Here is a 72,089-nt window from a genome sequence, read left to right as displayed (position 1 = left end):
GTCTCCTACGTCCTTGGCTTCGGCCTTCTCCATCTTCTTCTTTGTCGTTTTGTTCATATGAATCGAACTGAATATAGAATTTAGGCCAAAGGCCAAGCGCTGGGACCTACGAGGTCATTCAGCGCTGAAACGGAAATTGACACTAAAAGGTTTGAAAGGCGTAACAGGAGGAAAGCCTCAAAGCAGTTGCACTGTGAATCGACTGTGAGAAGAGGGTGGAAAGTAAGCTGGAAGGAAGAGAATACGAAAGGAGGTACAGTAAAAGGAACGATAGGGGGTTGCAGCTAGGGGCCTACATTACACCGCATGAGGTGCACTTTTTTTTTTTTTTTTTAATACCTTAGTTTTACCAGACCACTGAGCTGATTAACAGCTCTCCTAGGGCTGGCCCGAAGGATTAGACTTATTTTACGTGGCTAAGAACCAATTGGTTACTTAGCAACGGGACCTACAGCTTATTGTGGAATCCGAACCACATTATAGCGAGAAATGAATTTCTATCACCAGAAATACATTCCTCTAACTCTTCATCAGCCGGCAGCACTACCCCGCTACGGGTGGTTTTGTTTATATGGCTGGCCTCGCCTACTTCATGCCGTCCGCTTTTTGTGGATGATTTCTCTCTGGCATTTACTGGAATGACTCTATTAAATGGTCTCGTAAAATTTCCACTTGCTGTTTTTATCTCGACCGTCCCTATAACATTATTAGGTCCTGCGTGGTTTTCAATGATGCCCAAAGGGTACTTATATCTTTTATAGTTATCATCATTTACTATATGGACTAAAATCTCCTATGCTTAATGGACAGCTGTTTGAAGACTCGATGTTTCTGCTAGAGAAGCCAAAGAGTCTAGACCCCGTAGGGAAGCAGCGCCGTCAGTGCACCTCACGGGGTACACCGTAGGCATTACTAGAGGTCCTTTGCAGCGTCCCTTCGGCCACTAGCTGCAACCCCTTTCATTCCTTTTACTGTACCTCCATTCATATTAACTTTCTTCCATCTTACTTTCCACCCTCTTTTAAAGGTCGATTCATAGTGCAACTGCGAGTTTTCCTCCTGTTACACCTTTCAAACCTTTTACTGTCAATTTCAGTTTCGGCGCTGAATGACCTCACAGGTCCCAGTGCTTGGCCTTTGGCCTAAACTATATTCCATTCCATTTCAAATAGTCAAGTAGCCACAATTTCTCAAGTGTTCTTATTATCTCACACAAGAAGAATGCAAATTTAAAAAGGAACTAAAGACTCTCCTATCCTGTAGGTGTAGGCTGTAGGAGCTACGATACTGACCGTCTGACGAGAAAACATTGAAAGACAATTGTAAAAATGAAGCACCTGATTTTGAAAACGTACAACGGCCCGCCAGAGAGGGAATTATCCCTGTGGGGGGCTGTACAGAAAACCAAACAAAGTGAAACAATCTGCTGCATAGTTCTCCATCAATTCGACGTTCTCGTTGAAAGGTATGTCGATAAACTCGTTCGAAGGAGGAGCCGTTGCAATTGTTCTGACTTATAGGTCTGGCAGGGGTGCGTGTGATGCCGGCGTCATCTCCGTTGACATAATTTATGGTGCTGAGTTCTATAAAAGAGACCCTTATTCTACACAAGGCCCTTTGTAAGTATGGTTTGACTACTCCGATCAGCCTCTCGTAAGAGCAGCCTTTCTATGGTGACTGGGTTGTTGTGAAATTCAGTTCTGAATTATGATCCGTCAGGCTCTTCGCTGACGTCTTTAGAAACTTACTGAATTCTCTTCACTGAAACATGCATTAAGAATTGTTGGCAGATTGATCCTCTTTGGGAGAAGAGTATTTCCCGGCAAATTCAGCGAAGGTAATAATTTACTTGTTTTAATCAGAATCATTCAACGTCAAGACTTCCCAACGCTGTATTAAGCGTTGACTAATGATTTACAAGCCATTTCTAGTGTTTCCTCTGTGTTAAGGAATCTTATCAGACAATGAGGTCTTTATGTTGATGAAAGTGGTGTCAATCTTGGGAAAAGAATTTACCAGTAAAACATCCAGTAGACGTCGCAATTTTGCATTATCACTTTTAGATATTTTGGTCTTGTCTCAAAGAGGAATTCTGATTTACGGAAATTTTATCAAATGAAAAGACATTTTTTTCTTCGGTTTAATCGAAAGAAAATCAGTTCTATCTTTCAGTGGTCTTGGTATAATGCTGTATTAAAACTTTTTGGTGGCCTATTCTAGTCGTTTGTCCATGGCTAACTGTTTTCACTGAGGCTACAATTCAATTTGGTATGTTTAATGAACTCCGATTCAACATTCAATTTGCAGCCCTTTTAGTTTATTCTGAGGGCGGACAGAAAAGTGCGGACGGAACTGGAATAAGAAAACTAAAATCAAAAATTAATTTCTTTGGAGGCAAAAGAACATAAATCAGAAGGGCGGAAAGATTTTCAGTCTTTTTTTTAGAGTTTTTAGAGACGTATTTTAAGAATAATTGTTATCCCTTTAACACGTTCAATAAAATCGTTAAAGAATTTTTAGACAATATTTTTAAGCCAAAATCTGTAGTCTGCACCGTTCCCAAAAAGATAATGTATGTTTCTCTACCCTTCACTAACGATTCTGTCCTAATCAAAAGAAAATTGTCACTCTTGAGACATCTGTATCCGTATGTTAACTACAGATTTACTTTTAATAACCCTCTTACAAACGGAAGGCTGTTCCGCGTGAAAGACACCCTCCCGGAGTTGATGCGTACCTGCATTGTTTACAAGTTAATTGCCCTAAATGTAATTTTGGGACCTATGTGGGATGTACCAAGCGCCTATACTTAAGGTGCGCATCGACTCTCATAGAGGTGTCAGCCACCGTACAGGCTTAGCTTTAAGCAAAAAGGAAAATAGTGCCATTAGACTTCATGCTATATCTTGCCACCATCACATACAATACAGCGATTTTCAAATGCTCGGACAAACAAAAAACAGCCATTCGCTTCCCTTTTCAGAGTCCCTCCACATTAAACAACAATCACCAACACTCAATAGCCAGACCACCACTGTTCCATTGTTCATTGCATAGTTTGCTTTTTTTCTTTTGTTTTTCTCCACACCATTTCACCCTCTTCCATTCGCAGTCTTCTAACTCGCCCAGTTGTCGTTTAACTACGACATGAACGGTAGGTTCCCCAGTATTTTTTTTTTACTATATTATCATTTTTATTATTTTGAATATTCATTGTTCTCTCTCTCTCTCTCTCTCTCTCTCTCTCTCTCTCTCTCTCTCTCTCTCTCTCTCTCTCAGTATGTATCTTCTCAGTGATTTTATTTGACGATTTCTGTTTAGTACGTGATTTCTTATTACTTGGTCATTGCTCTTTGGCAGTTAACTTGGGTTTTTATGTTCCTTTCTTACTTTATATTATTATGTATTTTAAAGTTTTGTCAATTATAGCCGTTTTAATACTTTTAGATTTAGTCAGTCAGTATAGTTTTCTTACTGTTTATTTTTTATGTCGCTCTATAGATAAGTGACCCTGATGATGGGAAAAGTTATGTGTTCCCGAAAGCTCGGCTGTGTCTCTGTTAATTTCTAAGGAACAATAATGTCTGCAATTTTACCTGCTCTTCTGGCTATCCTGTTCCTCCTTAATCTCTTTAATCGATGTTTTTATTTTTCCTATTTTTATATTTCTTATGTTATTATCTAAACCTTCAATATTATTATTTTATCAATATTTTTCATTGGGGGGGGGGACGTGCCCAGGTCCGATCCGCTAGTGAGCTGGGCGCATGCCTATGGTCAAAGCGAGTTATTCTTGACGGGGAATAGTGAGCGGAGGACTCGGGGCTACTCGAAACTTGCTATAGTTAGCAAGTGGCTCGTGTGCTTACTGCTAACAACATACGCTCAGGCTCCACGAGCCACCTGAGAGGCATCGACAAATACATGTAAGCTACGAGTTCCTTCATTAAAACAAGATCTAGGGATTGTGATCTCCTCAATAGATTAGAGTTGGTTTAACAATTCATCAAACTCTTTCTTTAAACGACCATCAATTCTTCATCCCAATCAGTTTTCAATTTCCATAATTTCTTCACAAATAGTTTTCCCTGAGTGTTACGGGAGTTAACATTCCTAAAGGGCCTTTCTCTTAGTCAAAGTGCAAACATTTCGTAGATTATTCAAATATGTAACGACCTGAGAAGGGATCTTTACACTCAAAGAGTGGTTTGACTGCATTCAAGCTAACAGTATCTAGGATATGTTTATTAAATGAGCTCAAATTGCTAGCCCATTCTCCCAAGGGCATATTAGCTTCCAACATAATTTGGTTTACCTTATTACTCTTGATACGAAAGATAGAAGAAGATGGAGAAGCCTTACACGGAACAGCGACCACCATACAGAGATGGGTAAAGGCTGAAAAAGTATAGCTTAGTTTTACCAGACCACTGAGCTGATTAACAGCTCTCCTAGGGCTGGCCCGAAGGATTAGACTTATTTTACGAGGCTAAGAGCCAATTGGTTACTTAGCAACGGGACCTACAGCTTACTGTGGAATCCGGACCACATTATAGCGAGAGATTAATTTCTATCGCCAGAAATAAATTCCTCTAACTCTTCATCAGCCGGGCGGGGAATTGAACTCCGGCCCATCGAGTGACAGTCCGCAGCTCTACCGACTCACCCAACGAAGAGCTCAGGTAAAGGCTGAAGACGAAGAAGAAAGATTACTCTTGAGTTCCAAATCTTCACGTTTCTCATAAGTTTTCATGAAATTATCCTCATCAGAAGATTTCTTCACCGATCTGGCGATGGGATCTGAATGATTTTCCAAATGGCACTGTGTATAGTTGTGAGAGGAATTCCCTACATAGCAAGTTAATTGAAAGCGATGATTCTGTCATCCTTCGTTGAAAGCACTCTGTATCGTGCTTGCTTAAGGTACCCATTCCTGAGATATGATGGTCATGAACTTCGCATGGAAGGGATTGGATCGATATCTATTCATGTCGTTATAGTTACGGTACGTTGTACTTCTTTTCCTCATTTGTTTTTTGACTGAAATTCTTTAAGTTAGAGCTGATGAATATACAAGTTCTTCTGTTGAAATATAAAAAAATCTTGTCAAAGTTCTCCATTTGTTTACAAATATGAATGATTAATATTTACAAAACATGATAAAGTTCCATAGGAAAGAGAAGTCGACATTATAGGTTAAACATGAACAATATGTATGTAACACCTTAAGACTACCATACAGAATATAACTATAGAAAACCTATAAAGTTAAATCATTAACATTTCCTTGCACATCACGAGGTTATGTAATTTAATATACTAGCCGCGAGACGGCGAATAACAAAGAATACATAAAGATCATATTATTATTATTATTATTACTGTTGTTGTTGTTCAGAAGATGAAACCTGATCATATGGAACAAGCCCACCACAGGGGCCATTGACTTGAAATTCAAGCTTCCAAACAAAATTATCATCATTACTATTATTATTCAAAAGATGAAACCTATTCATATGGAACAAGCCCACCACAGGGGCCATTGACTTGAAATTAAAGCTTCCAAAGAATATTATTAACATTATTATTATTGTTCAAAAGATGAAACCTATTATTCAAACCCACCATGAAACTTGAAATAATCATATTATTATTATTCAAAAGATGAAACCTATTCATAAGGAACAAACCAACCACAGGTGCAATTGACTCGAAATTCAAGCTTCCAAAGAATATTATATCAGAGGTCTGGTTAAACAAATCATTTATAACTAACTAACTATTAATATTATTATTATTATTCAAAAGATGAAACCTATTCATATGGAACAAGCCCACCACAGGGGCCATTGACTTGAAATTCAAGCTTCCAAACAAAATTATCATCATTACTATTATTATTCAAAAGATGAAACCTATTCATATGGAACAAACCCACCACAGGGGCCATTGACTTGAAATTAAAGCTTCCAAAGAATATTATTAACATTATTATTATTATTCAAAAGATGAAACCTATTCATATAAAACAAGCCCACACAGGGGCCATTGACTTGAAATTCAAGCTTCCAAAGAATATTATTAACATTATTATCATTATTATTCAAAAGATGAACCCTATTCATATGGAACAAACCCACCACAGGGGCCATTGACTTGAAATAAAAGCTTCCAAAGAATATTAAGGTGTTCATTAGGAAAGAAGTAAGACGAAGTTAAAGGAAATAAAGAAAGAAGAGATCCCACCCACTTATCAAAAAAATTAATAAATTAACAAATAGATAAAAACACATCTAAATGCAAGGAGAACAGTATTAGGGTAACAATGCATTGCACCTTCGCTTGAACTTCTGAACAAGAAAAACCAACAAAAACAACAAATAATAAAAAAAAATATTCAATTGGTATGTAAGGCTTTTTATCATGGCATCCGAGGGCTGGAATTTAAAACAGGATTCCTGTGATCTGGCTGCTTCAGACAACACAGTCAGTGGTTTGGGGGCTTGACTTTGTTGCTTTTTGTTGGTTTTGCTTGTTCAATATGATCTTTATGTATTCATTATTATTCGCTGTCTCACGGCTAATATATTAAATTACATAACCTCTTGATGTGGAAGGAAAGTGTTAATGATTCAACTTTATAATTTTTCTATAGTTATATTCTGTATGGTAGTCTCAAGGTGTTATATACATATTGTTCATGTATAACCTATGATGTCGACTTTTCTTTCTTATGGAACTTTATGATGTTTTATAGGGTCGGTTTCATTTAAATTCAACTTAGAAAAAAAAACCTTTCTGCAGCAGTATTGGACGTGGGAAGTGCCAACACCTGCAATGCAAATGTGGACAAATTGTTAAATTGACATACCCCTTCGTTGTCTGCTACTTAATGTCATAATGTTATGGTCATCTACAATGAAATTTGCCAGCTATGGTGACGTATCTAAGTTTCTCCGTTCGTTATCGAGATCTTGCAAATCTCCAGAAAACAGTCGAGGCACAAGTTTTACAAAGTCAGATCAGGAAGGCATCATTTCTCTGCTTTTACTGTCAAATATTTTTCTCTTACTTAGGAAGGATGCCACATGTCAGAAGGGAGAGTTGAGATCAAAACTTTTTTTCAAACTGCTGGCACACTGTGACCATAAAATCCCCGCAGCGAATTCGCACATAATCTACTATACCTGGAGTGTTGATGTAGATAGATATGTTACCCAACAAAGAGTAAATCCCATTGCTCACATTTGCTAACAGTCAAGAAGTCCCATCTATTGGTAGCTCGGTAGTGACCGCATCAAACTGGCTACTGGCAATGTACATTTGTACACACATGCACGCACTCTCTCTCTCTCTCTCTCTCTCAGGTCTACAGAGAAACAAGCATTACCAAAAATAATTTATTTGACAATAATCTAACATAACTGGATTGCAAAAAACAAGATATGAAATAAAATGGAATACTAATGTTCACCAAATGATCAGACATATTAAGGTCGACCATATTCAACTAATTATTCTCTCTAAATAATTTCCCACAATAGGTCAAAATAAGTCAAAGTCCAGTATATTCCCAATGAGAACATCTTAACCTCTTCCTCAGTGAAACATCTGAAGAAGTCAATAAAACCCTTGTTAAACAATGTATAAAAATAAAGATACTGGAATTCCTCCCATGTTACTCATAAAGTACAAACAATTTAGAAAAGGCCAAGTTCAAGTGAGATCTATGTTAAATGAAAAGAACAATCTACAGTTTGGGAAATCCAAACAGTAATGTTCACAATCTTAATCAACAGGTCTCGAACCACAGAGCCTTCACTGAAGGCTTCTATTAATATTTGATGTTGATCTTCGAGTGACAATTTGTTTGATACCCAATCCCTTCACACCCTGGGGCTCTGCCCCCCAAAAAACACACACATGAGCGAATTCTCCGGAACCCGGACACTTCCGGCGAACAATCTCAAAAAGTCTTGTCGCCAGGCAGGGATGCTCTCACGTCTCAAGAATATCTGATGTATTCGACACGCGCACAGTTTTCCTAATCAGGATGCGCGCCAGACACCAGCTAAGCATTTTCTCAAGGTTCTTCATAATGCCTTTTGCCACACTTATTAATAAAAAATCTACTGTGTATTGTAATTCATAGAATATCTGTGACCTGTGAGCTTTTCGGATAGATAGATAGAAGTTTATTGACCACAACACAATACATTTGTTAAAATTACCTGCTCTTGAATATGGTCCAAGAATAGTATGTAAAAATGGACATATAAATCTTTAGAATAAAAAAAAACACTAGAACACTTGAAACCATGCTATATAATATTTTCAGCATATTTATTTCTACAATTAAAACTTTAAATGCAGCTAAATAAACGAAAACCTCGTAACTATTTAAGCAGAACCTTAACTGCAACATGCCGAACAACACCTTTTAGCAATTCTCAGACTTTTCTCATACGTACAAAAACAGAATTAAAGGCATTATTTCACACTGTTCTGACTTATCACGATGGCTCGAAAATATGTCCCCAATACTTGTCAAATTTATAATCATATCGCATATTCTGCGTACAACTCAGTCTGGAGAAGTCTGTGGGTAGCTGATCCTAAATAGATTTGACCTGGGGGTTAATGATTGCTATTTAACCTCTGGATCAAAGGCCGTCAACTCAGCCTTGCCCACTACCTCTCTGCAACAGTACAGTAGTATCCGAGAAGGTTTCTGAAAAGTTGAATGATGTTATCATAAATCAAATGAACAGTTGGACCTTCTCTTTGAAGCATTAGATTAAGTTTAGAAGATGTTGGAAGGATGAAATGTAAAAAGTTGAAATACAAGAATGCTGAGGAAATGCTCTCACAGAGATGTATAGTGGACAAGGTCGAGTTGATGGCCTCTTTGTATATACTCTACTCACCTGAGCCTTTCATCGTCTTCATGATCGATAAAATAAAATTTCAGTGCTTCCCATTGTTCGATGATAATTCTTTCAACAGCTTGATGAAGTGATAGCCACTTGGTCTGGCATGCCTGCCAACCTTTATGGGGTTTAAGTCCAAGAAACTTTTGGGCCTGAGTAAATTGCTGTTTTCTATTAGCACCATGAGAGAAAAATGTATAGACATTGCATAGAAGGTCTCCACAGTGTCTGGTCTGGGTAAAGTTTTTGCAGCTTCGGAGACACGCAAATGAAAGCTTGGGCAAATACACTTGAAAATTTTTATGCCTTTTACCCCCTCCTATCATATTGGACACCCCATCAGCTGCAAAGCCAACCAAATTGCTAAGTGGAATGTAATGGAACGATCAAGTGTTGATTAGCAATTTGTATCATTGTTCCACGGTTGAGCCTATGCATTCTTTGTCATCATCATATACATTAAGTAGTTCCAAAGTACCAGTTCTCATCACGCTTGTGTCAAAATCATAATATTTAACAATGACTGTCAAACATTTAGTAGTGCTGACATCAGCAGACTAGTCATAATGACTGAAATCTTGTGAGTTTTCAACTTATTAGCCAGTTCATTGGTGACACATTTTCCCAGAGTTGTGGCTATATCTGCACATTCGGTCTGTTCCATGCATAAACTCTGAGCGATGGCCGAATCAGGAAACATTACTGCCTTGCACAATTCAGCCTAGTGATCGACAGTGGTGAAGGGCAAGTTATGTTTCATAAGACTACAGTAGTCTTTAGATCTTGGTTATGTTCAGCTATATAACGTACCGTTTGAATCGTATAGCTAATGTTACCCCACTATTAGGGGGGAGACTGTCTGGTGGGTCCTTGGAATACCCACCTGCCCTTGCAACTGGTATGCCTCACTGGTGATGTAAATACTTCGGGTCTGTGATATAGCCAATGCAAAAATAAAAAATAAAAATTTACAGTAACAGTTTATGAGATAAAGGAGAAAGATTACACTTCATCAGAGCCACCTCCCACCCACCCACACACACACACACACACACACACACACATATACACATATATATATATATATATATATATATATATATATATATATATATATATATATATATATATATATATATATATATATATATATATATATATATATATATGCCTACAGTATATCTGTGAGCACTCGAATTTAGCACTGTTGCACCTAATGTCTCCGGTTTAAGAGCATTTATAAAATAATGAGTATGGGCTCACCTTATGCCGCCTGACAGTTGATAGCTCAGCAATGAAGCCTTTACTGAATCTAGTGCAAAATGTTTTTCCTGGATCTCCTCCCACACGGGACAACCAGTGGCCGAAATCTTCGTTAGCAAGCTAGCTAATGATCCTTCATCTTTCTTTTGGGAGGCATAGCAACCTACAGTACTGTAGCGTATCATCACCATGTCATCTCCTAAGCAACACTGTTAAAAATATCATCTGTGGATGATAGAGATTTCTGATTGTAAGTTTGCTAACGTGAATGGGAAGTCAAAGCATATGGGTATTCTTGCAAATAATTTCACTTCACAAATACAACTCCACTATACACCAAACATAGGCTACTCACTGTAGGTCAGGCGAGGATATAGTGAACTCAGGAGAAAATATCTGCAAGACGATGGACGAAGGAACTGAATGTAGAATTTTTAGCCAAAGGCCAAGCACTGGGACCTATGAGGTCATTCACCACTGAAACTGAAATTGACAGTAAAAGGTTTGAAAGGTGTAACAGGAGGAGAATCTCGCAGCTGCACTATGAATCAATTGTTAGGAGAGGGTGGAAAGCAAGAAGTCAAAAGTCAAAAGTCAAAAACCTTTATTCCATTATAAAATGGTTATTCTGCTACATAACAATATAAATTATTTACATAAAATTCACAATAATTGGATTGCAAAAGTCTAGGATATATGAGGGGCGTATAACATGGCAAGCGCATTCCTGAAAATTTTTAAGAGCAGCTAAAGTACAGCACTATCCTGTACACACACTTTTGTCCCCTTATGTTACTGGCAAAATTCAAAATCCAAAAACAAAGGAAATTTCGCCCTTAGCGAGTTCTCACTGCCATTTTATTAATACTCTGTAATGTAGTCTGTTTTTGAGGTACGGTAATTGTTTTTGTTTTATAATATTTTCATGGAAATTTTACTCAGATATGTTATAATAATAATTTTAGAGCATTATCAGGATAAATATTTTAGGTTGTTTTCACAAAAACATGCTTTAATTGCCGTATGAAAACATTTTCATTGTGTTCAGCACTTTACAATCTTACATTACCTCACTTTTGTGGTTGTCCGCTAAATGACAAAACATACTATAATGATTTTTGCATATGTAATAGGCGAATAAATTTCCTTTAAAATGAGGTATGATTCATATCGTTTGGCTGGTTTTTCTTTTATACTTTTCATAGTTGGCAAACTTTAAATGCGTTTTTATCATTTTAAAAAAACGGCGCTTGGCACCTTATTACACTGCGCCACTCATATATACATTCCAGTAAAATTTAAGAAGTATTGCTTTTTCTCAAACTAACATCTATCCATTTTCTTAAAAATTCAAAAATCACGTGAACCCAAATCCGTTCGATAGCTGTCTTTTCTTCATTCTGTCTTGTTATCCATTTAAATTACCGACTGGAGGAAATTGTATAGCCAGTTGGGATATTCTTTTCTCAAACTTTTAAAAACAAAAACACAAACATCGTACATACACTTTTCTTTTAATTTTATCCACTTTAATTGCTGGAGGGTTGGGGAACCCCAATAACGGCTACTCCACCTGCAAAGTTTTCGATTTTTTGAGCTTTTTCCATGTGCATATCATTAGTTACCCCCCATATCTTAATACAGTAGTTTATCACACTCAGGACCAGACTTTCCACAATCAAAGCTCGAGTAGTATCATGAAAGTAATCTTTTACTCTACTTAGATACATTAGAATGCCACTAACTTTTCTACTCAGCTCGCCAATGTGAGTACTGAATGTCATATACCTGTCCATGTGCAGACCTAGATTTTTCACATGTTGACTTATCTTTACTTCATTCCCATCGCATTTTATTACAATGTCATCTGGAATTTTGCTAATATACTGTGAGCTACCCACAAACATGCACTGTGTTTTGGTGGCATTTAATAATAGCCCTTTTCTTAGAAAATATTTCTTAATTTTGAGCAATATTAGTTCAGCTCTTTTAATCAAGGCATCTAGATTTTCTATTTGATCAGCCAAAAGAACTTAGGTGTCATCAGCATATTGAATTAGCAGGCAGTTTTCTATGTATTTAATCATATCATTAACGTAGATTAAAAACAGAATTGGGCCTAGGACAGATCCCCGTGGGACCCCAAATTCAACCTTTTCAATACAAGAATTTACGTCTCCTAATCTAACTACCTGACTCCTATCTCCCAAGTAATCCCGAAACCAGAAAGTATCAATGTGATGTTCCTTAAGAGATTTACACAATTCATCATGGTTGACACTATCGAATGCCTTTGATAGGTCGCATAAAATTAATATGGAAACTTTTTTTCCATCAATATTTTTATGAATTTCATCTGTTAATTTCATCAAAGCTGTTTCTGTTGATAAACCTTTACGGAATCCATGTTGAGTGTTAGAAATCAAATTATTTTTTTCTAGATGTTCCATTAACTGATTACACACAATCTTTTCCATTACTTTCGATAACACCGAAGAGGGTTTACGAGGGGTTGTTTCCAAATAGAAGGGTATGTCCCAGTTACAATCGATGTATTTATGATAACCGTGATATAATATGCAATAACTATAAGGGAATCTTTTAGAAAGCTGGTAGGAATACCATCCGTCCCGTAAGCATTACTATTATTCAAGCTCTTAACTGTTAATATTATTGTTTCTACTGTAACTGGTTGAGGTCTAAACAATCTTATATTATTACCAAGATTAGTTTGAGTGGTTCTATCATCCCCATTTTCGTACTTTTGTAGAATTTCCTGCGTTTTACCATAAGTTATTTTTCCTACATTAGCAAAGTATTGGTTAAATTGATCTGCTCTAGCTTTTTGGGTTGTCGTATTCAATCTTTTTATTTGTTTTAGTAGATACAATATTATTCATAATTTTCCATGTTTCTTTACGAGATTTACTTTTCTTGATCTTGTCTTTGTTATAATAAGCTTTGGCAGTACGCATCCTAGAATTGATGAGTTTTTTCATTTCCTTATACTCATTGTTTAGATTTTCATCATGTCTATTTTGTTTAAGCCTTTCTTGCATTTTGACCCTTTCAATCATTCTGTTTTTGAGATCATCATCTATCCAAGGCGCACTGGGTCTCCTTATTTTCCTCGTGGTTATTGGGGCACAAGATGGAAGAAAGAGAATATGAAAGGAGGTACAGTAAAAGGAACGAAAGGGGTTGCAGCTAGGGGCCGAAGGCGACACTGGACGAAGGCAGCGAACAAAGCACAATTTTAAAATTTGTCTCCGTAATTGTCAAAGTTGACCAACTATCAGTAGGGGATGGATATTGGATTCGACTCGACACATTTTGATATATTTATAAACTTATTATTTAAAGGATTAAATAAAACAATTATATTCTGTATATATTTTATTTATGGTAGTTTTTATTATCAGAGGTTAATTACCAAAATTCAAAGCAATGTTATAGAGAGTGTTTTTTTTTTTTTACACAGACAGATATAGTCGTAGTGACGTAGTCAGCGTGTCCACAGAGAGATACCGGATATCGATATCTGATCATGTTATCAGGCGAAAAACCACACCCCGCCATTAGGTCGTCGGTATTATTCTAGTCCTTTTTTGGACATAAATTAGGTATACCCAAGGAATGTCCAAGAAGGGAATAATGTCCGTTGAAGTAATTAAAGGATCACTGTCCAAGCTTTTCACTATCCGTCTGACCTTATAGGCCTAGGGAAATTCTCCTCGCCGTCTTTAACCATATAATCTCATCTGTGTTAATAATCCCTTTCCTACCATTTTCCGCTGTACGAGCCGTCTTCAGAGCAAGAGACCGTGCTGGCCAGAGGTCAGCTTATAAAGAAGAAGAAGGAGAAGGGGGGGGGGGTGGGGGGTGGAGGAGAAGAAGAAAGGTAAACAAGATATTGCTGAGGTGAGCTCTCCAACGTTAACGTGTGAAATTCAAGTGATAAAAATCGCACGGAAAATGGAGCAGACATTGCTTAAAATTTTACAGTTTGGCTTTCGTCACGACATTTAATGATAACCGGTTAAGTAATCGCTAACGAAGCACTTAAGGGAGTTAGCAGCCTAACGGGCAAACGTCAGCCAAAAAATTGTGTAACAAGCAAGCGTGAAGAGCGCGCGCTTGGGTTGGGTCTACAACAGACAAGTCACACTGTGCCAGTATTCCGGTCTAAGCGTGAAAATGTAAGATCAAATCCTAACAGATTTATGGGACCAAATAATACAATCTCTTGCAGGTTTGACGTATTATCCTTGAAATTTCCTTGTTACGATTATTTAAAAATAATGAAGGGGTAAAGCGTGTAAATATGGAAGTTTGGCTTGAAATTGTGCGTGTCTTCCTGATTATAACATATATGTGTATGAGCGTGGAAATGGTGGGGAGGGGGTCATGTTAAGCCCCCAGGTCACCGTCACCCTGATATTCTTTTGGAAAGGGCCTGTGATGGTTTATTTCAACGGACAAGCCAAAGAGAATGAATAGTGTTTTTAAACTTCCCGAGTCGATCTTTCATTAAACAAGCAACTTATCGAGTGGGAGAACCTCGCCTAGATTTAGTAAAAGATAAGATAACGCAAGTTAATGCAATTGCTGCATAAAAAAGGCACATTCATAACGGCAGAGTTGAAATATCTGGTAAAAAGAAGATTTATACCACATGAGTCTGGACGAACGCAGCGAGCCATTTAAAACAATTGCAAGACGGTTTGCGTATTCATCTGTAACAAAACTGGAGTCTCTCACGTAGATTCTGTATGTATGTATTTATATGTAAACAGCATACATATTTCTATCTTACTTTTGTTTTTGGTGAACTTCCGTGCGTGCAAGTTTCTTTGCAAACTTTCCTTTAAAAAGTTTAATTAAATAACAGTTGTTGTATGTAATAACAGTTTGAAAAAATATAATAAATGAACACATTGAAAAGAGATTGTGATTAGAAACCATTCAACCATATATCATAAAGTTACTATTATTATTATTATTATTATTATTATTATTATTATTATTATTATTATTATTATTATTATTGAACGACACCACAGTACATCCCAATCACGGATTAAATTGAAGAAGAAAAAGAAGAAGAAGATGAAGTATATGCTAAAAACGGCTGCCAAGTTAGATATTTGATAACCACCAAAAATACGTACTTATTAGAGATTATAAATGTCGTTTATTTTATTTGAATTTCCCGATAAAATCATTAAATCAGCTTCAGATACTCCTTTGTGATACATTAAACGTATAACTGACTGTTTTCATATGAATGATCATTTTTATTTGTGCGTCAACTTACGCTTCCTTCTCGATGAAAAACCGAAGCTTCTTGTGTTTGAATGTTTAAATGGTTCCAAAGCTTCCTGTGCTTGCCGATAGATGTCCTCCCGAAGTTACGGTCTCCATAGTGAATGTAACAGTAATATCTACGTTGACTGTATGTGAAAATTATACATAAGTGGTTTAGTGGAACCTCTTGGCAAATATGAATGTTTATCATGTTAAATATATGTGAAAGTTATCGTTCGTACTATGAATGAATCTTGCATGCTTGAATTGCGTAACATTTCTGTTACAGTTTACCTGCAATATGATTCTGATGTTTTCATCTTTTACGGAATTAAATTGCTCGATAAGTATGAAATAAAACGTCAATAAACTTCCTGCAATATAAAAAATCTCTTTATAGCATTTTCAATAGCGCGAGACACACCTGGTGAAATGTAATTTACACTTACGTTTCCCTTCAATAGCGCGAGACACACCTGGTGAAATGTAATTTACACCTACGTTTCCCCTTATATGATGTAAAATTACAATATTCGATTAAAGCCAGGAATAATTGTTTATTTTGAGTTGAATTAAGTGAACTGATGGAAATCAATCGTTGGTACTATGTCTTTCGTAAGCTGTGCACTGGCAAAACGAATTGGTTTTACTGTATCAAGATGTAAAGTTAGTTCATTTTACTATGATTGAAGTTGTCTGCGATTCAGGTGCGTGCGCAAGTGTTTAGAGGAAAGGAAGTACGTAGTTGAGTAAGTATAGGACCAGGTGCACGGCCTAGACCTGGGCTTGGTCCAGAGCAAGCGTCAAATGGTTTTAGACACGCAGGAAAGGAATTTACTCCACTTCTTTTGAATTTGAAATTTTTTCCCTTCTACAGTAAAGGATATACACTTACAGTTACCATAGGGACGGATAGAGATTTTTAAAAATTCTACCATGATTTAACACTAAATAACCAATTTTTATGGTAATGTTTACTTAGTTGCACCATGTTATGAATGTATGTGGTTGCAATAGTGCCATCATGCTTAGGATAAAGACCATGCAATCTACGATTTATCTGCAGACTTGGAAAATGATGGTCTTAAGTCTAGTTATAGGCTAGTTAACTGAAATTCAATAATATCAGTCTAGTTTTAGGACTAGTTTACAGGACATCAATGATACTATAAGTATTTATAGGACTAGTTCACTGGACATCAATGATAGTATCAGTCTAGTCACAGGTCTGGCTCACAGAACATCAGTGATAATCGATAAGTATTTATAGGACTAGTTTACAGAACATCAATGGTGAAATGATTCTATTTATAGGACTAGTTCATAGAACATCAATAATAATAATAAGTCTATTTATGAACTAGTTTATACATTTTCACTGATACCGTAAGTCAATTCATAGGACTAGTTTACAGGACACCAATGATAATACAAGTCTAATTATAGGTCTATAAAAATAAAGTTCACAGTACATCAACGATAATATAAGTCTGATTCTAGGTCTATGGTTTACAGATCATCAATGATGCTTTAAGTCTATTTAGAGGACTTAGTTTACAGATCATCAATGATAATGTAAGACTATTTATAAACTAGATTATACAGCTTTCCAAAGATAATACAAGTCAATTTCTAGGATTCATATATTATAGTTTACAGAACGTCAATTCTGGAAGGGGGGAAAACTTGAATGAGAAGAAAACTTAGAAGCACATAACAAAGGAAAGGCCAAAGAATGGTAGAACGTGGTATAAAACGGAATCTGAGCCGGATTACAGTATTAATGCGGTCAGTGGGATAGGATTACAAACTGACCCAGGTGGTTTATGGAAACTTTCACAGGGGATAATAATTCAAGGCTTAGGCCGATAGTTCCCCAAGATCATGCTTCCTAAGCGCCGGTAATTCCTGGCAATTACTTTAAGTGCGAAAATATAATCACGCACGAAAATGTGTTTTTCTTGTCTACGTCTCTGCGAATTTTCCCTTTCATTCCTTTTACTGTACCTCCATTCATATTGTCTTTCTTCCATCTTGCTGTCCACCCTCTCCTATACTCTTTCTAAAAAGTTTAGATCTCTCTGGCGGGGTTGGTTGGGTCTTCGGAGGTAAGGCATATCTGCCAAATTTTTAACAACAACAGCGAGATAAAATCATTTCTCCCATTACAGATATCAAATAAAACCTTTTTCGTTACGCAGAATTCCAAGTCTATTACATAGGTTCACGACTGATAATGTTTTTTTAAGCAATTACAAGAAACGGAATCAGATTTTCTATCAATATGGCATCTCATTTTGGTGGTGTGCCAGTACTCCACACACGGATCCACGTGCGCTTAAATCCACGGATAAGCAGCTTAGATTTTCTCTAGGGAGCACTTTCGGTGGTCACGGTCATCACGGTATATTATGTCTGGAGGCATTTCTCGTTTCTACACATACCTTGATTTCTTAACATCGCAGGTAAATTGGTAAGCAAGGAAATATGAAATAAAGCATAACAGTAAGTTTAGCAAGAGAAAATAAACATTCGTCTCTCTCTCTGAAAAATAATAGAAATATATCACCTATTTCTATAGCATTAATTAAATACTTTTAAGTATCTAATTGCGTAATAATGATAAATGTACATCTATCTACAAGTACTGACAAAATAGATAAGGTGATCATATGTAAAAAAAAAAAAAAAAGCTGTAAGATTTAGAAAAGAGAGAGAGAGAGAGAGAGAGAGAGAGAGAGAGAGAGAGAGAGAGAGAGAGAGAGCAGGGCGGAGTAGGAAGGAGATTAAAGTACCTGGAAATCAAAAGCCCCGAAAATCTTATAAGTATAGCCTCAGGGTTTGTCTCGAAGACATTTAAAGGTCTGTCACACACGTGTCAGTTGCCTGATTTCGTAAAACTGGCAACAGGGCAGATCTTTAAAAGCCTCGCCAGAGAGATCTATTCGTCGTGGCAAGAGTATAACAGTTATTTCATAGCGCAACTGCGAGGTTTTCCTCTTGTTACCTCTTTCAAACCTACTCTCAATTTCCTTTCCAGTGCTGAATGACCTCATAGGTCCGAGTGCTTGGCCTTTGGCCTAAACTCTGCATTCCATTCCATTCCACTACGATTTTTCAGCTGAAATAACTTTGTAAGTTATTTTCGCTAACTTTCTTTTTGTTGTAGGTCTATGGCCAACGTAAACAGGAAAAAAGTTACAATTTTTTCTAGGAAAAAAGTCAGGAAAAGTAACAGAAAAGTCACAGTTTGGTCTAGGAAAAAAGTCACAGAAAAAGTAACAATTTTGTCTAGGAAAAAACTCACAGGTAAAAAGTCAAGGAAAAATTCACAATTTTTCCTAGGAAAAAGTTACAGGAAAAAAATTCACATTAATTTATGGTGGCCGGTAACAAATTCACGGGAAAAAAGTCACATTAATTTATGGTGGCCGGTAATAAAGTCACAGGAAAAAAGTCACAGAAAAAAAGTCACAATTTTGGCAAGGACAGAAAGTGGGGTATTTAAAGAAAAATATTAAAGTCATTCAATTTATTCAAGTACCAATAAACAACTGAAGTAATAAAACATAAAATATTTTAATAAATCAATTATTAACTTAGTATTAAAGGCACTGAATATACATGTGATACCCTGATATTATGTCGGCCGTTTTCAATCTTAAAATGTCATTTACAGTCAATAAATGATGGATTTGAATAATTTTGTTCGATTACCGCCCTGTGTTTGAGATAATGAACCCCACAGGAGGGGTAGAGCCTTCAGTGCACCTCTTGCGGTGCACTGTAGGCATTACTTAAGGTTCTTTGCAGCGTCCTTCGGCCCCTAGCTGCAACCCCTTTCATTCCTTATACTGTACCTCCTTTCATATTCTCTTTCTTCCATCTTACTTTCCTCAACCCTCTCCTGACAATTGATTCATAGTGCAACATCGAGGTTTTCCTCCTGTTACACCTTTCGAACCTTTAACTGTCAATTTCCGTTTCAGTGCTAAATGACCTCATAGGTCCCAGTGCTTGGCCTTTGGCCAAAATTCTACATTCTTTAAGATACTGAACAAGACGTGATTTTTTTTTCACACACAAGTAATGCCATCCTATATAAATAGTGTTGTCGACATGTATGAGTCATGCATGAGTCATGCATGTATTGCCAGTTAATGACTGACTGATTTAATATATTTTCTGTTTTATCACTTTGTTTGTTTAAAGTACTTCAGTAACTTGTGACTGGGTTGAATATTTTTGTTTGATTACCTGACATTTTTTCCCAGCACACAAAATTATGACTTTTTTTCTCTGACCTTTTCTATCACCGGCCACAATAAATAATTAATGTAACTTTTTTTCCAGTGATTGTATTTGCCTGTGACTTTTTTTTTGTCACCTGTACTGTCGGTGTTGTCTTTTATTTTTGCCAAAGATTCAGTGCATCCTTAAGTATTTTATTTTTTAAATTCATAGTTTTAGGATAGAAGCAAATCTGAATAAGATTTAGAGCACAGAAGAATCGTACCCTTGGTGACTTGTGACCTTGAGAATACAGTATCACTGAGAGGTAACACCTATTTGGCAGCTTACTTTTCCTTTGGAATCCCCACCCAACCTCACACCTTGTGTTTACATACTGGGTAATGATAGTACAGATAAATCTAACAAGATCATTTTAAGCAGCGAGAACAAACTACCAAAACTTTAGCAAATCATAGAATACTTAACAAAACTCAGCAAGCTGCGGTATGCGATGTGACTCATTTCCTGTGACAGTATCAGTGCATTTGCATGAAGCTGTTGGTGCATTACACCAAATACTGATGAACATAAGCCTAGCAATACATTTTTTTTTACCAGAACAGTGAGAAAAATGCGTAAGATAAACGAACTTTGAAGAGCAAACGAGATAAGCAGCCTCTGGGAACGCATAGTCGATAAGTAATAGCCTACTATATAACCAATCAGTGTCCAGAAAAAATAAACAACTTCACTAACACAGCACTGAGCTCTGTACCGGAGCACCGTTGCTCTCAGTGACATACAGTAACTTAACGTCCAAGATATATAGTCTTTATTAGTACTACTGTACCTTAATGCAACATTAATATAGCAGAAAGCGAGCTTATGATCAAGACTTATAGCGGATACACGTTGTAAGTAATGTACTAAAATGATTTCCGCGTTACTTCACTTACGGAACTTCAAAGTGCAAATCGAAGATTACATATTAAATACGATTCACAAGTCAAAATGCCTAAGACATATCATGTAGACTGAAGTTAGTAAGATACTTAGTACGATGTTATTCTAATAATACTACGGAATGCCTTGATATTGCCATGGAAAATGAAAATTCCAAATTGCAGATTAAATACTACATATAAGTCGAAAGGCTTAAAATTATCATGTAGACCTAGGTTAATGAAGAACTTAGTATCACATTACACGAATATCAGGAAAATAGAAACTCCAAATTGCAGATTAAATACTACACACGTCGAATGACTAAAATATATCAAGTAGACCGAGGTTAATGAATGACTTAGTATGACATTATACTAATTTTAGTATTATACCAAGTCATTCATTTGATCTCGGAGCCTCGATGGCTCACAAAAGAAACTGTGGCGCGGGTTCAATCCCGCAAGCCGGCTGATCAGAGAGGCAGACACTTTCCGTGTAGTCCCGGGATTATATATGTAAACGGATAGGTTTGTAAAAGCAAATGGATTTAATCTAAATACAATTTGGCCACTTTCTAAAAACTTCGCCATACCCGCGCAGTAATATTGCTGGGAAGAAAGGGCGTTGGTCTGGTATATGAAACATACCAAGTTCTAAGCATGTAACCCGATCGAGACCGCAGGTCTACATGAAATCAAAAGTCCTTCAAAGAAGGCATCGTTAACACCCCATACAAAAATGGGAATAAAAGCACGTTAAAAGAAAAAAAAAAAAAAAAAAATCATTTAATCAAAAGCAATGATTATTTTGTCAAACGTGCGTGTAGTAAATCTGCAAAAAAATATTCAAAATATGATACCAAGTTCTTCATTAACCTAGGTCTACATGATAATTTTAGGCCTTTCGACTTACATGTAGTATTTAATCAGCAATTTGGAACGCCATAAAAAGAAAAAACAAAAATCCAAGTTCTTCAAACCTGGTCTACATGATAATTTTAGGCCTTTCGAGTTACATGCGTATTTAATCAAAATTTGGAACGCCAGAAGAAAAAAACAAAATGTTAAACTTGGTCACTTGCGTTTATCCAACAAAGTTTCGAAGAAGAAGACACTATTGTTTTCAAAGTGTAAACAGAAAATGAGGGAACGATCATGGAATTTTATCTGTCCCGCGAAGGATTTAACGACAAATTCCCCTTGAGTGGCGTGAAAGACAAGGTAATTTGCTACGCCATTTGATCGATTAGGCCCTAATGTCGTTTAGTGTAAATTTGGAGTGACTATCTTCGCCGAAGTGCGAAGATAGGGCCATGTTTAGCGAAGTGTTTAGTGGAAGTAGAATGAATGTCCTTGGGTGTTTGGGCATTATGTGACCTCAATTCCCTAATATTCCGGTAATATTTATTGCATTACTCTTATTTTATCTCTGAATTCAAGGTTATGACAGTAAAAAAGATTTAGGCCAAGTTTAATATCCAAAGTCTTTATACTGGACTACGTTATCTCGGATATTTGTCGTAGTTTAGGTTGGGTGTGCCCTTATGCCAGTGTGTAAGCGAGGGCACTCGACACTTGTTTAAACAACAAATCAAGGGCTTAGGAAGACATGCTTCAGCCTCCCCTGGCCCCAGGAAGGTAATTAGGTTAGGCGCCGTAGCCAGATGTAGCCTAGGCCTATTATGCCTAAATTGTCAGAAAAAGTTACTGTAAGATAGGTATAAGGTCTGATTGATCTTGAAGTCTAGGTATGTAAAACAAGTAAAGGGTAGTTTAAAGTTTAGTTGGCCAGGCAGCGCAACACCTTCTGCCCGGACTACAATCACTCCGCCGAGGTAAGTAGTTCCGCGACCCGACCCTGCTCGCGACCCAACATGTCCTGATATCTGACCCAGTCTATTCCCAGTTTGCCAAGATGTCGTCCGTGCTGTCCGCGTCGCATCCCGCTCACGTCCAATTTGCCGCCGCCAATCCGGTGACGATGCTTGATTTAGCTCTGCTTTGCAATGACGGGAAGTCATTGATAGTGTACTTAATGAACACCCACCAAGATGCGGCCTAATTTCACTGAAACCCGGCAGTCCCGAGACGTCGCCGTGTAAACGGATTCGTCATCTCCATCCGTCCCTGTTCCGCCAGTTCCAGTCGTCCAGATCCCGCCAAAACCAGCCGTCCGGGCCCAAAAGAGAAGAAGAATCGAGTTGCCTGAATTTTCCTATGATTCTGGTTTTGACTAAGGTAAGTGTGGTTTTTTTTATCAATTTACGGTTACTCATTTTACTGGCTGTCTGGGGGGTTCCGTGGTAGGTGAAGCCTCCCTTCACCCCGGCCAGGTCAGGGCACGCTGTCTTGTGTGAGGTTAGGTAGGTCCAATCTGGTTAGGTCAGGACCTGGCATAACAGGAAGAGTTTGGTTGATTTATGTTAGCTGGCTTTCTGGGCTTTGCCCCGCCATATTAGGGCATGCCACCCTATGTTAGGTTAGGTAGGTAACATCTGGTTAGGTCAGGACCTGGCACTATAGGAAAGGTTAGGTCTGTTTTGGAAATGATGGTAAACATTAGCTTCCGACCTGGTGCCATCTTGTTTGTATTTGTCCGCCAGTTTCCTAGTCGGAACCTACTGCCATCTGGTGGTGGTACCGACTAGAAAACTGGCAGACGACAGCCTTGGCCAACTAAAGTGTAGGTGCTCCCAAGTAAAAAATGCGCCGAAGTTTCTTCAGCACAATCGAGTTTTCTGTACAGCGTATAATCAAGGCCACCGAAAATGGATCTATCTTTCTGTGGTCTTGGCATAATGCTGTACGAGCTGCAATCCACTAAACTTTAACCATGATCTGGTGGTGGCCTTGCCTGTATCGTTGCAAGGGTTTATGGTCATTTTGCCCACATGGCAATTTGCCCACATGGCAATTTGCCCACATATAAGTTCATCCTCCACACACATTCCATGTCATGTCCACAGATCGCTATACATTGTTGGAGTATTTATATACCAATATTAACATGTATTTTTATTACAAGAAAGAATAATGCACCAGGCCAGAATGACTTTGTGGGACGAGAACGAACGTGGTGACAAATAATTATAAAGAAACTTTTAATAAAAAATACATACATGCAAGATGAGCACACACTTTCAACAGCTGATATGAAGACCTCTCACCTCTTACATGCTCATCCCAAAGAATGAATATTTTACCCTGTAAGTCTGTACTTTCTCTGCTGGATCCTTCGTAGCTTTTTTTTCAGATACTAACCTTATGTAGACAGATGTCAATTTAGCCTCTTTGTGGAGAAGATTTACAAGGAGGTAAAACTGGAGGTTGCATCTACCTGCAGAATGTTTGTTTAGTTGATTGTGCCAGCCTTCAGTGTCATTATTGGTACAAACAGACTGATTGAAAATACTCCAGCTAGAAGGTGGCTATGTGCAGCTGTGGATCCATGTTGTTGAAATATACTGCGTTGTAGTTTGTAACTGGGCTGTGGTAACTTGGCGAGAGAGACGTTCAAACACAGGTACTATATGTGCCTCAGGCAGAAATGGAAGGGCCATCACTTTATGCAAGTATTTGTACGTCCCGTCATCATTGTGTAGGCATGCTGGAGACCAACCTCTTGAACCTATATCAAGACAAAGAAATTAGACGTTGTACTATACAAAAGTGGTAAAATTGTCCTGCTAGGTATAGTATATATGTGTATATACTGTATACACGAGTATATAATGTCCTGCTTTTTCATTTTAAAAATCTGGTCACATTACGTTGATTAAATTTGTTTTAAAACTACTATTTGACAAGAATATATAAGAAGTCTGTAGGCAATTAAATTGACTAACCCTTCTTCATATAGTCTGTGTCCAATGGAATACGCATCCCTTGACCTCGGTGTTAGGGAAAGCCTCAGGCTAAAAGTTAAGTATACCTTAGTTTTACCAGACCACTGAGCTGATTAACAGCTCTCCTAGGGCTTGCCCGAAGGATTAGACTTATTTAACGTGGCTAAGAACCAATTGGTTACTTAGCAACGGGACCTACAGCTTATTGTGGAATCCGAACCACATTATGACGAGAAATGAATTTCTATCACCAGAAATAAATTCCTCTAACTCTTCATTAGCCGGCCGGAGAGTCGAACTCGGGCCTAGCGAGTGCCAGCCACAACTCTACCGACTTGCCCAGTGAAGAGCTAGCCTCAGGCAAGGCTTTCCAAATTGCTTTCTCATAGTCTAGTGTTATGTGTTGAATGGAAGGCTCATTTGGTAGACTGGCTAAAAGTTCCTGGAAAACTGTTTGGTAATCACTCTTTTTTTTCTCCCAGACATGATGACAAACAATAACGGGACTTGTTTTGTATAGTTCTCTGCTCTCACAAAAGCATTGACTTGACTGTCATCAACTGCGTAAACAGGTACCCGCATAGCTTAAACATGCCAACAGTGTACCATGACTTCACCTTGGTTAGGTGTCCTATTTGCTGTGTTGTTGTGAAGATCAAGTGGTGGTTCATGAACTGATACGTCACCTCTAAGAAAGTTGTCAGGAATATGAGCTGCATCGAGTTCAAAATTCAGGTCTTTGGGCTCTGTCGGTCTTAAATTTTGTCTCTGTCTTTTTGCTCTTCTTGCCAGGTGCTTTGGCTTAGGCAGACTAGGGCATGGTGCATTTCCCATCTCTTGTAGAAGAACATCATCCACTATAGCAGATGCTGGTTTAAATAGGTCTTGTGCTGCCAGTTTCCTTACCTGTATTGTTACTTTAGTGGGGATAGCAGAGCCTGTTGATGGTGGATGGTTGTGACATAAGTTGTTCTTTACAAATTTTCCATTTCTCTGAGTTATTAATGCCTTGCACGGGTTACTTTTAGGGCGGACAGTACACTGCCAGTAAGTTACATTTGATCACTGCATTTTTTTGTTGTAAGTGTACCATGACTGTCAACTAGCTTGTCTCTACCACGCTGTGTGCCCTTCTCAAAGAGCTGGAATGTAACTTCACTTTTTGGCTGCAGTTCAGTATCTTGTGTGGCTGGGTCGTCAAGTGAATCCTCTAGTTCCATTGGGAAGTCAGGTGGGTCATCAATTGAACACTCTTGTTCAACTATCCATGTGGATCTTGTTCCATTGTAGATTGGCTGGGTCATTTCTGGATGGGAGGTTGGTTCATACAGTCCCAAGGTGCAAATATTAATTTGAGTCAATGGAAATATACAGATTAGAAAGCTGTCCAGTAATGATGTTGTATGATATGCCAGTATTACATTTCCTGTGATGCATTTAATACCTGTCAAACTGCAGACCTTCTTCCCTTGCCCGTACAGGTACAAGACACTGAATACACTCTCTGGCAATCTACCATCTTGCCAGGAACTGTTTTAATTCTATGATCATGACCAATTACAAAACATTGGTAAATGAACCACGAACTCAAAACTAAGTACGCAGTAAATAAGTGAGGGAAATGAACCACGAACGTGCGTGCGCACACAAACACATGCACACACACACAAGGCAACCAACAAGGGAGGGGAACTAGTTTACCAGAGTCAGGTACTAGTTTCTGATTGACTGAAAAAAATGGGTGACAGTGATAAAAAAACAAGTACAATTAGCTACAAGTACTACTGGTCCCATTATTATTATTATTAAAATTAAATTAAGATTATTATTATTTTGATACATGATTATTATACACTGATTGTTTTGGTTGTATGGACAATTACAAATGGAACGGAATGTGAAGCCACTTGTAACCAATGACTCCACAATTTGAGCGAAATAACTCAACTGTGTGGGCGAAATGACTCCACAGTGTGGGGAAATCACTTTTACATTGTGTGGGCAAAATGACTCCATAGCGTGTAATGGCCTAATGGGCAAATGACCATTTTGCCAAAGATGATGAATATGGCTAAAATTTGAATGAAATAACTTTCTGGCTAGAGGGCTGCAATTTGATATGTTTGATGATTGGAGGGTGGATGACCAACATTTGAAAAAATTGCAGCATGTATCATTCAGTAGTTTTAAGACATAATTTTGGACAGGAAAAGTGTGGACAGACAGAAAAACCAGCACAATTAGTTTTCTTTTCAAAAAACTAAAAATGGAAACTTAGCTGGTTGAACTGGTCTAGCCAACTTATTTCTCCCGATGTAGGGAGAAAGAATGGAGGTCTAAAAAAATTGGCTGCTTCATTACTGTCAGGCAATTCAGAGGGGGTACAGTCTAACCAAACCTACCTTTTTTTAAAACATAACCTTGGATGCAGTGCCCTTAGCTGGCTAAGAAGGATTGGAAACTGGATCCCCTTTGTATTGATTCTTAATTTTGTACTGTAAAATTATTCCGCTATTTTTCATTCCAGCAAGTAGGTACTGCTATTGGACCACTGAGCTGATTAACAACTCTCTAAGGGCTGGCCCGAAGGATTAGATTTATTTTACGTGGCTAAGAACCAACTGGTTACCTAGCAACGGGACCCACAGCTTATTGTGGAATCCGAACCACATTATAGCGTGAAATGAATTTGTATCACCAGAAATAAATTCCTCTTATTCTTCATTGGCTGCTCAGAGATTCGAACTCGCGTGCCAGCAGAGTGCTAGCTGAGAACGGAACCCACTCACCCAACAAGAACTATTAAAGAGCTTTTAAACATGAAATATACTTTGAACAGACATGAAGTGTCTACAACTCTTTTGCTGGTAGGATGGTTTACAGCTACCCCCTTGCACAGTCTGAGGATGATGCAGAGATCAACTCAGTCTTCCCTGGCTTGAGCCACGGCTAGTACGATGCAGGTTCCTTTAACCCTCGTCACCTCTGCTTTGATTTCTTCTAATGCTGTAATGGTGTTGGTGGTTGTCTTTGAGATTGAGACTGTATATGCCAACACTGCAGATGCTCCATTTTTAGCTACTTCAGCAGGTCTTGCTCATGTCCACTTTTGGGATGCCTTCCTTGACTATGTTGCTGGCAACAATGGGAGAGTTAGGCAACTGATGGCCGTAGGAAGACAAAGAAACATCCCATGTTTTGCCTTCCTCCTCTTCCTTGTCATCCTCCTTCTCTTTCATCTCGTCACCTTCCTCTTTTGTCTTCCACATCCCCAAATTGGCTTAAGGGTAGGGAGGAGGTGCAGAAGTCAGCCCTTTGTAAGAGGACTTAAAATGTTTTGGTAGTTATTGCTTTTGTGGTGAGAGTGAAGGCAATCCCAGCACCCATCTGCATGGTCAGGTGGATCAGTTCAAGAGCCCGCTCGTGACTGATCACAGTTGTAGCGTCCAATCATGCTTGGTTTATGTGCATAACCTCCATAACTTTCTAGGGAGGGATGGTAGACTGACTCATCCAGTATTGATGCTTCTTCAGAATTACTGAAAAAAAGAGTTTGAACCTCCTCAGACTGCTTGCATGTTAGTTCCTCAAAGCCAATTTGGTATGTCTGGGGATGTTCTTGTGATCAGTTTCTGGACTGTCATGAGCATGAATGTACTGCATGGTACTTGTCTGGACCATGCTTAGATGGGTCAGTGTTCGAGTGTACGCAGAACACTGCCAACCTGGCCTGTGGCCTACTTTTTCCTGCTCTGCAGAGGATAGGCAGTGAGTACTTCTTTTCACCTTGATTGGTTAGCAGGGCCAGCTTAGCTGGTTTTGCTCTCAGCTTGATGCACAAGGGTAGTGAAGATTATTATGTGTTCAGCTTTAAAGTTTTGGACCTTGATTCAGAATCTTGGACTTGCTCTAGATAATGTCATGATCTTGTGAGCAGGTGCCAGGTTGCATTAGCCTACTTTTGTCTTCCCATCTATTTTTCTTTTTTAGAGGATCCTTCCTGGTCTGCTTTGGATTCCACTGAAGCTGAGGATCTTTTGTTTGTAAAACCAAAGCTTGTTGAGTAGGAGAGACCTTATTTTGAGGTCATTGGTCTCATTTGTGAGCAGAGTGGCCACAGGGAAGCCACCAGGAGTAATCCTTACTCCCCAGTGCCCTCTATTGAGTGCACTTTGAGGTTTGCTCCAGAGGCCTTGTCATCCTTTTGGCTACCCTGGTTTCTGTGATTTTGTAGGGCTTGCTGGAAGAGGCAGATTCTCTGATCTCTGGATAGGAGAACTCCTTTTCCTCCAGTTTCTCTCAGAAGCTGCTGTTCCTGCCTCAGACATGGCAGCAGAATTATCATGGCGCAGATGATAAGACATGCTCCTTACAGGTAGACTTGTTAGTCTGCTGACAGACACTCAAGTAAGTATGCATTGGAATGGTTTCTTGCACAAAGGATTACTTTCTCAGTTGCTGAAGTAGGAGCTACGGCATTGGTTGCCATGGCTTTGTTATTATAAGTATCATTGTGGTTAGACCTTTGGCTGAACACTATTGTGGGTTTTGTCTCAGCCAGTGTCTGTGGAGTAGCGTAATAAGGTGAAGTTCTGAAGGTTACTGGTGTTGGGAGGTGGGACTTTGACCTTGTTCTCTTACCAGTCTGGTAAGCTGTGGGTTAACCTTATCTTGAAGAGGCTTGACGGTGTTTGTAGCCTTTTTTCAAGACAGGTTATGGCTGAGTGTGGTCTTACGCTACTGAGCAGATTGGTCTTGCATGCCTTCCAGCTCTTGAAGAGTGAGGTTCAAGCGGTGGTGGAAAAACTGCACTAATGCTCAGTACTCTGCTATCCACTATGCAGTCCCCTTCAAGTTTGTATGGGATGGTGGCTACATCATTTACAGTAAGGCTCTTGAAATGTCCCAACCTACTCCAAATCCTGACCAGATTCCCAGCATATTGTTTACTGTACGGGCAGTCCCCGGTTATCAGCGGGGTTCCGTTTCTGAGGGTGTGATGATAACCGAAAATTGCCGCTAACCGAAAATCGGCGATTTTCGGGGGTTATCGGCGCCAAAAAGCGCTGATTTTTGGTTTATCAGCGCCTCTGTTAGGTATGTATTGGCGCCAATACCCAATTATCGGCGTCGATAAGCAGAAATCGGCGATTTTCGGCACTGAAAATTGTCGATTTTCGTCGCTAGACAAGCCCCATAAAACCGGATCGCTGTTAACCGAGCCCACCGTTAACCGGGGACTGCCTGTATTAGGAAAGGGTTAAGAGTTTTGGCTTTTTCAGTTTACTTGGGTTTGTATACCAAGGAAAAATAAAGTATTGCTTAAAGTTTATTTTATTTTATGAAAATTCCTGTGTATTGAAAATGTAGTTGCTATATTAGGCATGTTTTTGTGGTGTGTTAGAGGCATTTAATGTATTTTGCAAAGATGATTAACTAAAGAGACATTTACTGTATTTTTTGGATTATAATTAACTAAAGAGACATTTAATGTATTTTGCAGATTATAATTGGTCGAAGCCCAAGTTGTGACCTGCATTTTTCAAGTCCACACATTTCCCGAAGTCATTGCGAAATTACCCGCCTTAGGCCTCATGGAACTCTTATTATTAAAAATCTGAGGGTAAGTGTTTATTGCAAACCTTTTTTCGTACAGAGTTTGTTTTAACACAAACCTCTAATTGTTTCAATGATGATACAAATCTTTGCCTTTTATATGGATAGCTCTTCAGCAAAAGCTGTTCTGGTTGTTGAAGGCAGTTGGTTTTTAACTATTGGAAAGTAGGTGAGGGGTGAGGTACTGCCCACTCACCTAACTGCTAATCCCACTTTTTCTTTGATGTCAAGATGTCTCTGCTGCTGCTGCAGCCATGGAATTCAACTGGGTTCTGAAGCTTTTGTGGGAACATTCCTATGGAATACAGTACTGTATTGTCTTGTGTGTGTGGTTACTTTGTATGTCAGAGTACATGAACAATTAATTATTTTCATTTTGTTTCTCCTGCTTCAGCAGCATTGTTTTTTTGTAAGATTCATGCATAAAATCTTTGGATGTCCTATATTCAAACTATTAAGTGGTGTTTCGTACAGAATACTAATTGTTTTTACAGGAAAACTTTGGCTTTGTTCAAGAAACACATTATCTTTTATGAGAGAGTCCTTCACTTACCTCTCTGCAGGGATGAATTGCTTTTGTGAACGCACTGAAAAGAGTGCTTAGTTACCATCCATCTCTCCTCCTGCCCCCATTTTCGTTCACAGTCCTTGGATGACTCAAATGCAGGACCCTCTCTTCGGTTATCCTCTGGGATTCCTCTTGGACATTCCCTTCTCTTGTAGAAGGGACATCAGTCTTTGATCCAGTTTTGGGACTGAGGCTCTACGAGAAGCTGTAGGCATGGTCATCAGCAGGATTTCGAAGGGAGGTTCTTATTGAGCTGGGAGAGGATCTTTGTTTAACGGCAGAAGAAGGTCATACTGGTGGTCCTCTCTGTGCAAAAGGTTCCATTCCAAGAGCTTGTTTTAACTTGAATTTGCTTTTAAGTCCAGGCATTTAGCAATGTAGTTAGCATATGGCATACAACATTGTTCAGTGATAAAGCTTTCTCTCAAGACATTTTTGAAAACAAATACCTTTAATCTTTCATTGAAAAGGTGGTAATTAAATACAGTACATGAAATAAAGTTTACACACTCCATGTACCGTGTAGATACAGATGTTTGTACCTTTGAAAGTTGTAAGTTGAAAGTTTGTGCAGAGGACTACCTATGTGTGCTTCATCTACCAATTCTTTCTCATCGTTAGCTTTGCCTGGCACAAGCTTGTGCTCAGTTGCCCTCTTGGTCATTGAAGGACCAACACTTCCAATTCTACCTTGGTTCACCCTGGTACTTTAGAGGTGTTTAGATGGTAGGGGAGCATATGTGCTCGTTACCCAACTTCCAGGATTGTGATTGTGGATGTAGGTGTGTGATCCATTCAGTCTGGTTGTTATATCCCAGTAATAACCAATTATACCATTTTGCAATTTTTGTTGGTTTTTCTTCTGATCAGGGTAAGGGAAAATTCTCCCTAGAAGGGCCTTTGGCCTCATCCAAGAACCCTGTCCCCTGGGGGTTCCTGTTTCAGTTTGGACTTGTGTCACTATGGTATTGCTTTTTAAGGGAGTAAAACTTGTTGCAGCCATCCCATGAATGAAGCTGATGTAATGCTGATATTGATGGAATCTTGTCAAGTGGCTTTGCAGTAATTAGTGTGGTACTACAGGGCATTATTGTCACCTTTGCTGTACGCCCTTTCCATGAATTTTAAAATGTAATACAGTAATTGGTTGGAGATTTAAGAGGTCAAGGGTGAAGTAACAATAAAAACTTGACAATATGCTGAGGATACTATTTTAAACAGTAAAACACAGCAAGATTTATTAAGCTTGCTTAATAAAATGCATTGTATATAGTATATAGAGAGATGGGACAGATGATAAATCTAAGAAAAACGAAAATATGCACCAAGGGATGGAATAATACTAGCTTGGACAGGGAATTATGAATGTTTTTCAAATATTCAGCATCAGTGATATCTAATACTGTAATGGTTATTTTTAGCTGGAACTTGGAGAAAGACTGAAAAGGCAAATCACATAATGGGAAATCGAATAATGGGAAGGCTAGATTAGATTTAGAAATCTAATTGACTGAAATTTCATTTAAAAGCAAGATTATATGTTAGTATGGTAAGACCTGTACAGTATTACCATACAGATGTAGTATGGTAAGACCTGTACAGTATTACCATACAGATGTGAATCATGGTATGACAATGAGATTTTCATCTAAAAGGTTTTGCCAATTTAAGAATAAAACTTTAAGAAGAGTATCAGGAGTCAGATAGATGGATAGAATGATGAATAGTACCACAAGGAAAGGTACAGAAGTTCCATATTTAGTTGAGGTAATGCTGAAGGGGAGGTAGGCTTGGGCATGTCCCATACACCACCAGGATGATGTCAATAGGGTTCCTGTTGGCACCAGAGGAGTTGGAAGACCCAGACACACTAGGATGCGGATTATGAGATGGGGGCTGGAAATGAGAGGAGATTTGTGGAAGTGAAGTCAAAAGCTCATGGGAGACATGGATGGTTGAATTTCGCAGAGGCTCTTTGTATCACTCAGCATTAGAAGCAGTGATAATGATGATAAAAAACAATTAGATAAAATGGGTAGGTGTTTATCAGGTATTTCAGAATAGGCTGCAAGTAATTTCAGTTGCCAAGAGCAGTTTGTTCCTACAGAAATACAAATCATCTTATATTTAGGATTATTCATCAGGATGAGTTGGAAAAGGTTTTTGAAACTTGGTAACCAGGTGGTTAATTGGAGGTAGGTGGGTAAGTGGGTGGAACCACCACTTGTGTGCATAAGTCAGCTCTTTTTCTATGGCTGCTCTCTGACTTATCATCAAGTTGAAACCTTTCTTCCTTTTTTTATTGTGTGTTTGGTGTTTGTTTTTTTTTATTCAACTCTGTTTGAATAAGAATGGTGAGTAGTGAAAAGTGTGGAGGAGGTTATGTTCTTGGTGTTAGTGTAACCAGTTTTATAAGTCCTGTGAGAAGTATGCTGGCTTGTCTCCTTCAGTGGAGAGGTTTGGCAGCAGTAGAGGAAGGTCAAAAAATGTTCGTTTGAGCCTTTTGAGTGTAATTATTCTGCCTTAGTCATTATAGAATCTTTTGTCTTTTTCCTCCAGAGCTTCCTTCTCTTTCTCCCTATCTTTTGCCTTTTTCCTGTTGTGTCAAGTGGGTATGAACATGAAGGCAGGTGGCCAACACATGCTCTCTGACAGTGCTAACCCAGGTGGATGTGCTGAGCTCTCCCCCGGTGAGACAACAACTCGTTTTCCTGGTTCGCCACTGCCTACCCATACGACCTTGGTGCTTTTGATGGAGTAATTACTCATTTTGATCCCTTGGTATTCTGAGTAATCTACTTGTATATAAGTAACTTACCAAATAATTACATAGGTATAGTTTCTACTTTGAACGGCAGCGTAGATTCGCAGCTATAGTTTCTGCTTGAATGGCAGCTTAGATTAAAAATTTCGTGGGTAGCACTTCAATATCGGCCCAGGGAAATCACTTCCCTGGGCGGAAAAGGTTCTTCTACTGCTGCACAAAGTCCCACAGACTCCTGTGACACTGGTAAGGCTCCCTGGTCTATGGACCTGGGCCCCACTTTGAGAGAGTGAAAGCCTAGAGCACATGGGTGGTCTTACCCCCCCCTGCACGTTGGAATGGTGCCAAGGTCCCAGGAGGTGATGCAGACCTGCAGGTAAACTCACCTGGAGAAGGAGGTCTCTTACTTAGTCTTCTTGTTTGTAGAGGCCTCGGCCTCAAGGAAGACTGCAGCACTCAAGGAGATGAGGTTCTGTCACGCTTGAGTTTGCACGGTACTATCTTCAGAGGACTCGACATCTCAAGCCTGGGTATGGATGGCTCTTCCTTAGTACTGCCTATCCAAGGAAGGAGTGTTCAAAAACATGATTTCTTTCTAGCCATGTGAGGCTATCGAATGAGTGGACTCTACGCCTGATGTGGCCAGGAGTTCTTTCTGAGCACCTAACGAGGATAGGGACAATGGTCAGTCCCTTGCATTCTGGAAGAACCTGTCAGTTCTACAGGTATTAAGACAGAAAGTGGTCTAGGTTGTCCACTCACGTCTTTCTGCCTTCAGGATGTATCCCGCAGGCCCTGGGACATGTTTTTCCTGGGTCCTGTGGTGGCTGCTCAACAAGTTGTGTAGCTCACCCAGCTCCCATGGTAGCCAGCTTGCATCTCGCCTAAGGTGTTTGGTGGCAAAGAGTGAATATGAGGAGGGGACTGGCTCCTCCCTTTCGCTCTTTGATCTTTCGTCTCACAGAGAGAGGCGAGTAGCCATCTGTCACTCGCTGGTCAGGCGGGTCATGCAGGTGAGCCTACATAACTGAGTACCCTGTCTATAATCTTAGATAGATTAAGAGATGCAAATCCTCACCTCTCTCTAGCAAGGGGAGAGAGGGGCTGACGATAAAACGACCTGTTGGTTATCTCTGGGTTTATCCAAGCCTTTTTTGAAGCAATGTGGCTACACCACACACATTATTTTGAAAGATTCAGAAATCTGACAGTTGGACACACAGTTCTTCACACTTTTGTTCAATATGTCAGAGGGATGGTCTCCTTCCTTTGCTCTTATGACCAGGAAGGAGACCCAGGTGTGATGAACTACCCATCAGCTCAGAAGCTTATTTAGAATTCTCCCACCAAGGAAGTAAGTTTTCCTTGCGTCAAGTCCGATGGTATGTATATTGTGAAGGGACAAATGACAAATTTTAAAAGCAGTTTGTATTTTTCCTAACTATACAAACCTGAGGTCTTTACAGTCGGTAATTAACTACATACTTAACCATTTAGTTTAAAGTTAAACGGGTGGTCTCCAGCTGCTCTGAAGCGTATTCCTTATGTAAAGACCTCAGGTTTGTATAGTGGGGAAAAATACAAATTACTTTTAAAATGTGTCGTATTATGATATATCCCTCCATGTGTAAATATGAAAAATCACCACGTCATGATACTGCTAGATGTCATGGCGAGTTGTTGTTCATGATCTTGGGGACACTTAGGGTGTCCCTGGTTTGTTTAAGACTCATGATGTGATTACACAATAGCAATCATTAGTATTTGTCTGTAGCCTCTATTAGCTCAGTTCCAGCTGATCATTTGAAAGGCTGCAGGAATGTAGACCACAGTTTCAAGTGGTTTTTAGTCAACTTTGGCTTATGGTTCAGCAATGAGTACCACCAAATATGAATTTTCATGTTCATGGTCCTGAGAGTGCTTACCAGGGCATCAGATGAAGATTCGAGTCATGCTATAAGGAGTCTACTATGACCTGAGGGTCCTTCTCTTTCAGAACCTTGTCGTGCACAGTTGCAGTGGTTTTTCTGAGAGATCTTTGGGCTCATTTTTGAACTTTATGATCTTGTGGGGAAGCAACCAGTGCTCCTTTGTTGAACCCATCTTGTTGGTAGTGTTGTAGGATGAGACAATTGTTCTGACTGCTGTGGTTATTGCTGTTGTGGTGTCTTGGATTGGCAGTCTGCAAGGTTCCTTGCTGTGTAGCAGATCGAGCAAGTTACTATCCTTGCTGTTGACACATCAGAGGAAGTTATGCGTGCCAGAGTCCCCTTAAGGTGGACTCATCAGTCTGCAAACTGACTAACAACCTCCCCCTAGAGAAACCCCAACAAGAAGGTTCTTTCATCTCAGCTATGGAGTCAGTTACTATAATCTTCTGGGCTGCAGAATGGTTGATCCTTTGGTTGTACATGTTTGCTTGACTTCACTGTCACTGAAACCTCATCTACAGATGAGGTGGTTGAATTCCAAAGATTGTTGGAGGTTATACCCATATGAATGTTAAGTAAATAAAGATATAATCAAATAACGTGAAAATGTATATATTTTCAATATATTTGAAGATAACTGTCGCCAAGTTTTTATATTCTGTACTGGACAATATTTCATCAGTGGATGATTGGGGAGTCAGCAGTTTGTATGGTGTATCAATATGACTAGGTCATACAGCAATACCTTGTGCATATGCTTTTCGGTTTATGCAAATTCACAGATTCGCGAAATTTTCATTGCAACCTAATTTGCATCCATGGTTTTTCACAGATCTGCAAAATTTGCAAAATCCTCGAAAAACCCTGTAGAAGTGTTGTGTTTAGTTTTTGAAGTAATTTATAAGTTTTCATGCTTTTAAATGTAAAATTGGTATGAAAAATTTGTATTATCTTTATGTTTGTACATAAATATGATACAAAGATAATTACATTACAGTACAGTTACTGTACTTTTACAAGATGTGATACCCATTGGCAAAGTTACTGTACTTTTACAAGATGTGCTACCCGTTCGCAAAGATTATTGCCTTTGGAACGCTAATGATTACATAATTACTTTATACTGTATTAAACAATACTATAGTTTACTGAGTGAAGTGTTAATACAGTACTGTATCATTAATTCCGTAGCGTTTTTCATAGAACTTTCTTGTGTTAGACATGAGTCTTTGTCACGGGTCCCTCATGTGATCACGAGATCTGTGTTGTTGGCTTGTGCTGTTTTGGTAAAATGAATTCATTAGCATACTAAAACATATCAGAGACATAACTAAGAGTTATATTAGTGTCGTTCTGTGAAAATTACTTAGTTAACCTCAGAGAAAGTGCTGGTGCAAGCTGTATTACTGTACTGTACAAAATACAATAGTAAATTAACTGCAGTATTATGATGTAGGCTCCATGATGACATGCTATTGGCTGGAAGAGTTGGAAGTAGCCAGTCACAGCAGGGCACCAGCCTTTGTTGAGTGTTTGATGAAGCTTGGGTCGTTCTCTTCGCATCAGTTTAATGTGCCTTGTTCTGTTCAAGTGTGCAAAACTGTTTCAGTGCTTCTTCCTTGTTTTTTACTGTGAATTCTAAAAACCATCAAGATGCCAAAAAGTCCTGTGCCTTCTAAGGCTCCTGGCAGTCTTCCAAAGAGTTGGAGGAAGGTGATGACAATAGAGGAAAAAGTAAAAGATTTAGATATGTTGAAATCTGGCAAGACTGCTACAAGCGTAGGATGCCAGTTGGGCTTGAGTGAGAGCACTGTACGCTCTATAGAGAGTAACAAGGCTGAAATTCTAAAATTGGTCTCCAAGAGCTACTTCAATACAGCAAAGCAGTTTCCACTAAAAGAGACCCATGCATTGTTAAAATGGAGTCTGCCCTTTCAGTGTGGATTGAAGACTGCCATAAAAACATGATTCAGGAGAAGGCTTTACAGCTTTTTAATAAGTGTGTTGAAGAGGACATGGAAGACCCGCAGCTAGGAACATTGGCATCACCAGACCCTGGAAGTTTTCAGGCCAGCAAGGGGTGGTTTGAAAGTTTTTGAACTGTTGCAACGTAAGGAGTGTGAGATTGCATGGAGATGCTGCGTCTGCTCATGTAGAAGCTGCAGAAGGGTATCTGGAGACCTCCAAACAAATCATCCAGGGGAAGGGGTACAAGCCTGAATAGGTCTTCAACATGGATAAGACTGGAATATTCTGAAAGAAAATGTCATCGAGAACATACCTGATGAAAAATGAGGCCAAAGCTCCTGGATGTAGGGCACAAAAGTACAGTCACGCTCATTATGTGTGGGAATGCTGCTGGCCACTTGCTCAAACCAGGCCTGATTTATTATAAGTTGGCAAACCCCAGAGCCCTCAAGAACAAGAATAAGAATGCCATGCCTATCTACTGGATGCATAACCCCAAGGCCTGGATAACCAGAGTCATAGCATCCAACTGGTTCCACCTGTGTTTCATCCCTGAAGTGGAGAAATACCTTTTAAACTAGGCCATGAATTTAAGGTGTCAGTACTCATGGGCAATGCTGGAGGGCACCCCCTTGATCTGTCGTATGATGGTGTGCAGACCGAATTCCTCCCTGCCAACACCACCTCCCTCATGCAACCTATGGACCAAGGCATGATCCGTGTATTGAAGGTCCTCTACACAGGGAACTCTCTATAAACCTGGTCAATATAATGGATACAATGGAGGACTTCACCTTAACAGAATACTTGAAGAAATAATTAAGGCTGCCTTCCAAGATATGAAAAAGGAAACTAATGCATGCTGGAAAAAACTGTGGCCAGATACAGTCTACGACTGTAAGGGCTTCTTGCTGGAGGAGATTCACAGTGAGGCTGTCAACAAGGCAGTGAGACTGGCAGAATTGCTTGGGGGTGAAGGATTTGATGATTGCACTGAAGAAAAAGTGAACACGCGTATCGATGCCCACTCTGACCTCCCCCCTGACGGATGATGACTTGCTTGAGCTGACCAAGTCAGCAAGTGAAGAGGAAGAGGAATCAGCTCAAGAACAGCAAGATGAGGACCAAGGTCTTTCAGTTGAATGTCTTGGAATAATCGTGAGGACTAAACAGCAGTTGCAGTCCCACATAAAAGAGTGGAATCCCTATTTTGACAGGAATATGACAATGACAAATGGCATAAATTCAGTCATGGAGATGTACAGAACCCTCTACACCACTATGAAAAAACAGCAGGAGCAGAGCAAAATAATTTAATACTTTGATCCAAAACGGTACTTTGATTCGAAACCCAAACTCTTGCACGAACCAATGCCAAAAGAAGTTCCAGCAGAAGTAGTCATGGCAGAAGAGTCTTGATAGGGCTTGCGGTACCTTCGAGCAGTCCTTTCATCGCCTGCATTTCTGCGGCGGTAACTCCGAGGGTAGCTTCTACCTCTTTCATTCTTCCTCCTTCTTCTTCATCTTCTTGCGTCCCTCTGCAAGCGGTTTCGTTTGCGCATCCTCCCCCAGGGTTTAGCAATGTGGGTTTGGCTACTCTCACTCATCTTCCCCTTGGTAATAATGGGGAATCGGCTCTGGGTTTTTCTCGGTTCAGCCTTCTCTTCTTCCTGGCGGGTTCAACTATGTGGATTCAGCTCCGGGTACCCGATTAGGTGTAGGTGCTCAGCATTCTGGTTAGGGTGGTCCGCTTGCAGACTCTTCATTGTCTGGGCTTCGTTCAGTTCCTCCTCCTTCGTCGGTCTTAGACCATTCGGACATTGCGGAACAGGATTCTTATCCGGAGGTGCAGGAGATTCTGGCAGACTTAGAATGTCCTCTTGCCAGCAGTAACGATTACAGATGCATGCTTGAGTATGTTACTTCTTCGTACCCTCAAACAAGAGCTCCAGACCTCCCGATTTCGCCAATTCAGTCTTTTTTTTTTTTTGAGGTTTTTTATGCTACTAAGCCAGCTCCTGCCTCTTTTTCTTGTTAGCTGGTTTGGTTTGATCGGGTTAGACAGGCTTTGGAGGAGGCGGACGGTCGTTTAGCGTCGGTAGTGTCTTCTAATTGACAGGACTCTTCTCTTCTCTCTCCGCGTAAGGCAATTTACGCAGTTCGAGGTAACCATTCGGCATGTGTTGGGTTGCTGTTCAACGAATCGGTTGAGGCAATCCTGTTTACGTCTCAAGTGTTGTTTGGCTCATAGGGACTTCTCTTAGAGAAGCAGATGCTTGGAGGATGTGTTGCGCAATCAGACTGAGGCTCTTGTGCACTCTCTCTCTGGATGCTGTCAGGTTTACTGTAATGGGGTTTTAAAAGAGTGACAGCTATGTCCCTTCAGATCTGTGGCTGTTTGCAGCCTAATAAATTTATCTCAAGGGGTCTGGCTCACCAGGCGAATGCTTTAGCTTTGTCTACTACGTTTGGAGCAGAAAAGTTGAAATTTCTATCTTGGTCATCATCCCCCTCAATATCTGGACGTTCATAAGAGGGATTGCTTAGCTAATTCTTTGTTCAAGGATGATGACGTAGCCAGTATGACAAACGTGGTTGCTTCTAACTCATGTCTCCGGTGTCTGCAATTATGCATCGTTGAGGGTACAAAGTATTGAGGTATCTAGACGATTGGTTGATCCTTGCCTCCTCTCTAGAGGAGCTAGTAAGAGCGAGGGAATTCTTATGGAATTTTTAACCTATTCAGGTAGGAGGATTCTATCTCTTCCTTTGAGGGTTTTCCCAATCCTGGAGAGGATCCAGTCAGTCCTTCAGCAGGTAGAAGGGTTCCTGTCCAGCAGGGAATGGCCAGTACCAGTTTGGAGAAGCCTCTTAGGGAGAATGTCTTTCTCTCTCCCTTCTAATTCCAGGTTCTCGTCTCTGGATGCGCTCTCTTCAGGTATGTCTCAGGAATTGCTGGGATTTCCGCAACGAGAACTCAGTTATAGTCGGGAGCGATTCTTGCCTGTTGGATCATCTGTGGTGGTCAGAAGAAGTGTATATGACACTGGGAAGGTCTATAGACTCCCCTCTTCCTGATGTTCATCTGTACACAGATGCCTCAGATCAAGGTTGGGGAACAGCCTTGGAGGAAACCCAGGCCTAGGGCCTCTGGGGCAGTTCAGGAATGAGAGGAGTCATTAAATCTAAGGGAAATCAAGGCTGTAATGGAAGCCCTCAGTTGTTTTCAGTCCTAGTGCACAACATAGTGGCTGTGTTTAGCGACAGCGTAATTGCCGTGTCGTATCTGAAGAACTGGGGTGGGGGGGGACAGGCTCAACAGAAGTCAGTACTATAGTACAGAGAGTCCTGAGAGGGTGCGAAGAACGAAAAGTGTCTCTTCTTCCCCAATTTATATTGGGGAGTCTCAGCGTACTGGCCGATTCGCTAAGTCGCTCCCCGTCAGGTATTGGGGGGGAAAGTGGACTTTGGCTCAGGAAGTAATATGCCAGGTTCTCTGGAAGTGGCCAGCAACTGTGGACTTATTTGCGACGTGAATAAACCATCGTCTAACGGTTTATTTCTCACCAATGGTGGTCCTCATGTCGACAGGCACTGATGTGACGCTACAAATTGGAATCACATGCAGGTGTATGCCTTTCCTCCATCTGGTCTCATTCATCAGGTAATAAGGAAATTGTGGGAGAGTGTCAAGACGTCTATGACTCTAATAGCTCCCTGCTCGCCCTAACACGCTTGGTTTCCGGAACTCCTAGAGCTCCTTACAGAAGTTCTGATGTCCCTACCCATGCGAAAGTTCTCAGACGACTGCATTCTCACCATTATCATCCAAACCCTCTCATACTGTACCTAGTTGTGGGGCAACTGTAGAAGGAGCTGCTAGACAGTCCGGACTCCCTAAAGCTGTGGCTAGACAGCTTTTTTTTAGCTTGAGAAAGTCAATCCATAAGCCTTACCAGGTTCAGCTGGACAAGGTATAGAAGTTAGTGTCATAAGGAAGGTCTTTCCATCTCTAGACCTTCCATAGCCAAAATAGCAGATTTTCTTTTATTCCTTCGGAACGTCAAAGGTCTTTCATATTCGGCTATTACTGACTACCGCTCAACGATTAGCGGTACAATTAGTTTCCACCTTCCTGAAATTTGTAGTAGTAAGATAATCGATGATTTATTACGTTCTTTTAAGATTGAATGTCCTGTCTTGCTGACTTGGGCCCCTCCGTGGGACTTATCGGAAGTACCTCAAAATTATTCCTGTGTTCCCCTGCCTTTGAGCCCATTGAAGCTATAACGTTGAGACACTGACTAAGATTTGCTTTTTCTTATGGCTTTACCTTCAGCTGGAGGGTTGGGCGAGCTTCAGTCAGTTTCTAGGTTGGGTTCCTATGCGAGAAATGATACGTATTTGTCTGTCTTCCGGAATTTGTGGCGAAGACAGAGTCGGAGGTTAAAACTCTGTCTCGTTCGTTTAAAGTTCTTTATCTGCAAGTGTTTGTTACCAGCGATCCAGCGGAGATATCTTTATGTCTGGTATGAGCATTAAAGTCTATTTATCAAAGGTTGAGAAACTCCGTCCGCTTCCGTATACGCTTCTTGTGTCTCTCCGCGGAATCCTTCCCGTCCGTTGTCAAAGAATGCGATTAGTTATTTTTGGAGGGAAGTGATTTCCCAGGCTTCTCAGGGTTCTTTGTCGTCTTCAGCTCTGTATTTCCCCGACCGCACAGTATTCGGAGTATGTCCACTTCATCTTCCTTTCTAAGGAATTATTCATTGCCTTCTATTCTGGAGGCAGCTACTTGGAAGTCCTCTCAGTGTTTACTTCCTTTACTTAAGAGACATACGATTCACCTCATAGTGTGTAGTGGTGTATTCTCCTATCTAGGGTGCGTTCATTTAGCTGAGAAGGTATTCGCTTAGTACGGAGGTTTGGAGGTTATTCTCTAAGTCCATGTGTAAGGGCGAAGTCTGTTATCTAGGGTGCATTCATTTAGCTGAGGTGGTATTCACTTAGTGAGGAGATTCTTAGGTTAACCAGATAGAGGAATTCTTAGAAATCTTAGGCAACAGTGATAGTATAATCACATGAACTTAGGTTTAGTATGTTTTAAGTATCTTAGTCTTTGATAGTTTCCTTGCGAGAGTCCAAGGGGTGCTGTAGTAGGCTAGGCTCTTTCGTCGCCGCTAAGATACTTCTTTGCTTGTCGGTCGTCAGGCCTTATCCTCACCTGGATTGCGGAGGGTCAGTGGCTTGGCACACTGCTTCATTTCCCTCTATACGTGAGAGGCTCTGAATAGCCACATGGGAGGTTCATCGTACTCCTCCGTACATGAGAGGTTCTGAAGAACCACAAGGGAAGTCGACGGACTGAGACAGTACGGACCTGATGGGCGATCAAAGTACTTTCGAGCATGTCTCGTCACCAAAAGCATCGATTGATAAGGTGAGTGTATAACTAAATAGGTATCCTATGCAGAGCAGATCGGTGAGCTGCAATCTCTGCGGTTGTGAAAAGGGGGTGTGCCGCAAACTTAGATGGTTCTCCTGGAGGGCCAGCGGCTCTGCACTCTGCCTCATTCTCCTCCATACATGAGAGGTTCTGAAGAGCCACATGGGAGGTTGACGGACCAAGAATACTGATCTGACTGTCGCTCAAAGTACTCTCCAACATGTCTCTTAACTGAAAGTATTGATTGATATGGTGAGTGTACGACTAAATGGATATTTTATGCAGAGCAGACTGGTGAGCTACCATCTCTGCGGTTGTCAAAAGGCGTGCAATAGAATTGAACCCTTCCCCTCTAAATGTTGTTAATCGGGAGAATTCAGGTGTTCAGGGAATGTATTGCAATATGAAGTTTTCATAATAAAACTAATATTGCAATACTTACGTGAACACCTGAATGATTCTCACCCTCCCTTCCCCACATCAATTTTGACCTTGAATAAAGCAACTGACAAAGTGGGAGCGTTGGCACACACCTGTGTCAGCATTGCCAACTGTTTGTTATGGTAGCTCAAGTGACAAGATTTTACCTGCAACGTTGGTAACGCTGGCTGTTAAAATTCCCAGTGGTGGGATTGGTAATTGAGAGTTGTTCAGGCTAGTGCTAGTGGGGTTAAGGGCGAATACAGGTGTTCAGGTAAGTATTACAATATTAATTTTATTATGAAAACTTCATTTCTGTAGCTAATATGTTAGGATTTCTCTGATTTATGGCAAATCAAGAAATGTTATATTTTAAGTTAAATATAACAAGGTAGGATGTTTTGTTGTCTTCAGAAGATAGGATTGCTCACAATTTGTGTAATATCCCTGGAACTACTTGTATCATAATTTACCGAAAATACTGGTATTTTATGTTTTGACTTTTCCACTTGCAGCCCACCAATGTTACATATGTCGACAGCTACGAATTGCGTGAGCCATCCAACTTCATCGAGTTAAGATGTGGATCTGTAATTGGTTTAGGAGTACCACTTGGTGAATCAAGAACCAATGAAAATTATGTATTTCTACGTTTGTGCCAAGATCAAGCGGTAAGTGTTTTCGCTGTTACGTGCACATGTTGCATGCAAGGAATGATTCTTGTTGTTCCTATGGAAATATATGTACAAACCATCGCCTTTTATTTAAGACTGTTCCACAGTGCTAGCAGGAAAAAGAATCTAGGTTAAATGGAGGTGGGCAGCTGAGTTGGAGGAGAAATTCCCCACTCACCTCACCTAAACTCAATATGCCTGAGCACATCCATAGATCCTTAGGGGACATAACTACTAAGTAGGTTTCCTTCTCCATCTGTGGAGGGTATAGTTCCAGTTAAAATATAAGGGCATGTTTGGGGATGCTGAGTTTAGGAGAGGTGTGAGTGCAATAAACCTGTTCCAGAATGTGGTGAATTGTCACGTCCAGAGGCAGATTTACTCACCCAGACAATGAAATGAGAAGGCTCCAGGCAATAAAGAGTGAGGTGCTTTATAATTTCACTACAACCATTTTTCTGCTTTGCAATGCCACATACATGTACTGTACCCCTGTTGCTTAGTATTAATCCTTGGTACTCTGTAACCTTGTTTAAATCATATTCTGCACAAGGATGAAATGTTAATTGCTCTGTAATCTTAATTTGTGCTAGTAAAAAGAAAAAGCAAGATACTGTACCATATGTGATGATATGAACGTAGGCAACCACAAAATTATATACTTCCAGTAGTAGTAATAATAATAATAATAATAATAATAATAATAATAATAATAATAATAATAATAATAATAATATGGGCACCTTGGCAGAGTGGTTTAGCTCATTGATGGACTGGTTAAGCAACATGGGGCCTGGTCAGTCGTTGGATGGGTGACCTCTCTCCTTGGCATTGATTCCTTGGGAAAGGATCTTTACCACAATTTCTTCAGTCTCCTCAGCTGTAAATGAGTACCTATTCCCAATGGGGTAGGGTCCAGCTATGGGTTAAAGAGCAAAACTCAGCAGTGATGGAAAGAAATGAAAGAGTAAATGACAGCAATGTAAATGGAACCTTTGGCAACAGAGGAACTTCGTCTGGCAGCCAGGTACACAGCCCAGTCGACGGGGAGGACGGTCAGGTACTTGGAGGTTGTCATCCAGCAACTGACCACCACAACGACAGCAACCAGAGACTGGAGCTACAGAGGCAAACCAGAAGAAGAAATGGACAAGAGAAGAAAATGAGGAAATGTGTATGTGCTACGTTAGAAGCAACCCAACAGAAAGAGGATACAGAAGAAGACTGGTCAACATCTGGAGTGAGAGAAATAACACCCCTCAAAAAGAACAGAGGCTGGCAGACCAAGTAAGGAACACAGTGAAAAAGAACTGGCTCTCCACAAGAGAAAGGGAGGAACTGGAAAGAGAAATAACACCCAGCAACGAAGGACAAGAAGATGGACTAAGAGACGATGACACAGGAAGCGACAGGAATGAGTTACCAAACGATAACATGCGAGGAAACACCGGAGATGTAACAGAGGGGTCGGAATGGGTGGAAAAGATCAGACAATGGATGAAGCCAGATACAGAAAGAACAAAGATCCCCTCCATGAAAGCGTACAACACAAAGAAACTAAGGGAGAAAACAAGTGAAGTTAACCCTCTAACGCCGAGCCTTTATTTACAAAAGTGTCTGTCGTATGTTGATGTGCGTCGGGAGTTATTGCGAAGCGGAAAAAAAGTTTTTAAAAAAATCACAGCACGCTTAGTTTTTAAGATTAAGAGTTAATTTTTGGCTCCTTTTTTTGTCATTGCCTGAAGTTTAGTATGCAACCATCAGAAATGAAAAAATTATCATTATCATATATAAATATTGAAATATATGACAGCGCAAAAAAAAATTTCATATATAATTGTATACAAATCATGCTGTGAGCAAAACGGTTAAAGCTAACGAGTTACTTTTTTTTCTTTGTACTGTACACTAAATTGCAATGATTTTGGTATATAACAAATTGTAAAACGATCAAAGCAACACAGAGAAAATATTATCACAAAATGATGGATGAATTCATAACGCGCGGACGTAAAAAAAAGTTTTTTTCAAAAACACACCATAAATCGAAATATTGTGCTAGAGACTTCCCGTTTGTTGAAAAATGAAGCTAATTGATTGAATATTACTAGACTGTAAGTGTTTTAGCTCACAATTACAGTTTTCGACCATTTCGGTCGAGTTAAAGTTGACCGAAGGTAGAATTTTTTCTATTTATCGTGATTTATATGAAAATATTTCAAAACTGATAAAAGCTACAACCATGAGTTATTGCGCACATTTTCATATATAAAACTTTATGTAACGACTAATATAAAACGGTGCAAACATTACGACAATGTGACGAAAGAATTTCAGAGATGTTCGGCCGAGTTACCGCACGGACGTAAGGAAAAAGTTTTTTTTTCAAAAATTCACCATAAATCGAAATATTGTGCTAGAGACTTCCAATTTATTGCAAAATGAAGGTAAATGATTGAATATTACTAGAATGTAAGAGTTTTAGCTTACAATTGCGTTTTTCGACCATTTCGGTCGAGTTAAAGTTGACCGAAGGTTGAAATTTTGGCAGTTATCATGATTTATATGAAAATATTTCAAAACTGATAAAAGCTACAACCATGAGTTATTTTCAGTTGTATTCTATATGAAATTGTGCACATTTTCATATATAAAAGTTTATGTAACGACTAATGTAAAACGGTGCAAACATTACGACAAAGTGACAAAAGAATTTCTGAGATGTTCGGCCGAGTTACCGCGCGCAGACTTAAGGAAAAAGTTTTTTTTTTTTCAAAAATTCACCACAAATCGAAATATTGTGCTAGAGACTTCCAGTTTGTTGCAAAATGAAGGTACATGATTGAATATTACTAGGATGTGAGAGTTTTAGCTTATAATTGCGTTTTTCGACAATTTCGGTCGAGTTAAAGTTGACCAAAGGTTGAAATTTTGGCAGTTATTGTGATTTATATGAAAATATTTCAAAACTGATAAAAGCTACAACCATGAGTTATTTTCTGTTGTATTCTACATGAAATTGCACACATTTTTATATATAAAACTTTATGTAACGACTAATATAAAACGGTGCAAACATTACGGCAACGTGACGAAAGAATGTCTGGCGCGGACGTAAGGAAAAAGTTTTTCTAAAAAATTCACCATAAATTGAAATATTGTGCTAGAGACTTCCAATTTGTTGCAAAATGAAGGTAAATGATTGAATATTACTAGAATGTAAGAGTTTTAGCTTACAATTGGGTTTTTTGACCATTTCGGTCGAGTCAAAGTTGACCGAAGGTTGAAATTTTGGCAGTTATCGTGATTTATATGAAAATATTTCCAAACTGATAAAAGCTACAACCATGGGTTGTTTTTGTTGTATTTTACATGAAATTGCACACATTTTCATATATAAAACTTTATGTAACAGCTAATATAAAATGGTGCAAAAATTACGACAAAATGACGAAAAAATTTCTGAAATTTTCGGCCGAGTTACTGCGCGGACGTAAGGAAAAATTTTTTTTCAAAAATTCACCATAAATCGAAATATTGTGCTAGAGATTTCCAATTTGTTGCAAAATGAAGGTAAATGATTGAATATTACTAGAATGTAAGAGTTTTAGCTTACAATTACATTTTTTGACCATTTCGGTCGAGTCAAAGTTGACCGAAGGTTGAAATTTTTTGTAGTCGACGTATGGTACGTCCACTTGGCACCCAACAGACAATTTTAGTAGACGTACGATACGTCCAGTCGGCGTTTAAGGGTTAATTGAAATAATGGGATTAATACACACCACCAGTATCACAGAAACAAATAACCTGGCATATGCAGGAGCAAGACTAGTAGTAGAATTATGGGGATACAAACACCAACACCTCCATCACAACCAATCCAACAGAAACCAAAACAGCAACCGCCTTGGAAAATGCACCTGGAAAAACAAATCGTGACAATGAGATCTGACTTGAGTAAACTGAAAGATGGCAGAAAAGAGGCTAAGAAGCAAGAAGACAAGAGAGGAACTGAATGAGAAATACAAAGTACAGGAGAAGGGACTAGACAACACAATAGAAGATATAAAACAGAGGCTTAAAGCCAAAGCACATAAGATCCAACAGTACATGAACAGGAATAAAGGATACCAAGAGAACAAACTTTTCAGAACCTACCAGAAAATACTATGCAGCCAACTAAGAGGGAAAGACAACCACCAGGAAATTCCTGAAGCCGAACCAAGTAAGAGTCTGGGAAAACATATGGAGCAATCCGATATAACACAACAAACATGCAACATGGCTCCAGGAATTTAAGGTAGAAGAAATGAGGAGAATAAAACAAAGATTCACTGAGATCACAAGACACAGTCAGACACCAACAAAAGAAAATACCCAACCGGAAAGCCCCAGGTCCCGATGAAGTCCATGGATACTGGCTCAAAAACTTCCAAGGGCCTACACCAACGAATAGCAGAACAACTCTAGCATTGTATCACAAACCACCATGCGCCCAAATGGATGACCACAGGGAGAACATTCTTAGTACAGAAAGACAAGAACAAGGGAAATATAGCAAATAACTACAGGCTTATTACCTGCCCACCAATAATGTGGAAGTTACTAACAGGTATCATCAGTGAAAGGCTATACAACTACCTAGAAGATACAAACACCAGCCCCCACCAGCAGGAAGGCTGCAGAAGGAAGTGTAGAGGCACAAAAGACCAGCTCCCGATAGACAAAATGGTAATGAAGAATAGTAAGAGAAGGAGAACCAACCTAAGCCTGGCATGGATTAATTATAAGAAAGTCTTCGACATGATACCGCACACATGGCTAATAGAATGTCTGAAAATATATGGGACAGAGGAAAACACCATCAGCTTCTTAAAACATACAATGTGCAACTGGAATGCAGTACTTACAAGCTCTGGGATAAGATTAGCAGAGGTTAACATCAGGAGAGGGATCTTTCAAGGTGACTCACTGCCCCCACTACTGCAGAAGGTGGATGCTGGATACCAACTCAAGAAAGGATTTAACAGAATTAATCATCTGATGTTCATGGACGACATCAAGTTGTATGGTAAGAGCATCAAGGAAATAGATATCCTAATCCAGACTGTAAGGATTGTATCTGGGGACATCAGGATGGAGTTTGGAATAGAAAACTGTGCCTTGATCAACATACAAAAAGGCAAAGTAAAAAGGAGTGAAGGGATAAAGCTACCAGACGGGAATAGCATCAAACACGTAGATGAGACATGATACAAATACCTGGGAATAATAGAAGGAGAGGATATAAAACACCAAGAGATGAAGGACACGATAGGGAAAGAATATATGGAGAGACTTAAGGCGATACTCAATTCAAAACTCAACGCCGGAAACATGATGAAAGCCATAAACACATTGGCAATACCAGTAATCAGATACAGTGCAGGAGTAGTAGAGTGGATGAAGGCTGAACTCTGCAGCATAGACCAGAAAACTAGAAACACATGACAATACACAAAACACTACACCCAAGAGCAAATACAGACAGACTGTATACATAACACAGAAGGACGAGGGGAGAGGGCTACTAAGCATAGAGGACTGCGTCAACACCGAGAGCAGAGCACTGGGGCAACACCTGAAAACCAGTGAAGACAAGTGGCTAAGGAGTGCATGGGAAGAAGGACTGATAAAAGTAGATGAAGACAGAAATATACAGACAGGGGAATGAAAAACAGAACAGAGGAATGGCACAACAAACCAATGCACAGACAGTACATGAGACAGACAAAAGAACTGGCCAGCAATGAAACATGGTAATGGCTATAGAGGGGAGAACTCAAGAAGAAAATAGAAGGAATGCTAACAGCATCACATGCAATATGAAAGATGAGACCATAAACCACATAGCAAGCAAATGCCCGGCGCTTGCACAAAACCAGTGCAAAAAGAGGCATGATTCAGTAGCAATGGCCCTCCATTGGAGCCTGTGCAAGAAACACCAGCTAGCTGCAGTATTAAGTGGTACAAACACCAACCTGAGGGAGTGATAGAAAACGATCAGACAAAGGTCCTCTGGGACTATGGTATCAGAACAGATAGTTTGATACGTGCCAATAGACCAGACGTGACGTTGATTGACAAAATCAAGGTGAAAGTATTACTCACTGATATCGCAATACTATGGAACACCAGAGTACAGTAGTTGAGAAAGAAAGAGAAAAAATTGATAAGTATCAAGACCTGATAATCGAAATAAGAAGGATATGGAAAGTGTACCTTTAATCATAGGAACACTAGGCACAATCCCAAGATCTCTGAAAAGGGAACTGGAAAAACTAAATGCCGAAGTAGCTCCAGGACTCATGCAGAAAAGTGTGTAACTAGAAACAGCTCACATAGTGAGAAAAGTGATGGTCTCCTAAGGAGGCAGGATGCAACCCTGAGCCCCACACTGTAAAAACCACCCAGTCGAATAGGATGACTGTGATTGACAAAAAAAAAAATAACAATAATAATAATAAAAAAATAATAATAATAATAATGTGGTTCTGGGACAAATTGGCGTGTTCTACCTGTGACGTCTGTTTTCCATGTAGGAGTCAACATACAATAGTGTGCCTCTGACATCTGGTCCCTAAGCATACTTGTAACTATCCAGTGAATTAAGAAAACAGGTTACTAAGAATTTACTGTATATACATGCATGACTAGCAAAATGTATTTTAGATTATTGAATGTCAGAGAGATCTTTTATGCTTTTCAATGGTTCCAGAGAATATAATGCGCATCATTTACAGGCAGTCCACGGTTAACGGTGGGCTCGGTTAACAGCGATCTGGTTTTATGGCGCCTGTCTAGCGACGAAAATCGGCAATTTTTGGCGCCGAAAATCGCCGATTTCCGCTTAACGGCGCTGATAATTGGGTATTGGCGCTGGTACATACCTAACAGAGGTGCCGATAACCGAAAATTGGCGCATTTTGGCGCCGATAACCCCCGAAAATTGCCGAAAAAGCGCCGAAAGTTACCGATTTTTGGTTAGCGGCGATTTTCGGTTATCATCACACCCTCAGAAACAGAAACCCGCCGATAACCAGGGACTGCCTGTATATGAAGTTGCAGTATTCACCTAAAATAATTCTGTGCTAAGGCTAAGTTCATTCATTTAGATTTATTTTTTCCTCTTTTCAGGTTACCTCTTCATCTGATCGGATTCAGGAACAAAATAACACTTCTAAAATTACAGCGTCTGTTCCACAGCGTCCGCAACAAAATGACAGTTCTCTGCCATTGCAAAATGTAAATAAAAGAGAGGAAGTGTTGAGTGTTCCCTCTCCGTCTAGCACCACTCAAGAAGGGAGTTCATCTCTCATTAATCAGCACAGGAAGGCGAGACGTAGATCTTACCAGACGGAGACTTCTTCACCAGCGTGGATTCCAGAAAATAGCAATAACAGTAAAAATGATGATGTAGAAATACTAGAGTTGGAGAGCACATCTGCGTCTGCGCACCCAAATTCAAATGCGCTTCAGAGACAAAATGCTCTTGACCACAGAGCTCTTTCATCTCCTGGACAATCGGGGACAGTGTGTTTTGATAAAACTAAGTCTTTCCATTGTAATAAAGATGAGAATGCAAAGCCAGCAGAGGACAAACTGTCTGGAGTCAAAGAAAGAAGGTACTCAGCAGATGCCAGGCCAGCTGCAAGTATTTCTGAAACACCAGTTCAAAGACGTATATCATTTGAGGGGAATAGGGAAGGGTCAGATCAAATGCGGAGGACGAATTCCCAAACAAAGCAGTCAGGTTTTCAGGAAAAGCCATTGAATGTTGTATCGCCGTATGAGCATACCAAGTTAGTAAACCAAGGTGCCTTAAAATCTGTGAGCCAGGGGCACCCTTCAAATTCACGAGTGGTGGCTGCAGTGGAGCACAGAGAAAATGCTGGAGGGACTGCTCAAGCTTCGTGGTTGGATGATCTGTCGAATCTACAGCCAAATACAGTAAAAGATTCTAGAGGATCCTTTGGTTTTACACCGTCTTTACATTCGATAAATGATGGCTCTCCAAGACTGCAGAAAGATGTCAGTGAAAAATCAAGAATTTCCAAACTATCACTTAGTAATAATAGACACCATGTAGAACATGTTTATTACAGTCATGAGGAAATTGAGGAAAACAAACCAAGTCCGATTAATCAGAAGTCTCGGCAACCGTCAGATGACAGTGCTGATAGAGAACCAGTTTGTAAGACATCACTATTCCCAGCAGCTATGGAAAAGAGTAACCCGCTATCTGATTTGGGCAACGCAGTTTCTCCCTGCAGTATTGATGTAACACAGCCTGATCCAGATGAAAGGGTTAAAAGTTCTGTCAATGAAAATCCCAATCAAGCTCACATTTTGGAAGAGGAGGTTTGTGTAGCTTTAGTATCGGGCGACAAGGAGAAAGAAAATATAAAAAGGAAAAGGAATAGTCTGGATAGTGATGAAAATGAAGAGAAAGAAGATGGAAAGAGAAGAAAAAGCAGTTGTGAAAAGAAAGATGACAAAGTACAAAAATCAGAACCGGAAAATTGTCCGCCAGTGTTAGATAAGGGCTGTCAGTCTGTTGTGGTGAATAAGCAGGGAAAAGGAAGATCTAATTATGAACAATTGCCCAGTCAGCAGTTACAGGGGAATGAAAGTCTTGTTTCCAATTCAGGTGCAGATCAGAACCTTAAACTAGACCAGGATAGAGGTCACAAAGGCAGATCAAGCACAGTTTCTGTGAAAGAGAAGAGAACTACATTGGAAAATGAAGTAGAACAAAAAAATAATTCAGGTAAGTTGCACAAAATGCAAAAGTCCAGCTCACCAGTGGCTTGTGATAGTGACGATGAATCTCAAATAATGCCTGTTATGAAAACTGGCAAAAGAAAGCACAGATTTATTATTAGTTCGGAGAGTGAGAGTGAGTCTGGATATGAGGAAGAGCATACAAGTGGACTGAAGTTTATCGAAGAAAACCTGATAGGGAAGAAATGTGTCATTCCATTACCTCGTGTCTCACCAGACATTATCAGAGCTGCTGGGAAAGGAAAAGCAGTTTTAGATGAAAAAGATGAGTTAAAGCTAGTGTCCTCAGAAACTGATTCTGAAACAAAATCTGATGGTGATATCTGTCTCTTTGATGATGATGAACTGCCAGATTTAAGTTCCCCAGACACTTTCACATTGCCAAGTCAGTCTAAAACTAAGCCCCCTGAAAGCAAAGAAAAGAAAAAAAAATCTCATCTTCATGAGAAGAAAGGTGTTAAGCCAAGGGAAAAATCATCAGAACAGAATTCAAAAGTTTTGGATATTTCAGACAAAGGATCTCACAAGCATAGAGACAAAAGGAAAGGGAAGTATTCAGAAAAGACAAGTACTTACGATAGCAGTTCATGTAAGAAAAGCAAGAGTGATGGAAAGGATAAAGGCATTACTTCTGTCAGTACTGCAAGAGGAACCGTGAAGTCTGAAGGAAATTCTAAAGAAAAGGAGAAATGTAAAGTAGGATTATCCAACTGCAGCAATATTGACAAAGATGCTCATCACCAGGATTCAGCAAATAAGAAACACGAAGATGACATTAGCGTCAGAATTAAAAAGGAAAAAGTGGAGGAGGTTACATCAGTTGTGGTCAAGAAAGAACCAGAGGATAATGATTCATCGAATAAAATGGCAGTTGGAGATGATGATGGTGATGATGATGATGATGTTATATTTATGTATTCACAGATAGATGAAACAATATGGGTTTCCAGTGATGAAGAGGAAACTCCATCACAGGAAAATGGTACATTTGGTCCGCTACCTCCAAGCCCTGATTTGGGCATTGCAAGTTTATTTGATGAAGCTAGCTCTGATAGTGGCAGTGAGATAACCAAGAAAGTTGAGCCCAATTTACCTTCAGCTGATCATTTAGATGAGGATGATGATGATGAGCAGTGGTTCCCTGTGCTTTCTCAGTCATTTTGGGATGATGATGACTTGATGAAACCTAGTGAGAAGGAGATGTCAAAAGAAGCCAAATCTCAAGAATTCGTTCCTAAACCAGGTCCCAGTGGTATTAATGTTACTCCAAGTTCTGACACTCATATCAGTTCTTGGTGGCCAGAATTGTCACAAGGATTTGATGACGAGGAGGAAGAGGTGTTTAATTCAGACACCGGTTCATCTATTGAGGATTCTAAAGCCAAAAGCACAGGAAAAAGTCTGGATAGTGTTATTGAAAAGTTCAAGAACAGAGGTACCCGCAAAGCCCAGCTTATCGAACCGAAAGCACCTTTGCCTCGTACAAGTAATGATTCTCTGCGGAAAAGAAATAGAAGTAGTTCAGGTTCAACTGCAGACAAAGTCAAGGCCAGTCATGTCCGTACTTCGTCCAAAGAAAAACAGCAAACATCAAGAAAGGAGATAAGTGAATCCCATTCAAAAAGTAGTGCTAAGAAAAGAAAAAAAGGCCCAAGTCTTCGAGACAACTTGAGTAACAAGTTTAACCTGGAATCTTACAGAGCTCTGGCAAGGCAGCAGCCAAAAGAGAAAGAGCCACCTCATGGAAAAACTCAAGATTCTTGTACAAAAGTAACTGAGCAGCCAAAGAAGTCGCATCTGATATCAGATAAGCCACGTAGTAATGAGAACATTTCAATTCAGAAGAAGACACCACATCAAGAAAGTAAAGAACAATCGAGGCCAAAGGTAGCTGCAAAAATCACACGGAAGACTAGAGCAGAGAAGCTCACGGAAGTTAATCTCTTTCCCTCTCCACAGTTGCCACCTTCAAGGTCTAAGAGGTCGACATTCACAATTCCCAAGAAAAAGACTACTCCAGTTTCAGCAACTGGAAAGCCCAGTGAGAGTCCTATTGAAAAATCTTCCAGCACTCCTGGAGATAGCAAAGTTTCATCAGAATCATTCGATCCTGAAGAAAGTTCACGGTCACCTCTTTGCTTACCAGTTGCTCAGTTAGCATCAAGTCATTCACATAATTTGAGCAGTTTAAACAGAAATGAAGTTAAAGAGAGAACACAGAACAGTGAATCTGAAATTGTTAGGTCATCAGATGAGAAGAATGATAACAGTGGTTGCTCAGCACCAGTTCAAACAGAGGCAATTGTGATGGGAAGTGAAGAGGACAAAGAAAATGAAGCTGGTGGTAAGACAATAAAAAGCATATTGAAAGTGTTATGGAATAAAAAGTCATCGAAAAAGACTGTACGCTTCCCGGTAAGTAGTGAGGAGCTAAACAAGATCAAATACATCTCACCTCGGAAGAATAGTGAGAAACTGGGGCGTTTAGAGCCAAGAATGAAAGAGGTATTGCCAAGGGAACTCATTTTTAGTAAACATGATATTCCTTTAAATTTCCCAGATCATTTTATTGTCCATGTATGCATGTGGAATTATGACTGGCTTGAAACATATCGAAGAGTTCAGGAAAAAATAGAAGTTTCTGGAAGAAACTGTATGATAAAGCCTCCCCCTGTTGTGAAGTCTATAAGTTATCCAACCCTTATATTGTATGAGTCGTTCCGTGATTACAAAGAGATATTCAGTGACCTGTTATATCTAGAAGTTTGGGAAAATATATTTAGAGATTGGCAGAAGTACAGACAAAACAATACCTCAATTCCTGTTTATATTGATAAGATAGATGAAGACTTTACACAAAGAAAGCACGAATCAATGAAATCATGGCGAATCAAGGTAATAACTTTACTTTCCCAAGACCAGAGTAATAGAGGACGGCACCCTGCACAAGGCTCGCTCGTTAGTTTGAAGGTGTCACGGGATTCTGAGAGGAAAAAGAGCCAGCATGTGTTTGGTTATGTTCAAGACCTGTTGAAGCAAAAACGAAGAATGATGCCGAAGGAGCTTGAAAATGCATTTCCACTTGCTGATGTTGCACTTATATTAGAAATAAGAATAGCCAAAGAACCTGGATCAGAATTGCGGTGTGGCAATGTCTTGTCTCTGTGTAACATATCTTATATACGGCCATTCACACGAACTTGGGAGGGCCTGTGTAAGCTTCCTCTCTCTCCTTTGTGCAATGATATATTAAGCCCCAGACAAGACAGCTTCAAGCCCAATCATTCTGCAAAGTATTTGGTCCAAGAGATGCCCCTAAATGAGAGTCAGACGCAAGCAGTTGTTCAAGTGAGTGTTAAATGTGTATATGATCCTCATTTACCAAAACTTAGTCTCATTCATGGACCACCAGGTACAGGAAAGACACGAACAATAGTATCTCTAGTGGCTCAGATAGTAAGATTAAGTGAAGAGACTTGTATGCCAAATTATCGCATTTTGTTGTGTGCTCCTTCTAATGCTGTTGCAGACGAACTTACATTACGTTTGGTCAAGCTCAGAGAAATAAATATACCTTTACGAGTTGTTAGAGTTGGAATTCGCGACAACATAATTCCTGAGGTGAGAGGTTATAGTCTTGATGCATTTATAGCTAAGCACATGAACAGGGAATTAAAAACTCCCAAAAATCTCTCGGCAAGGAAAGAATGGGAGCGGAAAAAAAATATGGCAAGTGCAGCAGCGCAAGATTTGGCAAAAGCCAAGAAAGAAAACAAGCCAAAGGAAGCAATAAGGGCACTGGAAAAACGACGCGACGATTTGACGAGATCGTTATCCGAGATGGAAAAGAGTTTTGCTGTTAACCTCTCGCCCAAAGAACACCAGGCGTTGTATAAAAAATGTCAAAAAGACTATCTTCTAGGTGCACAGGTCATCACCACAACGCTTGGTGGATGTTTTTCTGGAGCTATGGCAGAAGTGTTCACGGGAGTAGATCATCCTTTTACGTGCTGTATTGTTGATGAAGCTGGCCAGTGCAAAGAAACTGAAATGTGGCTGCCTCTTCTTTACAGCATGCGAAAGTTGGTGTTAGTTGGAGACCATAGGCAGTTGCCAGCTACAGTCTTGTCCAAGTTAGCCCAAGATAAGAATCTGAAACAGTCCTTGTTTGAGAGACTGTATCATCGGTTTGTAGTGGAACTTCAAAAGGACGAACTTGTGCACACACTTGACGTTCAGTATCGAATGCACCCTGCAATTGCTCATTGGCCATCTGAGCACTTTTATTTCAACAACCTGAAAACTAGTCCTGATGTAATTCAAGAACGTTCTTTCGACTGCATACCGTATGCTGTATTTGATGTGAAGGTAAGTGATGTTGCATAGTTTTTCTAAAACAGTGTAGTAGAATTGGTCACAAATACAGACTGTGTTTTACAAAAGCCATGGAATACATATCAAAATTGTGATTAATGAGACCAGCAGTAGTTAAACCTCATTGTCTTTTGCTGGCTTAACATGTTGTAAGTATATAACTACTGCTTCTGTTGTTATCTTGGGTATTCCATGTTTAATTTTCACGCCTTTATTAGATGATGCAAATTTGTGTGCATGAGGATACAATCCTTCGTCTTTTACATGGATTACCTTTGGAGAAAGCTGGTCTGGTTGGTGAAGTTTGCTAACAAGTTAAACTTGTGGCAGATGAGTGTGGGAGTTGTGGACCCAACTACTCACTCAGTCTACAACATCAGTTTTCTTTGGCTACCATGCTGCACAGACATAGGGACTATCTTTCATCATGGCTGTTGTTGGAGCTTAGTTGAGTATTTCCTTGTTTGAGTGTTTTGGCTCGTTTTCAGGTTGTGTTCATTGTGTTTGTGTTATAATGATGGTGCCCGCATAATCCTTCCTTAGGAATAGTGATTGGTGAATGTCTTGAGTGCAAACAAATGTGTACTACTGGGCTTTGCCAATCATAATGATCGACCCCCTCTTGTTTTGTTAATGGTTTGCATAGGTCAAATGTGTATGCCTTATTGCAATGGCGTCAAGTATATCTCCTTGTTGTTTGGCAATTGAAGATGTATGAGTCAGGGAGAAGGCTAGCAGGTTATGTCTGTTTCTTCTGAACAGACCCAGTATCACTCCTTCCCTTTCTGGGCCTACTTTCAACTAACCTCTTTTCCTGGGACATTGTCCTCGCATCCCTCCTCACCTGTTCTGAATGCATGTGAAAAAGACAATGATCACCTTTTAAGCTTGCATGTCTGTCTCTCCCATTGGTCCTTACCTCTTTGGCCTCGTTTGTTGAATGTTTCTGACGTTGAACATTCCGTTTTTCGACCAAAATTTTTGAAGAAATTTTGTGCCGTTTGACCAATTGTCTTGTTTATACTTGTATTTGATGGCCTAAGGTGTCCTACAAGAAAAACTGTATCAACATGTGTTTTCCTTAACAATATATAGTTTAATGATACCTATATTCAACAAAATTAATAAAAGAAAAAAGCATTTCACAATAAAATTCAACATAAAAGATGAACAAAATCATATGTCACTGCATTGTTGCACAACTGACTTGAGATAGGAGGGAGCGTATATATTGTTGAGGAGAGACGAAGAGACAGTAAAAACATTACTGTATGTACATAAAAGCAGTAACAATTCACATAAAAAAAATAAAAGAAGGGAATATCGCAATAAATTTAACATAATGATAAATATAAAAACAATCAAATGCAATACAGTAACAATAAAAAATCGAAAGAGAGTCTTATTTGAGTGAGTGTTTGGACTGTGCTCAGTAAGATGGTAGAGAGGAGAGGGAAGGGATGGTGGTGGGTTACTGGGTGGGAGACGGGGGTCCGCTTTCCACCGACTTCCGAGCTGGGCTCGAATGATTTTTCTCTTTCACTACATTTTGCCCTTTTCTTTCACTTATACTCGATTTGCCTGAAGCACTTCTTTTTGTTACGGTTAAGTACGTATCGAGTGACACTTGATGTTTTGGCACTGTACAAGTATCTCATCCCCACATCATGAGACACACTGGAGTGCATTCGGCTTCTGCGCGCCATGGATTGTTTGTTTAAATGACTTCCTTTTGAAAAGTTATTTGATCTCGCATTCTTTTTCTTATTGCATTCTTTACTTATTACTTATTTGCTTGCAAAATCCTCATGTTTATTGCATTATAATTTTAAATTCTGCCATTTGCCAACAGTAAATTGATGTGTTGTGGCATAATTAATCTTCTTGCACTCAAGATCCAAGTGTAAACACTTCAGCTGTCATATACACGAGGGATTGTTTTCACATCTGCCGGACGCTGATTACTCTCACTTTGAACATTTCGGTTTCCTCGAGGGGATCCCTTCTCTCCTCCCTCAATCCCAGCTGGCTGTGCGCACTTTCACTAAACAGTTCATAGGTCACATTTTTAGCTCGTACTTGGGAACAAAATTTTTAGAAAATTTTACTTCGTATAACGTACTGTTTTATTACTTTACAAACTTAATTTAACTTTTGAACACATTAATAATAGAAAAAATTTGAAAGGTGAGACTTTTTGGGTGGACCAGAACAAATTATCCTGATTCCCTTTATTTCTTTTGGGGAATTTTGTTTCATATTTTGAACAAACCGCATTTTGACCAGCCTTCTGGAACGGATTAAGTTCAAAGTCAGGGGTACTTCAGTATTCCTCAGAGACATCCCCAGAAGACAAAAGAGTTTCTAAGGCGTGTGACCTTCTCTTGGTAGTCTGGGGCTATTGACTTACATGTTGTCCTGAATCATTTTGCTTTGACCAAGTCCCCCACTTGAATTGGTTTAGGATGACCCTATTGCTTCGGCTATTGCATCCTCCCCCAAAGTCATAGTGTGCTATGATCACGGATGTTTCTGCTGTTTCCACTATAGTTGCTTGGGGAGCTCTTCCTGTCCCTTTGGGGATGTCTGCCTCGACCTTAACCTCAGTGGACAAGGGAAAGGATAGAGGCCCCCTGTGTTTGAGGGAGGTTGGGAAAGACTGCCTTGGTCCATCTTTCTCCTTATGACCTTCATCCTACTCTTCTCTATCTTCAAATCAACAGAAGCATGGGGAGAAGGCCCAGAAGGTAGCTCTCTTCAAGGAGCCTGAGAAGTTTTCTTGTGGCTTCAGATGGAAGTGACAGTGGTCCCACACCTGTATGTAGTAGTGAAAAACTGATGATTAGGATTTTTATCCACTGTGCAGACTCCTCTAGGTTCCTTCAGGACCCATGAGGGACACTGCAGCCAAGCCTGATAGGGTGGCTGTGCCATCAACATATGGCTTTGGACAAGACGATCTTTTCCAGTGACTGATCATGTGGGCTAAAACATAAAAGTAATTGCAATTAAAATCAGCACATGACTCAGCAAAGAGCATTAACCCTTAAACGCCGAGCCTCTATTTACAAAAGTGTCTGCCGTATGCTGGTGGCGTTCGGGAGTTAGCGCCGAAGCGGAATAAAGGTTTTTTTTCAAAAAATCACAGCACGCTTAGTTTTTAAGATTAAGAGTTCATTTTTGGCTAATTTTTTGGTCATTGCCTGAAGTTTAGTATGCAACCATCAGAAATGAAAAAAATATCATTATCATATATAAATATTGAAATACCTGTATATGACAGCGCAAAAAAAAAATTTCGTATATAATTGTATACAAATCGCACTGTGAGCAAAACTGTTAAAGCTAATGAGTTATTTTTTTTTTTGTATTGTACACTAAATTGCAATGATTTTGGTATATAACAAATTGTAAAACGATCAAAGCAACACAGAAAATATTATCACAAAATGATGCATGAATTCGTAATGTGCGGACTTAAAAAAAAGTTTTTTTTAAAAAATTCACCATAAATTGAAATATTGTGCTAGAGACTTCCCGTTTGTTGCAAAATGAAGGTAATTGATTGAATATTACTAGACACTAGGTGTTTTTGCTTACAATTGCAGTTTTCGACCATTTCGGTCGAATTAAAGTTGACCGAAGGTCGAATTTTTTCTATTTATCGTGATTTATATGAAAATATTTCAAAACTGATAAAAGCTATAACCATGAGTTATTTTTTGTTTTATTCTATATGAAATTGTGCACATTTTCATATATAAAACTTTATGTAATGACTAATATAAAATGGTGCAAACATTACGACAAAGTGACAAAATAATTTCTGAGATGTTCGGCCGAGTTACCGCGCATGGACATAAGAAAAAAGTTTTTTCAAAAAGTCACCATAAATCGAAATATTGTGCTAGAGACTTCCAATTTGTTGCAAAATGAAAATAATGATTGAATATTACTAGAATGTAAGAGTTTTAGGTTACAATTGCGGTTTCGACCATTTCGGTCAAGTCGAAGTTGACTGAAGGTTGAAGTTTTGGTACATCGTGATTTATATGAAAATATTTCAAAACTGATAAAAGCTACAACCATGGGTTGTTTTTTGTTGTATTGTACATGAAATTGCACACATTTTCATATATAAAACTTTATGTAACAGCTAATATAAAACGGTGCAAAAATTATGACAAAATGACGAAAGAATTTCTGAAATATTTGGCAGAGTTACCGCGCGCGGACTTAAGGAAAAAGTTTTTCAAAAATTCACCATAAATCGAAATATTGTGCTAGAGACTTCCAATTTGTTGCAAAATGAAGGTAAATGATTGAATATTACTAGAATGTAAGAGTTTTAGCTTACAACAAATTTTTTGTAGTCGACGTACGGTACGTCCACTCGTCACCCAACAGACAATTTTAGTCGACTTATGATACGTCCAGTCGGTGTTTAAGGGTTAATATGAAATTAGATAAAATATTTATGTTAGAAATATATATACAGTACTAGAAATAAAATGTATATACTAGAAATACAATTAGAACCGTATGAATTCCATTCCCCCCCAACCCCCCGCTTCTTTAAAATGCTCTAGCCTGCAAAGGCAGCTGTTGATATTTGTGATGAGATGAAAAATTGAACTTTTGGGCAAAAATGACAAAGTTTATGTGTTATAGAATGAAACCTTTTTCTCATAACAGTGTCTGAATTGTAAGCTACCGTTACACCATACCAGGCTCCATAGTGCAAGTAAACTTGATAGGTTTGTATTATTATGGAAATGAAATATCCTTGTAATTTTAGAATTTTGTACAGATTTTGCAATGAAATGACAGTACTGAGGAATAGCAGATTGAAGATAAAGCAGTTTGGTAGTCAGGGTTTATGGTGCAGAGATATATTTCCTTGAAGCCTTGAGAAAATTATACTCTTTTTAAAGATTGTACTTCAACCTTAATATTACCAGGATTTTTTATGCGAATGCTATAGGTAACAGAGTTGCAGCTAATGAACTTACAATTGAATTTTGTAATGTCGAAATGTCCTTTTACAGAATTCCCAAGAGCGGAGAGGACCTCGCAACGAACTTTTCAATCCAACTGAGTGCCATGTGGTTCGTCTGATTCTTGACTCTATAGAACCTAATATATCGAAACTAAAGATCGGAGTCATTACCCCATACCAGTGTCAGAAATTCCATCTGGAAAAGGAACTGAATGGCTTCTGTAATCGTTTAAACATCAACATCAACACCATAGATGGCTTTCAGGTATGTATATTTTGGTGTCGTTTTATTTAAAATTGCATCTTGAAGTGGCATTTTTAATGTATTGAACAATGTTATTGCTGTATACAAATTTTTTTTTAGATTACTTGGGTTTATACATTAGTTGCACAGTTATCTTTGTTAGATGAATAGGTCATGTGTACAGGTGTTGTGTGATGATGCAGTAACTCCCAGTTGGATTAACATTGCCAGAGGTTGCCATGATACAAATAGTTTATAATTTTGATGAGAAAACTTTATAATTTTGATGAGAAAACTTTATAATTTTGATGAGAAAGCTTTATAATTTTGATGAGAAAATATAAATATTATTCTTAACTTAATTTTAAACTATAATATAATTGATAGTAATGATGATAACAACTCAACCATTAAAAACAACAGTAAAGCCTAGAATAAATTCAGTCATAGAACAGTGATCCTGTAGTCCCTGGTAATTATATGCTATCTTCATTTGACTGCAGTACTCTGTATAAGTTACTCTGTATAAGTTACCTTGTGAAATAATTAGGTGAATTGTGGCTGTATAAAATAAATATATCCATGCAGATTGAGAAATATGCTGTAAAAATAATAAAGTGACAGTCAGTAAGTTAACTTTGTTAAAATACTAAAATTTTGTATTAAGTGCAACTAAATTTGATAACAAAATTTATAGAGAAAAAACAGGTATCCCCATTGGTGCTAATTACAGCCCTAACTTTACCAATTTATATTTACATTTTTATGAGTAAAAATTCTTGCAATTTACAGTAACCACATAGAAGGTACATTCAGGTATGAAAATACGTATATCAATGATTTATTATTATTAAATAACAGATATATATTATTCGATGGTAATTCAACATATATCCCAGGGTACTGGAAGTTTCTAAGACTAGTAATGACCCTTATAAAATATTTCCTTCTTTGATGTTGATGTTAAAATGGTTACTAATAAGTTTTATAACCAAATTGTTTGATAAAAGAAGAGATTTTAAATCTGAAATACTAGGACAGCATGCTTTGTACTTGAATATACCACTTAATATGACTTATGGAGTCAAGCTCGCAATATTCCAGATGCAGATATGTGTGTGAATAGTGAAGATTTTTTCTGCAGTTGTCAGTTACTTGTGAATAAAACTGATAAATGATAAATTTTCAGTATGGAAAACTAAAAAACCAATGAATAAATTTGAATATAAGAAAAATAATTTCAGTGCTAAGTTAGATTGATCAATTTTTTCAGTGTATAACAAACTTTGTCTTGTTGTATTGCATTTTTTATATGAATATTTTCTGTGTAAATGATTTTTTATTGCATAAATACATAGTATAAACATGAATATACAGTTTGTTTCCTGAAGCTAGCAAAATAGTAGTGGATATGATAGTAGTTGTTATTTATGTATATATTTTTAACAATGGCAATAATATTAATTAAAGCATACATATATTGTATATCAGAAACAGAAAATTAACATGTATAATATTTTATCATTGCAGGGGCTGGTTACACCTTACGGCTGCTACATGCATTTACCCTATGGGTAATATAAGTAGACATAATGAAAGATAGTACAAGAACGGTGTTTATATGTACAGTACATGTACCTGCATCTCTTGTATACTATATCTGTGTTGTCTTTCATTGTCTCTGCTTGTACTTTTTCACGCTGTACTCCTTTATAACACCTGTAGAAAACTTATAGAAGCACATGTAGCGCACGTTCCAGTGATGGTTGAGTGCACTTGAAAATATATTTTAAACTATGACCTGGTCCAGAGTCCAGGTGTGCATGTATCATGCGTTGCTTGTTTGTTTTGATGCTTCCAAGATTTTGTTCCTGTTCAAGGTTTTATAATTGTTATAATATCCTCTCTCTCTCTCTCTCTCTCTCTCTCTCTCTCTCTCTCTCTCTCTCTCTCTCTCTCTCTCTCTCTCTCTCTCTGTATGTGAGAAGGAATAGTTCAGTGAAAATTAATGTCAAGCAGAGTACATACTATGTACTAAAAGGAGATTTAAGTGAAAAATTAAGGACATAAGGTACAGTAAATGATTTTACTAAAGTAAAGTGCAGATAACATAACAGTTATAAACTCAGTAGTAGGAACAATAAATCACAAGTCACACACACTGCATGTACATTCGGACTTGGGACTAAGACGTGGTTTAAAATATATTTTTTTAAGTGAACATAACCGCCGCTAATACATGCACTTTCTGTGGTTTTATAAGTTTTCTACAGAAATTATAGATAGTACAGAGTGAAAAGCGTACAAGCAGAGGCAGCGAGAGACAACACAAGCGTGCAAGAGGTGCATGTAAGTGTGTACACAGTTCTTGCACCATCATCAGTCACTGTGTCCACTTATGTTACCCATAGGGTAAGTGCAGGTAGCAGTCCTAAGTTGTTAACAGCACCTGCAATAGTAAAATTTTATGTAAATGGATTTTTTATATATAATATACAGGTTAAGTACAATTATAATTAATAATTAAAATTTTGCTAAAATTGTTTACATAATTAGCTACTACCACTATCATATCCACTACTGTATCGCGAGCCTCAGGGTACAAATTGTACCTTCATATATAATTATTGGGTTGGTCATGGTAGTGAAGGTAGTTATGCATATACTGTAGTTAATTACGTACAATATTTGCATATGACATAAATCCAAGAGAACAGGACAATTAAATTTATTATATATTGGAAAAATTAATCAGACAATGTAACTAACTTTGAAACTATCTTTGCTTATGGCAGGAGATTTAAATTTATTAATTAACTTTTAAGCGTCCACATTGGGAATTTGTTATTTATCAGTTCTCTTTTAACAAACAGTTGAAAATTGTAGACAGAATCTTCACTACTGTCTTCTATGTTTCCCTTGCCTTTTCAGGGCCAGGAACGAGATATTATAATCCTCTCCTTTGTACGCGCAAATTCAGCTTCCCAGATTGGTTTTCTCTCCGAATCGCAGCGGCTGAACGTTGCTCTCACACGGGCGAGGCGATCCTGCTACGTCGTCGCAAGTCTTTCCTCACTCTCCCAGAACAAAGATTGGCAGTCTCTTATATCGAATGCCGGAGCCAGAAACCTCGTTTACGAGATACATGACAGCCACATGAACGAAGGATATTTTAAGTCTGTTTTAAGGAAGTGAGATTCAGTTGTGAGATGACAGATGTTTTATATAACAAAGCTTTAAGACTGATCTCCATTTGTATTTTTTTCCTTTTTTCAGATGTGCGTAATGTAAGCGTGGCAGGCTTATGTTGGTTTTCCATCAGTCTTGCATCTTCATATCATATTTAAAGTTTGTTGTCCACCCTTATTTCAACTTTTATTATTTCCATTCATTTTTTTATGTTGGGTCTGTACATCTTTGGCATTTAGAAAGGTGGCAAAATGTCTTTTGAAAATGATTTTTCTTATTTGCAGGTGTAAATATTTGTCAGTTATAGTTACAGTATTATTGTCCTTATGAACTAATCTAGTATTTGATATAAAGACACATCCCCACTTTCAGTGAATAGGCTCAACAATAAATGTTTAGTTATATTTTTTCAAGGTTCATGCAAAGTTACATGGAAATTGATATATATTTATTGTTGCCATTACTTGAAGGATTCACTTTGGGGGAGATATCTACAGTAACTGTCCTTTGCCTCAAATCAAGAAAAACTGTTGTTTGAACGAAACGTAAGTGTAAATTAAAGGTCAGACGATATAATAGAATCTTTTTCAGTTGACGCGAGTGTCTGTTGCACACCTATAGTCTAGCTACAAAGGGTTCTGTACTGATGGATGGAGGGAGGTGATAGACAATCCCTTTATTTACTGTAACCTTTAAAAAAAAAAAAAATGCTAGATCTACCAGATCTTCAACCTTTTCCCAGAAAAATTTGAATGGCATTAAGAAAATATGGCAGCAGTGCAAATCGGCCTTGAGTCTTAATCTTTTGTGGTCAGGCTATAATAGCTAAGTACTTATTTCTGCACGTGGAACCAGGATTTTGTTGAATGGTCGTAAAGCTGATTCTCCTACAAGTTCTGAAGATCATGTTTGTAACATTTTGATACTGGTTTTTGTAAGCACTTGAAGTACCAGCTGATGACTAGTTAATAAGCTCATTAGGTGTAGCTTTGAACTGAATGGTGCTGTTCACTATCAGATTTATATCTTGCCAAAATGGTTAAGTTTTAATTTACTTATATCTTTGTGTTGATACTGTATTATAAAAAGTGTTTAAGGAAAATTCTGGTTTTAATGGTGGTAAATGTATTACCATAGTTTCTTATGCTGTGAAATGTGATACATGCTTGAAGTCTTATTAGTAAATTTTTTATATTTTTGCTGCTTATTGTAAAGTTTGTGGGACAGATGTGCTGGTAAATACCTAGGTTCGTTTTTGTATTTACAAAGGAGAAAACCAATTCTTAATACTGTACTATGTACTGTTTAGCAACTAGGAAAATAATATGAGCAGCATATGCTAGCCAGGTAAAAAGTAAAAGCACTTAGTTTTCTGTCAAGTCAGTAACTCTTGAGGTTAGAATAAAATGTGGTATATTTATAGGTGTACCATACTGCTGATATCTTCTATAGGCAGGCAGATAGGGCAGTTACATTCTTTTACCAAATGTAAGATATTTGGAGGTTGTTGTAAATACTGTTATCATTTTCTGTAAACTAAATGAAATAGGATGCTGTCTCTGTGTAGTCTGAGACGACTTTGAGTAGTTATGTTCAGAGACTGATTCATGAACAATCAATATTTCTTGTTCTCTCTACACAGTATTGATATGATGTCATTTATACTCTTGTTAAAAAAGTTACAGATTGGAAATTATACAATTTGTTTGTGAACTTTTGGTGTCATTAGCACAGAACCAGACAAGATGGGCTGTGGGGAAGATTTATTCAAGCCTGTAGAAACATCATATGTTTAGCAACTGTTTTAGCTACAACACATGAAAATCAAGTATGTATTTGTATATAACAATATATATATATCACATTAAATTAAAATATAAAGTAGCGCATACTGTAAAAGATTATCATAAAATGGAGAAAATAATATAAAAAACAGTTATAAGGACAAGAGAATAGTGTATTAGTGAAGTAGGAGATGAACAGAGTAACAGTGTTGAAGAAAAGATGATTATACAGATTACCAACCATTACACATACAAACACAAGAAGTCGGTAAGATTGGCAGATACACAATTGAATACATGACCAAGACTTAGCACTGTGAGGTGGGATGTGCCTTCAACAAGCTCATCCGCAACACTGCACACGTCCCCAATAGCTTTGTCATCCCCTTGCAATTTGAAGGGGGAAAGTGACAGAGACAGTGGAACGTTAAAGAAACAGTTTTACAAACATACTACGTATTCCCAAGAGGAGCCACAAGACTTCTTAACCTATAAATTGGGATGAATATTGTGTGGTCAGTTTATTTTGGAATACTGTACACCTACTTTACTGCAAATCTACAAAAATTAAGGAAAATGAATGGCTAAAGCTCTTAATAAAATCGTTGGCTGTACCCATGAAAAACTGCTTGAGTGATAATTTTCATGAGAATAATAGAATGTTATTTGATAAAGAACATTGTACTGCTTTAAAAAAAATGAGAAACAGTAATAAAAATCATTGACAAATACTCCAAGAACTATTTTTAAAAGCTGTGAACACAGCTGGATTAATGTTTCCTTTTTAGAAATTATTACGATCTCGCCTCTCGAGATCGACAGGTTCTTTAAAATAAACAAGCAATTGGGCTGAAATGACTGACAAGAGGTGACAAACAAAGGAGGGAGGAGCTGAACAAAACCAAAAAGTTACCTTAAAATTAATTTATTAACAATAAAGTTATATACTGTACATATTTACAGATGAGTCAATTGGTTCAATTTATAAAATCCATATTTATAGCAAAAATCAAAGTAAACAATGAAACAGTTTCAGGAAAAGCATCGTAAGAGCCAGTACAATAACAAAAAAACATTTGACATAAAATGGGGAACAAGAATTAGGCTTCATAAATTTAAATCAGTAAAATTAATGCGTCCAAAAATAAACAGATAATAATGACAGCAATAACAGGTAAAGCACAAATGACCATTACAACACTTAAGATAATAAATACATCAAGCACGAACAAAACGGGATCATAAACAAAATCAACACAGCGGGGTTAACATAAAGATAAAATCATGAAAAACAACATCACAAGAAAAATACAGTCAGCAAAGCAATAAACAATCACATGAAATACGAAAAGCCGGAGTTACATAAACATACACAGACGAAGCTGCAACACAGGAACACTGCAGGACAACAAAGACAGAGCCGATACGGCAACCATCTAGCCCTCAAGCACAGTCCTCCAACTCCAGGCGCCCATGACAGAGTCGACACGACAACCATCATGGCCAAAAACAACCTCCGCTGCTCTGCTGACGTCATCTTCCTCCAATAACGACCAAGACAGAGCCGACACGGCAACCATCTCGTCCTCAAAAATTCTCCACTGCTGCTGACGGGACCTAACTCTCAGGTACGGATACCTGCTGCTGCTACCCCAACGGACTCACTGCTGCCCTGGACCATCGGTCGTTCTGCCCTCCAGAACCTGGCTCGTTGCTGCTACGAACCTGACTGACGAAGACTGACGCCATCAAACAGACGTCAACTCGCCAGCAAGAAAAACAAACAAAAACGAAGGAGGCGACAACCCACTAAGGGAACAATCGGCAAACGATTGTTCCTAACAGAAATCTAGCACAGATCATTTTAAGTTATTTTTTTATGAGAATAGTGAATTGTGTTTACATTTATAACATAATAAAAATTTGTCATATTCTCTACTGTGTTGACAGCACAAAAGTGTAATAGAATAAGAAAAAATAAGTGCTTACTGTCAATATTGGAGGCGTATGATTTACCATCAAAATTTGAGAAATACTGAGGCACAGTAATGGAAGTAATGTAAAATATATTTCTTTCATCACAAATCCTTACACAATTCTAGCACTTTGCCAGATGTTGGAAGCCTTTAAGAGAGCAATTACTTGCAGCTGGCTCATAGTGGCTATAGTAGTTGCACTGAACGACAGTAGCTAAGGTTTTTTACCTGTTACCTGCTCCTTTTTTAGTCATGTCAGGATTGACCTATAGATGACAGCCTATGCACAGCCTTGAATACTTTTGTGGTCCTCTATAGAACAGGAAGGAGGGTGAAGTTGGACGGCATGCCTCCTCACCTACAGAATTCAAGTAGCTCTCATGTCAAGTGAGGTGAAAGTTTGATGTCCAGCTCTGCTCCTGACCCTCAAGGAACTAGGTATTTAGTGTATGTAATTATAAGTCCTAGGGCAGCCGTTCAAGGGGGGGCGTTCAACTGTCCCTCTTATGTAGCTCTGTTGTAGATGTGGGAAATTAGCGGGAAATATTATATTTATAAATCCCATTGGAAAAAAAATTTTCACAAATGCTGACAAACACTGCATGTAATTCCACTCCAGATAATTGAGTCATGTAAGACTCTAGGGACATATTAAAATAAAAATGTGAAAATGAGAAAAAGTAAAATACCTGATTAAACCTGATTGGTTTAGACTCCTTTTCTGGAACCAGAACTGGTCATGGGTCTTAGTTCTCAAAACAAACAAGTAAAGCATCACCACTGAAACTTGACAGCACTGCAGTATCTTATTAACCAGATGGCCATCAAATTGAAGAGATGGTCACTTAAGACAAAGGAAAACGCTATCTGTAAAAGATCTCGATAGGATTCATCACCAAAAACAAAAATAAAATTAATACTGACAGGCCAAATAGATCTCGCACAAGACCACTGAGACGTACCTTAACATACAATGGTTGAAGAGTTCATAATCCATGAATGGTATAAAAATACGTATAAAATATCTGGAGTATATTTGCAGAGAATGAAGTCTGGTGAATATTCCTGTGAACATAGGAACAAATTTTGAAACAATCGAAGACCTGCATTATAATTAAGGTACACAACTGAAGAATTAGAATTTGACCTTTATTCCTGTAATAGCACATATCCAGGTCAGGACAACATCAACTTTGGTTTAATCAAACATCCAGTTCTCCATTAGGGAGTAATGTCATCAGTGCACCTCACAAGGTGCACTGTAGGCTTGCAGCATCCCTTTGGTCCCCCAGCAACAACCCCTTTCATTCTTTTTACTGTACCTCTGTTCATATTCTCTCTCTTCCATCTCTCCACTCTCTCCCAACAATTGTTTCAACATTATTTTCAGCGCTGAATGACCTCATAGGTCCACGCACCTGGCCTTGACCTAAATTTTATATTCCAACTCCAATTCTGAATACAGAGAATGCCAAAAACCACTTTCACATAACAATGTAGACTCCAAAATTTTTCTGTTGATCCATTATTAAATATATAAGGAGTTGCAATATACTGAATAACATATACATTAATTGAAAACATACCCTTTAGGACAAAATTCATCACAAATTGGTTTCTTTATAACAAAGCATATTCGAGTCACTCAGGTAGGTCAGAGTGTGTGTACCATACAGTGACTTAGATTTCTAACACGTAACTGAACCCTTTTCAGTGCATCGTCCATCAGGTAAACAAGTCCCATGGATTCCCAGACTTTGAGGAATTTTGGACTTGCTGTGTGTGTCCCTGTTCAGATTTTCATGAATTTTATTGTATTTTACTTTCATCCACTCTAATTGCAGTATTTCCATTTTCCCTCACCCTGGTGACGACATTAATCACATTGAAACCCCAAGGGGACTAATGGTGCCACTGCACTCCGTATTCCTTAAGCTTCTTTGCAGCGTTCCTTCGACTCCTAGCTGCAACCCCTCTCACTCCTTTTGCTATAGTTCATGGGTCCCAGAACTTGGCCTTTGGCCGAAAATTTTCATTCCATTCCAATCACACTGATAAGATTTGCAGTGAACACCTGCCTGGTTTAGCAAGAGATTTAGGCAGTTTTCTTTACAGGACCAGAGGTTGTTTTAGATGTTCTGTAAATATGGTACATTTTACAGTACTTGAGGTCCTCAGTCTCTCTGAGTGCTATTTATTTTTGTAAAGATTCTGTTTTGATGTTATATATCTTACTGTTTGAAGTTAACTGAAAACTGTTACCTGCTAGGATTTTGGCTTCAGTTAACAACCCATCTTTTTCTTTTCACTGACACCATAGGTCTTTTCTGGTAGTGTGTTATTTACACTACTTGTAAATAAAATGTTCAAAGGTAAGTTAAGGCCTTACTCATGATAATTTTTGTTTTGGGTGTTAATGAGCTCACTGGTGTCTTGTTTTTACCCCTCCCCTACTTTGTTTCTTTGTAAATGTACCCTAGTCAGTGTCAAATGTACCGTAGTCCTTTTTGACTTCTGTTACCTGGATGAAGATATGATTTCTCATATTTACAGATTTTATTTTATGCTGTAACTGTAGTGAGGTTGTGTTATTGCTCTGCAGTTATAAATTATCCCTCAAAGAAATTATTCTTTGTATAATGTATATTTTTTAATTTGTAATTTTATTTTTAGTGAAACATTCCAAGATGTGGAACTTAAGTAACTTATTTGTCCACTGTAGTTTTTGCTTACAGTGCTGGTTCATCTTCTTGTCAGTTATATTTTCTGTATATAAAACCCATATAGT

General features: G+C 38.7%; 1 protein-coding gene across 4 annotated transcripts; it reads left to right on the top strand.

Annotated features, from left to right (window-relative positions):
- Positions 1-21,763: 21,763 nt before the first annotated feature.
- Positions 21,764-67,254, top strand: LOC136840672 (uncharacterized). 4 transcript variants are annotated; one of them, XM_067107383.1, is made up of 6 exons: positions 21,764-21,898; positions 30,026-30,145; positions 43,751-43,906; positions 51,089-57,103; positions 62,158-62,373; positions 65,284-67,254. In XM_067107383.1, the coding sequence occupies exons 1-6, from the start codon at positions 21,833-21,835 to the stop codon at positions 65,545-65,547; spliced, it is 6,837 nt and encodes a 2,278-aa protein (XP_066963484.1). In that variant the 5' UTR covers positions 21,764-21,832; the 3' UTR covers positions 65,548-67,254. The 4 variants fall into 4 exon arrangements, with proteins under 4 accessions (XP_066963484.1, XP_066963485.1, XP_066963487.1 ...); XM_067107386.1 differs by lacking the exon at positions 21,764-21,898 and adding an exon at positions 22,014-22,074; XM_067107385.1 differs by lacking the exon at positions 21,764-21,898 and adding an exon at positions 22,694-22,915.
- Positions 67,255-72,089: the final 4,835 nt, after the last annotated feature.

Source organism: Macrobrachium rosenbergii, chromosome 8 (genome assembly GCF_040412425.1).
Source record: "Macrobrachium rosenbergii isolate ZJJX-2024 chromosome 8, ASM4041242v1, whole genome shotgun sequence".
NCBI classification, from domain to species: Eukaryota; Metazoa; Arthropoda; class Malacostraca; order Decapoda; family Palaemonidae; genus Macrobrachium; species Macrobrachium rosenbergii.
The sequence above is the reverse complement of the archived record's forward strand: the minus strand, read 5'-3'. Positions and strand labels throughout refer to the sequence as shown.

Excerpts from the sequence above, each read along its gene's own strand:
- LOC136840672 (XM_067107383.1), top strand. The coding sequence starts at position 21,833 with ATGGAATTTTATCTGTCCCGCGAAGGATTTAACGACAAATTCCCCTTG. Across the intron at positions 57,104-62,157 it reads ATGCTGTATTTGATGTGAAG|AATTCCCAAGAGCGGAGAGG; the intron begins GTAAGTGATGTT and ends GTCCTTTTACAG. Across the intron at positions 62,374-65,283 it reads ACACCATAGATGGCTTTCAG|GGCCAGGAACGAGATATTAT; the intron begins GTATGTATATTT and ends TTGCCTTTTCAG.